Source organism: Amaranthus tricolor, chromosome 7 (assembly GCF_026212465.1).
Source record: "Amaranthus tricolor cultivar Red isolate AtriRed21 chromosome 7, ASM2621246v1, whole genome shotgun sequence".
NCBI classification, from domain to species: domain Eukaryota; kingdom Viridiplantae; phylum Streptophyta; class Magnoliopsida; order Caryophyllales; family Amaranthaceae; genus Amaranthus; species Amaranthus tricolor.
The window spans coordinates 1,770,066-1,842,154 of NC_080053.1; positions in this window are offsets into that span (position 1 = coordinate 1,770,066).

Below are 72,089 nucleotides of genomic sequence, written 5' to 3' on the forward strand. Positions count from 1 at the left end.
TGATCATTAAAGAATGAACGATGAAGAATGAACAAGGATCAATGATCAATGAACAATGAACGATGAAGAATGAACGAGGATCAATGAGCATTGTAGAATGAACGATGAAGAATGAACAAGGATCAATGATCAATAATGAATGAACGATGAAGAATGAACAAGGATCAATGATTAATGAACAATGAACGATGAAGAATGAACAAGGATCAATGATCAATGAACCATGAACGATGAAGAATGAACCAAGATCAATAAGCATTGTAGAATGAACGATGAAGAATGTACAAGGATCAATGATGAATAATGAATGAACGATGAAGAATGAACAAGGATGAATGATCATTGAAGAATGAGCGATGAAGAATGAATATGGATCAATGATCATTAAAGAATAAAGGATGAAGAATGAACAAGGATCAATGATCATTGAAGAATGAACGATGAAGAATGAACAAGGATCAATGATCAATGAACAATGAACGATGAACAATGAACCAGGATCAATGAGCATTGAAGAATGAAGGATTTAGAATGAACAAGGATCAATGATCATTGAAGATGGAACGATGAAGAATGAACAAGGATCAATGATCATTAAAGAATGAACGATTTAGAATGAACAAGGATAATTGATCATTGAAGAATGAACGATGAAGAATGAACAAGGATCAATGATCAATAATGAATGAACGATGAAGAATGAACAAGGATCAATGATTAATGAACAATGAACGATGAAGAATGAACAAGGATCAATGAGCATTGAAGAATGAACGATGAAGAATGAACAAGGATTAATGATCAATGAACAATAAACGATGAAGAATGAACGAGGATCAATGAGCATTGTAGAATGAACGATGAAGAATGTACAAGGATCAATGATGAATAATGAATGAACGATGAAGAATGAACAAGGATCAATGATCAGTGAAGAATGAACGATGAAGAATGAATATGGATCATTAAAGAATGAACGATGATGAATGAACAAGGATCAATGATCATTGAAGAATGAACGATGAAGAATGAACAAGGATCAATGATCAATGAACAATGAATGATGAAGAATGAACAAGGATCAATGAGCATTGAAGAATGAACGATGAAGAATGAACAAGGATCAATGATCAATGAACAATGAACGATGAAGAATGAACGAGGATCAATGAGCATTGTAGAATGAACGATGAAGAATGAACGAGGATCAATGAGCATTGTAGAATGAACGATGAAGAATGTACAAGGATGAATGATGAATAATGAATGAACGATGAAGAATGAACAAGGATCAATGATCATTGAAGAATGAACGATGAAGAATGAACATGGATCAATGATCATTAAAGAATGAACGATGAAGAATGAACAAGTATCAATGATCATTGAAGAATGAACGATGAAGAATGAACAAGGATCAATGATCAATGAACAATGAACGATGAACAATGAACCAGGATCAATGAGCATTGAAGAATGAACGATTTAGAATGAACAAGGATCAATGATCATTGAAGATGGAACGATGAAGAATGAATAAGGATCAATGATCATTGAAGAATGAATGATGAAGAATGAATATGGATCAATGATCATTAAAGAATGAACGATGAAGAATGAACAAGGATCAATGATCATTGAAGAATGAACGATGAAGAATGAACAAGGATCAATGTTCAATGAACAATGAACGATGAAGAATGAACCAGGATCAATGAGCATTGAAGAATGAACGATTTAGAATGAACAAGGATCAATGATCATTGAAGATGGAACGATGAAGAATGAATAAGGATCAATGATCATTGAAGAATGAATGATGAAGAATGAATATGGATCAATGATCATTAAAGAATGAACGATGAAGAATGAACAAGGATCAATGATCATTGAAGAATGAACGATGAAGAATGAACAAGGATCAATGTTCAATGAACAATGAACGATGAAGAATGAACCAGGATCAATGAGCATTGAAGAATGAACGATTTAGAATGAACAAGAATCAATGATCATTGAAGATGGAACGATGAAGAATGAACAAGGATCAATGATCATTGAAGAATGAACGATGAAGAATGAATATGGATCAATGATCATTAAAGAATGAACGATGAAGAATGAACAAGGATCAATGATCAATGAACAATGAACGATGAAGAATGAACGAGGATCAATGAGCATTGTAGAATGAACGATGAAGAATGAACAAGGATCAATGATCAATAATGAATGAACGATGAAGAATGAACAAGGATCAATGATTAATGAACAATGAACGATGAAGAATGAACAAGGATCAATGAGCATTGAAGAATGAACGATGAAGAATGAACAAGGATCAATGATCAATGAACCATGAACGATGAAGAATGAACCAAGATCAATGAGCATTGTAGAATGAACGATGAAGAATGTACAAGGTTCAATGATGAATAATGAATGAACGATGAAGAATGAACAAGGATGAATGATCATTGAAGAATGAGCGATGAAGAATGAATATGGATCAATGATCATTAAAGAATGAAGGATGAAGAATGAACAAGGATCAATGATCATTGAAGAATGAACGATGAAGAATGAACAAGGATCAATGATCAATGAACAATGAACGATGAAGAATGAACCAGGATCAATGAGCATTGAAGAATGAACGATTTAGAATGAACAAGGATCAATGATCATTGAAGATGGAACGATGAAGAATGAACAAGGATCAATGATCATTAAAGAATGAACGATTTAGAATGAACAAGGATAATTGATCATTGAAGAATGAACGATGAAGAATGAACAAGGATCAATGATCAATGAACCATGAACGATGAAGAATGAACCAAGATCAATGAGCATTGTAGAATGAACGATGAAGAATGTACAAGGATGAATGATGAATAATGAATGAACGATGAAGAATGAACAAGGATCAATGATCATTGAAGAATGAACGATGAAGAATGAATATGGATCAATGATTATTAAAGAATGAACGATGAAGAATGAACAAGGATCAATGATCATTGAAGAATGAACGATGAAGAATGAACAAGGATCAATGATCAATGAACAATGAACGATGAAGAATGAACAAGGATCAATGATCATTGAAGAATGAACGATGAAGAATGAATATGGATTAATGATCATTAAAGAATGAACGATGAAGAATGAACAAGGATCAATGATCATTGAAGAATGAACGATGAAGAATGAACAAGGATCAATGATCAATAATGAATGAACGATGAAGAATGAACAAGGATCAATGATTAATGAACAATGAACGATGAAGAATGAACAAGTATCAATGAGCATTGAAGAATGAACGATGAAGAATGAACAAGGATCAATGATCAATGAACAATGAACGATGAAGAATGAACCAGGATCAATGAGAATTGAAGAATGAACGATTTAGAATGAACAAGGATCAATGATCATTGAAGATGGAACGATGAAGAATGAACAAGGATCAATGATCATTAAAGAATGAACGATTTAGAATGAACAAGGATAATTGATCATTGAAGAATGAACGATGAAGAATGAACAAGGATCAATGATCAATGAACCATGAACGATGAAGAATGAACCAAGATCAATGAGCATTGTAGAATGAACGATGAAGAATGTACAAGGATGAATGATGAATAATGAATGAACGATGAAGAATGAACAAGGATCAATGATCATTGAAGAATGAACGATGAAGAATGAATATGGATCAATGATTATTAAAGAATGAACGATGAAGAATGAACAAGGATCAATGATCATTGAAGAATGAACGATGAAGAATGAACAAGGATCAATGATCAATGAACAATGAACGATGAAGAATGAACAAGGATCAATGATCATTGAAGAATGAACGATGAAGAATGAATATGGATTAATGATCATTAAAGAATGAACGATGAAGAATGAACAAGGATCAATGATCATTGAAGAATGAACGATGAAGAATGAACAAGGATCAATGATCAATAATGAATGAACGATGAAGAATGAACAAGGATCAATGATTAATGAACAATGAACGATGAAGAATGAACAAGGATCAATGAGCATTGAAGAATGAACGATGAAGAATGAACAAGGATCAATGATCAATGAACAATGAACGATGAAGAATGAACCAGGATCAATGAGAATTGAAGAATGAACGATTTAGAATGAACAAGGATCAATGATCATTGAAGATGGAACGATGAAGAATGAACAAGGATCAATGATAATTAAAGAATGAACGATTTAGAATGAACAAGGATAATTGATCATTGAAGAATGAACGATGAAGAATGAACAAGGATCAATGATCAATGAACCATGAACGATGAAGAATGAACCAAGATCAATGAGCATTGTAGAATGAACGATGAAGAATGTACAAGGATGAATGATGAATAATGAATGAACGATGAAGAATGAACAAGGATCAATGATCATTGAAGAATGAACGATGAAGAATGAATATGGATCAATGATTATTAAAGAATGAACGATGAAGAATGAACAAGGATCAATGATCATTGAAGAATGAACGATGAAGAATGAACAAGGATCAATGATCAATGAACAATGAACGATGAAGAATGAACCAGGATCAATGAGCATTGAAGAATGAACGATTTAGAATGAACAAGAATCAATGATCATTGAAGATGGAACGATGAAGAATGAACAAGGATCAATGATCATTGAAGAATGAACGATGAAGAATGAATATGGATCTATGATCATTAAAGAATGAACGATGAAGAATGAACAAGGATCAATGATCAATGAACAATGAACGATGAAGAATGAACCAGGATCAATGAGCATTGAAGAATAAACGATTTAGAATGAACAAGGATCAATGATCATTGAAGATGGAACGATGAAGAATGAATAAGGATCAATGATCATTGAAGAATGAATGATGAAGAATGAATATGGATCAATGATCATTAAAGAATGAACGATGAAGAATGAACAAGGATCAATGATCATTGAAGAATGAACGATGAAGAATGAACAAGGATCAATGTTCAATGAACAATGAACGATGAAGAATGAACCAGGATCAATGAGCATTGAAGAATGAACGATTTAGAATGAACAAGGATCAATGATCATTGAAGATGGAACGATGAAGAATGAATAAGGATCAATGATCATTGAAGAATGAATGATGAAGAATGAATATGGATCAATAATCATTAAAGAATGAACGATGAAGAATGAACAAGGATCAATGATCATTGAAGAATGAACGATGAAGAATGAACAAGGATCAATGTTCAATGAACAATGAACGATGAAGAATGAACCAGGATCAATGAGCATTGAAGAATGAACGATTTAGAATGAACAAGAATCAATGATCATTGAAGATGGAACGATGAAGAATGAACAAGGATCAATGATCATTGAAGAATGAACGATGAAGAATGAATATGGATCAATGATCATTAAAGAATGAACGATGAAGAATGAACAAGGATCAATGATCAATGAACAATGAACGATGAAGAATGAACGAGGATCAATGAGCATTGTAGAATGAACGATGAAGAATGAACAAGGATCAATGATCAATAATGAATGAACGATGAAGAATGAACAAGGATCAATGATTAATGAAAAATGAACGATGAAGAATGAACAAGGATCAATGAGCATTGAAGAATGAACGATGAAGAATGAACAAGGATCAATGATCAATGAACCATGAACGATGAAGAATGAACCAAGATCAATGAGCATTGTAGAATGAACGATGAAGAATGTACAAGGTTCAATGATGAATAATGAATGAACGATGAAGAATGAACAAGGATGAATGATCATTGAAGAATGAGCGATGAAGAATGAATATGGATCAATGATCATTAAAGAATGAAGGATGAAGAATGAACAAGGATCAATGATCATTGAAGAATGAACGATGAAGAATGAACAAGGATCAATGATCAATGAACAATGAACGATGAAGAATGAACCAGGATCAATGAGCATTGAAGAATGAACGATTTAGAATGAACAAGGATCAATGATCATTGAAGATGGAACGATGAAGAATGAACAAGGATCAATGATCATTAAAGAATGAACGATTTAGAATGAACAAGGATAATTGATCATTGAAGAATGAACGATGAAGAATGAACAAGGATCAATGATCAATGAACCATGAACGATGAAGAATGAACCAAGATCAATGAGCATTGTAGAATGAACGATGAAGAATGTACAAGGATGAATGATGAATAATGAATGAACGATGAAGAATGAACAAGGATCAATGATCATTGAAGAATGAACGATGAAGAATGAATATGGATCAATGATTATTAAAGAATGAACGATGAAGAATGAACAAGGATCAATGATCATTGAAGAATGAACGATGAAGAATGAACAAGGATCAATGATCAATGAACAATGAACGATGAAGAATGAACAAGGATCAATGATCATTGAAGAATGAACGATGAAGAATGAATATGGATTAATGATCATTAAAGAATGAACGATGAAGAATGAACAAGGATCAATGATCATTGAAGAATGAACGATGAAGAATGAACAAGGATCAATGATCAATAATGAATGAACGATGAAGAATGAACAAGGATCAATGATTAATGAACAATGAACGATGAAGAATGAACAAGTATCAATGAGCATTGAAGAATGAACGATGAAGAATGAACAAGGATCAATGATCAATGAACAATGAACGATGAAGAATGAACCAGGATCAATGAGAATTGAAGAATGAACGATTTAGAATGAACAAGGATCAATGATCATTGAAGATGGAACGATGAAGAATGAACAAGGATCAATGATCATTAAAGAATGAACGATTTAGAATGAACAAGGATAATTGATCATTGAAGAATGAACGATGAAGAATGAACAAGGATCAATGATCAATGAACCATGAACGATGAAGAATGAACCAAGATCAATGAGCATTGTAGAATGAACGATGAAGAATGTACAAGGATGAATGATGAATAATGAATGAACGATGAAGAATGAACAAGGATCAATGATCATTGAAGAATGAACGATGAAGAATGAATATGGATCAATGATTATTAAAGAATGAACGATGAAGAATGAACAAGGATCAATGATCATTGAAGAATGAACGATGAAGAATGAACAAGGATCAATGATCAATGAACAATGAACGATGAAGAATGAACAAGGATCAATGATCATTGAAGAATGAACGATGAAGAATGAATATGGATTAATGATCATTAAAGAATGAACGATGAAGAATGAACAAGGATCAATGATCATTGAAGAATGAACGATGAAGAATGAACAAGGATCAATGATCAATAATGAATGAACGATGAAGAATGAACAAGGATCAATGATTAATGAACAATGAACGATGAAGAATGAACAAGGATCAATGAGCATTGAAGAATGAACGATGAAGAATGAATAAGGATCAATGATCAATGAACAATGAACGATGAAGAATGAACCAGGATCAATGAGAATTGAAGAATGAACGATTTAGAATGAACAAGGATCCATGATCATTGAAGATGGAACGATGAAGAATGAACAAGGATCAATGATCATTAAAGAATGAACGATTTAGAATGAACAAGGATAATTGATCATTGAAGAATGAACGATGAAGAATGAACAAGGATCAATGATCAATGAACCATGAACGATGAAGAATGAACCAAGATCAATGAGCATTGTAGAATGAACGATGAAGAATGTACAAGGATGAATGATGAATAATGAATGAACGATGAAGAATGAACAAGGATCAATGATCATTGAAGAATGAACGATGAAGAATGAATATGGATCAATGATTATTAAAGAATGAACGATGAAGAATGAACAAGGATCAATGATCATTGAAGAATGAACGATGAAGAATGAACAAGGATCAATGATCAATGAACAATGAACGATGAAGAATGAACCAGGATCAATGAGCATTGAAGAATGAACGATTTAGAATGAACAAGAATCAATGATCATTGAAGATGGAACGATGAAGAATGAACAAGGATCAATGATCATTGAAGAATGAACGATGAAGAATGAATATGGATCTATGATCATTAAAGAATGAACGATGAAGAATGAACAAGGATCAATGATCAATGAACAATGAACGATGAAGAATGAACCAGGATCAATGAGCATTGAAGAATAAACGATTTAGAATGAACAAGAATCAATGATCATTGAAGATGGAACGATGAAGAATGAACAAGGATCAATGATCATTGAAGAATGAACGATGAAGAATGAACAAGGATTAATGATCAATGAACAATGAACGATGAAGAATGAACCAGGATCAATGAGCATTGAAGAATGAACGATTTAGAATGAACAAGGATCAATGATCATTGAAGATGGAACGATGAAGAATGAACAAGGATCAATGATCATTGAAGAATGAACGATGAAGAATGAATATGGATCAATGATCATTAAAGAATGAACGATGAAGAATGAACAAGGATCAATGATCATTGAAGAATGAACGATGAAGAATGAACAAGGATCAATGATCAATGAACAATGAACGATGAAGAATGAACCAGGATCAATGAGCATTGAAGAATGAACGATTTAGAATGAACAAGAATCAAATATCATTGAAGATGGAACGATGAAGAATGAACAAGGATCAATGATCATTGAAGAATGAACGATGAAGAATGAATATGGATCAATGATCATTAAAGAATGAACGATGAAGAATGAACAAGGATCAATGATCAATGAACAATGAACGATGAAGAATGAACGAGGATCAATGAGCATTGTAGAATGAACGATGAAGAATGAACAAGGATCAATGATCAATAATGAATGAACGATGAAGAATGAACAAGGATCAATGATTAATGAACAATGAACGATGAAGAATGAACAAGGATCAATGATCAATGAACCATGAACGATGAAGAATGAACCAAGATCAATAAGCATTGTAGAATGAACGATGAAGAATGTACAAGGATCAATGATGAATAATGAATGAACGATGAAGAATGAACAAGGATGAATGATCATTGAAGAATGAGCGATGAAGAATGAATATGGATCAATGATCATTAAAGAATGAAGGATGAAGAATGAACAAGGATCAATGATCATTGAAGAATGAACGATGAAGAATGAACAAGGATCAATGATCAATGAACGATGAACGATGAAGAATGAACCAGGATCAATGAGCATTGAAGAATGAAGGATTTAGAATGAACAAGGATCAATGATCATTGAAGATGGAACGATGAAGAATGAACAAGGATCAATGATCATTAAAGAATGAACGATTTAGAATGAACAAGGATAATTGATCATTGAAGAATGAACGATGAAGAATGAACAAGGATCAATGATCAATAATGAATGAACGATGAAGAATGAACAAGGATCAATGATTAATGAACAATGAACGATGAAGAATGAACAAGGATCAATGAGCATTGAAGAATGAACGATGAAGAATGAACAAGGATTAATGATCAATGAACAATAAACGATGAAGAATGAACGAGGATCAATGAGCATTGTAGAATGAACGATGAAGAATGTACAAGGATCAATGATGAATAATGAATGAACGATGAAGAATGAACAAGGATCAATGATCAGTGAAGAATGAACGATGAAGAATGAATATGGATCATTAAAGAATGAACGATGATGAATGAACAAGGATCAATGATCATTGAAGAATGAACGATGAAGAATGAACAAGGATCAATGATCAATGAACAATGAACGATGAAGAATGAACAAGGATCAATGAGCATTGAAGAATGAACGATGAAGAATGAACAAGGATCAATGATCAATGAACAATGAACGATGAAGAATGAACAAGGATCAATGATCAATGAACAATGAACGATGAAGAATGAACAAGGATCAATGAGCATTGAAGAATGAACGATGAAGAATGAACAAGGATCAATGATCAATGAACCATGAACGATGAAGAATGAACCAAGATCAATGAGCATTGTAGAATGAACGATGAAGAATGTACAAGGTTCAATGATGAATAATGAATGAACGATGAAGAATGAACAAGGATGAATGATCATTGAAGAATGAGCGATGAAGAATGAATATGGATCAATGATCATTAAAGAATGAAGGATGAAGAATAAACAAGGATCAATGATCATTGAAGAATGAACGATGAAGAATGAACAAGGATCAATGATCAATGAACAATGAACGATGAAGAATGAACCAGGATCAATGAGCATTGAAGAATGAACGATTTAGAATGAACAAGGATCAATGATCATTGAAGATGGAACGATGAAGAATGAACAAGGATCAATGATCATTAAAGAATGAACGATTTAGAATGAACAAGGATAATTGATCATTGAAGAATGAACGATGAAGAATGAACAAGGATCAATGATCAATGAACCATGAAGGATGAAGAATGAACCAAGATCAATGAGCATTTAGAATGAACGATGAAGAATGTACAAGGATGAATGATGAATAATGAATGAACGATGAAGAATGAACAAGGATCAATGATCATTGAAGAATGAACGATGAAGAATGAATATGGATCAATGATTATTAAAGAATGAACGATGAAGAATGAACAAGGATCAATGATCATTGAAGAATGAACAATGAAGAATGAACAAGGATCAATGATCAATGAACAATGAACGATGAAGAATGAACAAGGATCAATGATCATTGAAGAATGAACGATGAAGAATGAATATGGATTAATGATCATTAAAGAATGAACGATGAAGAATGAACAAGGATCAATGATCATTGAAGAATGAACGATGAAGAATGAACAAGGATCAATGATCAATAATGAATGAACGATGAAGAATGAACAAGGATCAATGATTAATGAACAATGAACGATGAAGAATGAACAAGGATCAATGAGCATTGAAGAATGAACGATGAAGAATGAACAAGGATCAATGATCAATGAACAATGAACGATGAAGAATGAACAAGGATCAATGAGAATTGAAGAATGAACGATTTAGAATGAACAAGGATCAATGATCATTGAAGATGGAACGATGAAGAATGAACAAGGATCAATGATCATTAAAGAATGAACGATTTAGAATGAACAAGGATAATTGATCATTGAAGAATGAACGATGAAGAATGAACAAGGATCAATGATCAATGAACCATGAACGATGAAGAATGAACCAAGATCAATGAGCATTGTAGAATGAACGATGAAGAATGTACAAGGATGAATGATAAATAATGAATGAACGATGAAGAATGAACAAGGATCAATGATCATTGAAGAATGAACGATGAAGAATGAATATGGATCAATGATTATTAAAGAATGAACGATGAAGAATGAACAAGGATCAATGATCATTGAAGAATGAACGATGAAGAATGAACAAGGATCAATGATCAATGAACAATGAACGATGAAGAATGAACAAGGATCAATGATCATTGAAGAATGAACGATGAATAATGAATATGGATTAATGATCATTAAAGAATGAACGATGAAGAATGAACAAGGATCAATGATCATTGAAGAATGAACGATGAAGAATGAACAAGGATCAATGATCAATAATGAATGAACGATGAAGAATGAACAAGGATCAATGATTAATGAACAATGAACGATGAAGAATGAACAAGGATCAATGAGCATTGAAGAATGAACGATGAAGAATGAACAAGGATAATTGATCATTGAAGAATGAACGATGAAGAATGAACAATGAAGAATGTACAAGGATCAATGATGAATAATGAATGAACGATGAAGAATGAACAAGGATGAATGATCATTGAAGAATGAGCGATGAAGAATGAATATGGATCAATGATCATTAAAGAATGAAGGATGAAGAATGAACAAGGATCAATGATCATTGAAGAATGAACGATGAAGAATGAACAAGGATCAATGATCAATGAACAATGAACGATGAACAATGAACCAGGATCAATGAGAATTGTAGAATGAACGATTTAGAATGAACAAGGATCAATGATCATTGAAGATGGAACGATGAAGAATGAACAAGGATCAATGATCATTAAAGAATGAACGATTTAGAATGAACAAGGATAATTGATCATTGAAGAATGAACGATGAAGAATGAACAAGGATCAATGATCAATGAACCATGAACGATGAAGAATGAACCAAGATCAATGAGCATTGTAGAATGAACGATGAAGAATGTACAAGGATGAATGATGAATAATGAATGAACGATGAAGAATGAACAAGGATCAATGATCATTGAAGAATGAACGATGAAGAATGAATATGGATCAATGATTATTAAAGAATGAACGATGAAGAATGAACAAGGATCAATGATCATTGAAGAATGAACGATGAAGAATGAACAAGGATCAATGATCAATGAACAATGAACGATGAAGAATGAACAAGGATCAATGATCATTGAAGAATGAACGATGAATAATGAATATGGATTAATGATCATTAAAGAATGAACGATGAAGAATGAACAAGGATCAATGATCATTGAAGAATGAACGATGAAGAATGAACAAGGATCAATGATCAATAATGAATGAACGATGAAGAATGAACAAGGATCAATGATTAATGAACAATGAACGATGAAGAATGAACAAGGATCAATGAGCATTGAAGAATGAACGATGAAGAATGAACAAGGATCAATGATCAATGAACAATGAACGATGAAGAATGAACCAGGATCAATGAGAATTGTAGAATGAACGATTTAGAATGAACAAGGATCAATGATCATTGAAGATGGAACGATGAAGAATGAACAAGGATCAATGATCATTAAAGAATGAACGATTTAGAATGAACAAGGATAATTGATCATTGAAGAATGAACGATGAAGAATGAACAAGGATCAATGATCAATGAACCATGAACGATGAAGAATGAACCAAGATCAATGAGCATTGTAGAATGAACGATAAAGAATGTACAAGGATGAATGATGAATAATGAATGAACGATGAAGAATGAACAAGGATCAATGATCATTGAAGAATGAACGATGAAGAATGAATATGGATCAATGATTATTAAAGAATGAACGATGAAGAATGAACAAGGATCAATGATCATTGAAGAATGAACGATGAAGAATGAACAAGGATCAATGATCAATGAACAATGAACGATGAAGAATGAACCAGGATCAATGAGCATTGAAGAATGAACGATTTAGAATGAACAAGAATCAATGATCATTGAAGATGGAACGATGAAGAATGAACAAGGATCAATGATCATTGAAGAATGAACGATGAAGAATGAATATGGATCTATGATCATTAAAGAATGAACGATGAAGAATGAACAAGGATCAATGATCAATGAACAATGAACGATGAAGAATGAACCAGGATCAATGAGCATTGAAGAATAAACGATTTAGAATGAACAAGAATCAATGATCATTGAAGATGGAACGATGAAGAATGAACAAGGATCAATGATCATTGAAGAATGAACGATGAAGAATGAACAAGGATTAATGATCAATGAACAATGAACGATGAAGAATGAACCAGGATCAATGAGCATTGAAGAATGAACGATTTAGAATGAACAAGGATCAATGATCATTGAAGATGGAACGATGAAGAATGAACAAGGATCAATGATCATTGAAGAATGAACGATGAAGAATGAATATGGATCAATGATCATTAAAGAATGAACGATGAAGAATGAACAAGGATCAATGATCATTGAAGAATGAACGATGAAGAATGAACAAGGATCAATGATCAATGAACAATGAACGATGAAGAATGAACCAGGATCAATGAGCATTGAAGAATGAACGATTTAGAATGAACAAGAATCAAATATCATTGAAGATGGAACGATGAAGAATGAACAAGGATCAATGATCATTGAAGAATGAACGATGAAGAATGAATATGGATCAATGATCATTAAAGAATGAACGATGAAGAATGAACAAGGATCAATGATCAATGAACAATGAACGATGAAGAATGAACGAGGATCAATGAGCATTGTAGAATGAACGATGAAGAATGAACAAGGATCAATGATCAATAATGAATGAACGATGAAGAATGAACAAGGATCAATGATTAATGAACAATGAACGATGAAGAATGAACAAGGATCAATGATCAATGAACCATGAACGATGAAGAATGAACCAAGATCAATAAGCATTGTAGAATGAACGATGAAGAATGTACAAGGATCAATGATGAATAATGAATGAACGATGAAGAATGAACAAGGATGAATGATCATTGAAGAATGAGCGATGAAGAATGAATATGGATCAATGATCATTAAAGAATGAAGGATGAAGAATGAACAAGGATCAATGATCATTGAAGAATGAACGATGAAGAATGAACAAGGATCAATGATCAATGAACAATGAACGATGAACAATGAACCAGGATCAATGAGCATTGAAGAATGAAGGATTTAGAATGAACAAGGATCAATGATCATTGAAGATGGAACGATGACGAATGAACAAGGATCAATGATCATTAAAGAATGAACGATTTAGAATGAACAAGGATAATTGATCATTGAAGAATGAACGATGAAGAATGAACAAGGATCAATGATCAATAATGAATGAACGATGAAGAATGAACAAGGATCAATGATTAATGAACAATGAACGATGAAGAATGAACAAGGATCAATGAGCATTGAAGAATGAACGATGAAGAATGAACAAGGATTAATGATCAATGAACAATAAACGATGAAGAATGAACGAGGATCAATGAGCATTGTAGAATGAACGATGAAGAATGTACAAGGATCAATGATGAATAATGAATGAACGATGAAGAATGAACAAGGATCAATGATCAGTGAAGAATGAACGATGAAGAATGAATATGGATCATTAAAGAATGAACGATGGTGAATGAACAAGGATCAATGATCATTGAAGAATGAACGATGAAGAATGAACAAGGATCAATGATCAATGAACAATGAATGATGAAGAATGAACAAGGATCAATGAGCATTGAAGAATGAACGATGAAGAATGAACAAGGATCAATGATCAATGAACAATGAACGATGAAGAATGAACGAGGATCAATGAGCATTGTAGAATGAACGATGAAGAATGAACGAGGATCAATGAGCATTGTAGAATGAACGATGAAGAATGTACAAGGATGAATGATGAATAATGAATGAACGATGAAGAATGAACAAGGATCAATGATCATTGAAGAATGAACGATGAAGAATGAACATGGATCAATGATCATTAAAGAATGAACGATGAAGAATGAACAAGTATCAATGATCATTGAAGAATGAACGATGAAGAATGAACAAGGATCAATGATCAATGAACAATGAACGATGAACAATGAACCAGGATCAATGAGCATTGAAGAATGAACGATTTAGAATGAACAAGGATCAATGATCATTGAAGATGGAACGATGAAGAATGAATAAGGATCAATGATCATTGAAGAATGAATGATGAAGAATGAATATGGATCAATGATCATTAAAGAATGAACGATGAAGAATGAACAAGGATCAATGATCATTGAAGAATGAACGATGAAGAATGAACAAGGATCAATGTTCAATGAACAATGAACGATGAAGAATGAACCAGGATCAATGAGCATTGAAGAATGAACGATTTAGAATGAACAAGGATCAATGATCATTGAAGATGGAACGATGAAGAATGAATAAGGATCAATGATCATTGAAGAATGAATGATGAAGAATGAATATGGATCAATGATCATTAAAGAATGAACGATGAAGAATGAACAAGGATCAATGATCATTGAAGAATGAACGATGAAGAATGAACAAGGATCAATGTTCAATGAACAATGAACGATGAAGAATGAACCAGGATCAATGAGCATTGAAGAATGAACGATTTAGAATGAACAAGAATCAATGATCATTGAAGATGGAACGATGAAGAATGAACAAGGATCAATGATCATTGAAGAATGAACGATGAAGAATGAATATGGATCAATGATCATTAAAGAATGAACGATGAAGAATGAACAAGGATCAATGATCAATGAACAATGAACGATGAAGAATGAACGAGGATCAATGAGCATTGTAGAATGAACGATGAAGAATGAACAAGGATCAATGATCAATAATGAATGAACGATGAAGAATGAACAAGGATCAATGATTAATGAACAATGAACGATGAAGAATGAACAAGGATCAATGAGCATTGAAGAATGAACGATGAAGAATGAACAAGGATCAATGATCAATGAACCATGAACGATGAAGAATGAACCAAGATCAATGAGCATTGTAGAATGAACGATGAAGAATGTACAAGGTTCAATGATGAATAATGAATGAACGATGAAGAATGAACAAGGATGAATGATCATTGAAGAATGAGCGATGAAGAATGAATATGGATCAATGATCATTAAAGAATGAAGGATGAAGAATGAACAAGGATCAATGATCATTGAAGAATGAACGATGAAGAATGAACAAGGATCAATGATCAATGAACAATGAACGATGAAGAATGAACCAGGATCAATGAGCATTGAAGAATGAACGATTTAGAATGAACAAGGATCAATGATCATTGAAGATGGAACGATGAAGAATGAACAAGGATCAATGATCATTAAAGAATGAACGATTTAGAATGAACAAGGATAATTGATCATTGAAGAATGAACGATGAAGAATGAACAAGGATCAATGATCAATGAACCATGAACGATGAAGAATGAACCAAGATCAATGAGCATTGTAGAATGAACGATGAAGAATGTACAAGGATGAATGATGAATAATGAATGAACGATGAAGAATGAACAAGGATCAATGATCATTGAAGAATGAACGATGAAGAATGAATATGGATCAATGATTATTAAAGAATGAACGATGAAGAATGAACAAGGATCAATGATCATTGAAGAATGAACGATGAAGAATGAACAAGGATCAATGATCAATGAACAATGAACGATGAAGAATGAACAAGGATCAATGATCATTGAAGAATGAACGATGAAGAATGAATATGGATTAATGATCATTAAAGAATGAACGAAGAAGAATGAAAAAGGATCAATGATCATTGAAGAATGAACGATGAAGAATGAACAAGGATCAATGATCAATAATGAATGAACGATGAAGAATGAACAAGGATCAATGATTAATGAACAATGAACGATGAAGAATGAACAAGTATCAATGAGCATTGAAGAATGAACGATGAAGAATGAATAAGGATCAATGATCAATGAACAATGAACGATGAAGAATGAACCAGGATCAATGAGAATTGAAGAATGAACGATTTAGAATGAACAAGGATCAATGATCATTGAAGATGGAACGATGAAGAATGAACAAGGATCAATGATCATTAAAGAATGAACGATTTAGAATGAACAAGGATAATTGATCATTGAAGAATGAACGATGAAGAATGAACAAGGATCAATGATCAATGAACCATGAACGATGAAGAATGAACCAAGATCAATGAGCATTGTAGAATGAACGATGAAGAATGTACAAGGATGAATGATGAATAATGAATGAACGATGAAGAATGAACAAGGATCAATGATCATTGAAGAATGAACGATGAAGAATGAATATGGATCAATGATTATTAAAGAATGAACGATGAAGAATGAACAAGGATCAATGATCATTGAAGAATGAACGATGAAGAATGAACAAGGATCAATGATCAATGAACAATGAACGATGAAGAATGAACAAGGATCAATGATCATTGAAGAATGAACGATGAAGAATGAATATGGATTAATGATCATTAAAGAATGAACGATGAAGAATGAACAAGGATCAATGATCATTGAAGAATGAACGATGAAGAATGAACAAGGATCAATGATCAATAATGAATGAACGATGAAGAATGAACAAGGATCAATGATTAATGAACAATGAACGATGAAGAATGAACAAGGATCAATGAGCATTGAAGAATGAACGATGAAGAATGAACAAGGATCAATGATCAATGAACAATGAACGATGAAGAATGAACCAGGATCAATGAGAATTGAAGAATGAACGATTTAGAATGAACAAGGATCAATGATCATTGAAGATGGAACGATGAAGAATGAACAAGGATCAATGATCATTAAAGAATGAACGATTTAGAATGAACAAGGATAATTGATCATTGAAGAATGAACGATGAAGAATGAACAAGGATCAATGATCAATGAACCATGAACGATGAAGAATGAACCAAGATCAATGAGCATTGTAGAATGAACGATGAAGAATGTACAAGGATGAATGATGAATAATGAATGAACGATGAAGAATGAACAAGGATCAATGATCATTGAAGAATGAACGATGAAGAATGAATATGGATCAATGATTATTAAAGAATGAACGATGAAGAATGAACAAGGATCAATGATCATTGAAGAATGAACGATGAAGAATGAACAAGGATCAATGATCAATGAACAATGAACGATGAAGAATGAACCAGGATCAATGAGCATTGAAGAATGAACGATTTAGAATGAACAAGAATCAATGATCATTGAAGATGGAACGATGAAGAATGAACAAGGATCAATGATCATTGAAGAATGAACGATGAAGAATGAATATGGATCTATGATCATTAAAGAATGAACGATGAAGAATGAACAAGGATCAATGATCAATGAACAATGAACGATGAAGAATGAACCAGGATCAATGAGCATTGAAGAATAAACGATTTAGAATGAACAAGAATCAATGATCATTGAAGATGGAACGATGAAGAATGAACAAGGATCAATGATCATTGAAGAATGAACGATGAAGAATGAACAAGGATTAATGATCAATGAACAATGAACGATGAAGAATGAACCAGGATCAATGAGCATTGAAGAATGAACGATTTAGAATGAACAAGGATCAATGATCATTGAAGATGGAACGATGAAGAATGAACAAGGATCAATGATCATTGAAGAATGAACGATGAAGAATGAATATGGATCAATGATCATTAAAGAATGAACGATGAAGAATGAACAAGGATCAATGATCATTGAAGAATGAACGATGAAGAATGAACAAGGATCAATGATCAATGAACAATGAACGATGAAGAATGAACCAGGATCAATGAGCATTGAAGAATGAACGATTTAGAATGAACAAGAATCAAATATCATTGAAGATGGAACGATGAAGAATGAACAAGGATCAATGATCATTGAAGAATGAACGATGAAGAATGAATATGGATCAATGATCATTAAAGAATGAACGATGAAGAATGAACAAGGATCAATGATCAATGAACAATGAACGATGAAGAATGAACGAGGATCAATGAGCATTGTAGAATGAACGATGAAGAATGAACAAGGATCAATGATCAATAATGAATGAACGATGAAGAATGAACAAGGATCAATGATTAATGAACAATGAACGATGAAGAATGAACAAGGATCAATGATCAATGAACCATGAACGATGAAGAATGAACCAAGATCAATAAGCATTGTAGAATGAACGATGAAGAATGTACAAGGATCAATGATGAATAATGAATGAACGATGAAGAATGAACAAGGATGAATGATCATTGAAGAATGAGCGATGAAGAATGAATATGGATCAATTATCATTAAAGAATAAAGGATGAAGAATGAACAAGGATCAATGATCATTGAAGAATGAACGATGAAGAATGAACAAGGATCAATGATCAATGAACAATGAACGATGAACAATGAACCAGGATCAATGAGCATTGAAGAATGAAGGATTTAGAATGAACAAGGATCAATGATCATTGAAGATGGAACGATGAAGAATGAACAAGGATCAATGATCATTAAAGAATGAACGATTTAGAATGAACAAGGATAATTGATCATTGAAGAATGAACGATGAAGAATGAACAAGGATCAATGATCAATAATGAATGAACGATGAAGAATGAACAAGGATCAATGATTAATGAACAATGAACGATGAAGAATGAACAAGGATCAATGAGCATTGAAGAATGAACGATGAAGAATGAACAAGGATTAATGATCAATGAACAATAAACGATGAAGAATGAACGAGGATCAATGAGCATTGTAGAATGAACGATGAAGAATGTACAAGGATCAATGATGAATAATGAATGAACGATGAAGAATGAACAAGGATCAATGATCAGTGAAGAATGAACGATGAAGAATGAATATGGATCATTAAAGAATGAACGATGATGAATGAACAAGGATCAATGATCATTGAAGAATGAACGATGAAGAATGAACAAGGATCAATGATCAATGAACAATGAATGATGAAGAATGAACAAGGATCAATGAGCATTGAAGAATGAACGATGAAGAATGAATATGGATCAATGATCAATGAACAATGAACGATGAAGAATGAACGAGGATCAATGAGCATTGTAGAATGAACGATGAAGAATGAACGAGGATCAATGAGCATTGTAGAATGAACGATGAAGAATGTACAAGGATGAATGATGAATAATGAATGAACGATGAAGAATGAACAAGGATCAATGATCATTGAAGAATGAACGATGAAGAATGAACATGGATCAATGATCATTAAAGAATGAACGATGAAGAATGAACAAGTATCAATGATCATTGAAGAATGAACGATGAAGAATGAACAAGGATCAATGATCAATGAACAATGAACGATGAACAATGAACCAGGATCAATGAGCATTGAAGAATGAACGATTTAGAATGAACAAGGATCAATGATCATTGAAGATGGAACGATGAAGAATGAATAAGGATCAATGATCATTGAAGAATGAATGATGAAGAATGAATATGGATCAATGATCATTAAAGAATGAACGATGAAGAATGAACAAGGATCAATGATCATTGAAGAATGAACGATGAAGAATGAACAAGGATCAATGTTCAATGAACAATGAACGATGAAGAATGAACCAGGATCAATGAGCATTGAAGAATGAACGATTTAGAATGAACAAGGATCAATGATCATTGAAGATGGAACGATGAAGAATGAATAAGGATCAATGATCATTGAAGAATGAATGATGAAGAATGAATATGGATCAATGATCATTAAAGAATGAACGATGAAGAATGAACAAGGATCAATGATCATTGAAGAATGAACGATGAAGAATGAACAAGGATCAATGTTCAATGAACAATGAACGATGAAGAATGAACCAGGATCAATGAGCATTGAAGAATGAACGATTTAGAATGAACAAGAATCAATGATCATTGAAGATGGAACGATGAAGAATGAACAAGGATCAATGATCATTGAAGAATGAACGATGAAGAATGAATATGGATCAATGATCATTAAAGAATGAACGATGAAGAATGAACAAGGATCAATGATCAATGAACAATGAACGATGAAGAATGAACGAGGATCAATGAGCATTGTAGAATGAACGATGAAGAATGAACAAGGATCAATGATCAATAATGAATGAACGATGAAGAATGAACAAGGATCAATGATTAATGAACAATGAACGATGAAGAATGAACAAGGATCAATGAGCATTGAAGAATGAACGATGAAGAATGAACAAGGATCAATGATCAATGAACCATGAACGATGAAGAATGAACCAAGATCAATGAGCATTGTAGAATGAACGATGAAGAATGTACAAGGTTCAATGATGAATAATGAATGAACGATGAAGAATGAACAAGGATGAATGATCATTGAAGAATGAGCGATGAAGAATGAATATGGATCAATGATCATTAAAGAATGAAGGATGAAGAATGAACAAGGATCAATGATCATTGAAGAATGAACGATGAAGAATGAACAAGGATCAATGATCAATGAACAATGAACGATGAAGAATGAACCAGGATCAATGAGCATTGAAGAATGAACGATTTAGAATGAACAAGGATCAATGATCATTGAAGATGGAACGATGAAGAATGAACAAGGATCAATGATCATTAAAGAATGAACGATTTAGAATGAACAAGGATAATTGATCATTGAAGAATGAACGATGAAGAATGAACAAGGATCAATGATCAATGAACCATGAACGATGAAGAATGAACCAAGATCAATGAGCATTGTAGAATGAACGATGAAGAATGTACAAGGATGAATGATGAATAATGAATGAACGATGAAGAATGAACAAGGATCAATGATCATTGAAGAATGAACGATGAAGAATGAATATGGATCAATGATTATTAAAGAATGAACGATGAAGAATGAACAAGGATCAATGATCATTGAAGAATGAACGATGAAGAATGAACAAGGATCAATGATCAATGAACAATGAACGATGAAGAATGAACAAGGATCAATGATCATTGAAGAATGAACGATGAAGAATGAATATTGATTAATGATCATTAAAGAATGAACGATGAAGAATGAACAAGGATCAATGATCATTGAAGAATGAACGATGAAGAATGAACAAGGATCAATGATCAATAATGAATGAACGATGAAGAATGAACAAGGATCAATGATTAATGAACAATGAACGATGAAGAATGAACAAGTATCAATGAGCATTGAAGAATGAACGATGAAGAATGAACAAGGATCAATGATCAATGAACAATGAACGATGAAGAATGAACCAGGATCAATGAGAATTGAAGAATGAACGATTTAGAATGAACAAGGATCAATGATCATTGAAGATGGAACGATGAAGAATGAACAAGGATCAATGATCATTAAAGAATGAACGATTTAGAATGAACAAGGATAATTGATCATTGAAGAATGAACGATGAAGAATGAACAAGGATCAATGATCAATGAACCATGAACGATGAAGAATGAACCAAGATCAATGAGCATTGTAGAATGAACGATGAAGAATGTACAAGGATGAATGATGAATAATGAATGAACGATGAAGAATGAACAAGGATCAATGATCATTGAAGAATGAACGATGAAGAATGAATATGGATCAATGATTATTAAAGAATGAACGATGAAGAATGAACAAGGATCAATGATCATTGAAGAATGAACGATGAAGAATGAACAAGGATCAATGATCAATGAACAATGAACGATGAAGAATGAACAAGGATCAATGATCATTGAAGAATGAACGATGAAGAATGAATATGGATTAATGATCATTAAAGAATGAACGATGAAGAATGAACAAGGATCAATGATCATTGAAGAATGAACGATGAAGAATGAACAAGGATCAATGATCAATAATGAATGAACGATGAAGAATGAACAAGGATCAATGATTAATGAACAATGAACGATGAAGAATGAACAAGGATCAATGCGCATTGAAGAATGAACGATGAAGAATGAACAAGGATCAATGATCAATGAACAATGAACGATGAAGAATGAACCAGGATCAATGAGAATTGAAGAATGAACGATTTAGAATGAACAAGGATCAATGATCATTGAAGATGGAACGATGAAGAATGAACAAGGATCAATGATCATTAAAGAATGAACGATTTAGAATGAACAAGGATAATTGATCATTGAAGAATGAACGATGAAGAATGAACAAGGATCAATGATCAATGAACCATGAACGATGAAGAATGAACCAAGATCAATGAGCATTGTAGAATGAACGATGAAGAATGTACAAGGATGAATGATGAATAATGAATGAACGATGAAGAATGAACAAGGATCAATGATCATTGAAGAATGAACGATGAAGAATGAATATGGATCAATGATTATTAAAGAATGAACGATGAAGAATGAACAAGGATCAATGATCATTGAAGAATGAACGATGAAGAATGAACAAGGATCAATGATCAATGAACAATGAACGATGAAGAATGAACCAGGATCAATGAGCATTGAAGAATGAACGATTTAGAATGAACAAGAATCAATGATCATTGAAGATGGAACGATGAAGAATGAACAAGGATCAATGATCATTGAAGAATGAACGATGAAGAATGAATATGGATCTATGATCATTAAAGAATGAACGATGAAGAATGAACAAGGATCAATGATCAATGAACAATGAACGATGAAGAATGAACCAGGATCAATGAGCATTGAAGAATAAACGATTTAGAATGAACAAGGATCAATGATCATTGAAGATGGAACGATGAAGAATGAATAAGGATCAATGATCATTGAAGAATGAATGATGAAGAATGAATATGGATCAATGATCATTAAAGAATGAACGATGAAGAATGAACAAGGATCAATGATCATTGAAGAATGAACGATGAAGAATGAACAAGGATCAATGTTCAATGAACAATGAACGATGAAGAATGAACCAGGATCAATGAGCATTGAAGAATGAACGATTTAGAATGAACAAGGATCAATGATCATTGAAGATGGAACGATGAAGAATGAATAAGGATCAATGATCATTGAAGAATGAATGATGAAGAATGAATATGGATCAATGATCATTAAAGAATGAACGATGAAGAATGAACAAGGATCAATGATCATTGAAGAATGAACGATGAAGAATGAACAAGGATCAATGTTCAATGAACAATGAACGATGAAGAATGAACCAGGATCAATGAGCATTGAAGAATGAACGATTTAGAATGAACAAGAATCAATGATCATTGAAGATGGAACGATGAAGAATGAACAAGGATCAATGATCATTGAAGAATGAACGATGAAGAATGAATATGGATCAATGATCATTAAAGAATGAACGATGAAGAATGAACAAGGATCAATGATCAATGAACAATGAACGATGAAGAATGAACGAGGATCAATGAGCATTGTAGAATGAACGATGAAGAATGAACAAGGATCAATGATCAATAATGAATGAACGATGAAGAATGAACAAGGATCAATGATTAATGAACAATGAACGATGAAGAATGAACAAGGATCAATGAGCATTGAAGAATGAACGATGAAGAATGAACAAGGATCAATGATCAATGAACCATGAACGATGAAGAATGAACCAAGATCAATGAGCATTGTAGAATGAACGATGAAGAATGTACAAGGTTCAATGATGAATAATGAATGAACGATGAAGAATGAACAAGGATGAATGATCATTGAAGAATGAGCGATGAAGAATGAATATGGATCAATGATCATTAAAGAATGAAGGATGAAGAATGAACAAGGATCAATGATCATTGAAGAATGAACGATGAAGAATGAACAAGGATCAATGATCAATGAACAATGAACGATGAAGAATGAACCAGGATCAATGAGAATTGAAGAATGAACGATTTAGAATGAACAAGGATCAATGATCATTGAAGATGGAACGATGAAGAATGAACAAGGATCAATGATCATTAAAGAATGAACGATTTAGAATGAACAAGGATAATTGATCATTGAAGAATGAACGATGAAGAATGAACAAGGATCAATGATCAATGAACCATGAACGATGAAGAATGAACCAAGATCAATGAGCATTGTAGAATGAACGATGAAGAATGTACAAGGATGAATGATGAATAATGAATGAACGATGAAGAATGAACAAGGATCAATGATCATTGAAGAATGAACGATGAAGAATGAATATGGATCAATGATTATTAAAGAATGAACGATGAAGAATGAACAAGGATCAATGATCATTGAAGAATGAACGATGAAGAATGAACAAGGATCAATGATCAATGAACAATGAACGATGAAGAATGAACAAGGATCAATGATCATTGAAGAATGAACTATGAAGAATGAATATGGATTAATGATCATTAAAGAATGAACGATGAAGAATGAACAAGGATCAATGATCATTGAAGAATGAACGATGAAGAATGAACAAGGATCAATGATCAATAATGAATGAACGATGAAGAATGAACAAGGATCAATGATTAATGAACAATGAACGATGAAGAATGAACAAGGATCAATGCGCATTGAAGAATGAACGATGAAGAATGAACAAGGATCAATGATCAATGAACAATGAACGATGAAGAATGAACCAGGATCAATGAGAATTGAAGAATGAACGATTTAGAATGAACAAGGATCAATGATCATTGAAGATGGAACGATGAAGAATGAACAAGGATCAATGATCATTAAAGAATGAACGATTTAGAATGAACAAGGATAATTGATCATTGAAGAATGAACGATGAAGAATGAACAAGGATCAATGATCAATGAACCATGAACGATGAAGAATGAACCAAGATCAATGAGCATTGTAGAATGAACGATGAAGAATGTACAAGGATGAATGATGAATAATGAATGAACGATGAAGAATGAACAAGGATCAATGATCATTGAAGAATGAACGATGAAGAATGAATATGGATCAATGATTATTAAAGAATGAACGATGAAGAATGAACAAGGATCAATGATCATTGAAGAATGAACGATGAAGAATGAACAAGGATCAATGATCAATGAACAATGAACGATGAAGAATGAACCAGGATCAATGAGCATTGAAGAATGAACGATTTAGAATGAACAAGAATCAATGATCATTGAAGATGGAACGATGAAGAATGAACAAGGATCAATGATCATTGAAGAATGAACGATGAAGAATGAATATGGATCTATGATCATTAAAGAATGAACGATGAAGAATGAACAAGGATCAATGATCAATGAACAATGAACGATGAAGAATGAACCAGGATCAATGAGCATTAAAGAATAAACGATTTAGAATGAACAAGGATCAATGATCATTGAAGATGGAACGATGAAGAATGAATAAGGATCAATGATCATTGAAGAATGAATGATGAAGAATGAATATGGATCAATGATCATTAAAGAATGAACGATGAAGAATGAACAAGGATCAATGATCATTGAAGAATGAACGATGAAGAATGAACAAGGATCAATGTTCAATGAACAATGAACGATGAAGAATGAACCAGGATCAATGAGCATTGAAGAATGAACGATTTAGAATGAACAAGGATCAATGATCATTGAAGATGGAACGATGAAGAATGAATAAGGATCAATGATCATTGAAGAATGAATGATGAAGAATGAATATGGATCAATGATCATTAAAGAATGAACGATGAAGAATGAACAAGGATCAATGATCATTGAAGAATGAACGATGAAGAATGAACAAGGATCAATGTTCAATGAACAATGAACGATGAAGAATGAACCAGGATCAATGAGCATTGAAGAATGAACGATTTAGAATGAACAAGAATCAATGATCATTGAAGATGGAACGATGAAGAATGAACAAGGATCAATGATCATTGAAGAATGAACGATGAAGAATGAATATGGATCAATGATCATTAAAGAATGAACGATGAAGAATGAACAAGGATCAATGATCAATGAACAATGAACGATGAAGAATGAACGAGGATCAATGAGCATTGTAGAATGAACGATGAAGAATGAACAAGGATCAATGATCAATAATGAATGAACGATGAAGAATGAACAAGGATCAATGATTAATGAACAATGAACGATGAAGAATGAACAAGGATCAATGAGCATTGAAGAATGAACGATGAAGAATGAACAAGGATCAATGATCAATGAACCATGAACGATGAAGAATGAACCAAGATCAATGAGCATTGTAGAATGAACGATGAAGAATGTACAAGGTTCAATGATGAATAATGAATGAACGATGAAGAATGAACAAGGATGAATGATCATTGAAGAATGAGCGATGAAGAATGAATATGGATCAATGATCATTAAAGAATGAAGGATGAAGAATGAACAAGGATCAATGATCATTGAAGAATGAACGATGAAGAATGAACAAGGATCAATGATCAATGAACAATGAACGATGAAGAATGAACCAGGATCAATGAGCATTGAAGAATGAACGATTTAGAATGAACAAGGATCAATGATCATTGAAGATGGAACGATGAAGAATGAACAAGGATCAATGATCATTAAAGAATGAACGATTTAGAATGAACAAGGATAATTGATCATTGAAGAATGAACGATGAAGAATGAACAAGGATCAATGATCAATGAACCATGAACGATGAAGAATGAACCAAGATCAATGAGCATTGTAGAATGAACGATGAAGAATGTACAAGGATGAATGATGAATAATGAATGAACGATGAAGAATGAACAAGGATCAATGATCATTGAAGAATGAACGATGAAGAATGAATATGGATCAATGATTATTAAAGAATGAACGATGAAGAATGAACAAGGATCAATGATCATTGAAGAATGAACGATGAAGAATGAACAAGGATCAATGATCAATGAACAATGAACGATGAAGAATGAACAAGGATCAATGATCATTGAAGAATGAACGATGAAGAATGAATATGGATTAATGATCATTAAAGAATGAACGATGAAGAATGAACAAGGATCAATGATCATTGAAGAATGAACGATGAAGAATGAACAAGGATCAATGATCAATAATGAATGAACGATGAAGAATGAACAAGGATCAATGATTAATGAACAATGAACGATGAAGAATGAACAAGTATCAATGAGCATTGAAGAATGAACGATGAAGAATGAACAAGGATCAATGATCAATGAACAATGAACGATGAAGAATGAACCAGGATCAATGAGAATTGAAGAATGAACGATTTAGAATGAACAAGGATCAATGATCATTGAAGATGGAACGATGAAGAATGAACAAAGATCAATGATCATTAAAGAATGAACGATTTAGAATGAACAAGGATAATTGATCATTGAAGAATGAACGATGAAGAATGAACAAGGATCAATGATCAATGAACCATGAACGATGAAGAATGAACCAAGATCAATGAGCATTGTAGAATGAACGATGAAGAATGTACAAGGATGAATGATGAATAATGAATGAACGATGAAGAATGAACAAGGATCAATGATCATTGAAGAATGAACGATGAAGAATGAATATGGATCAATGATTATTAAAGAATGAACGATGAAGAATGAACAAGGATCAATGATCATTGAAGAATGAACGATGAAGAATGAACAAGGATCAATGATCAATGAACAATGAACGATGAAGAATGAACAAGGATCAATGATCATTGAAGAATGAACGATGAAGAATGAATATGGATTAATGATCATTAAAGAATGAACGATGAAGAATGAACAAGGATCAATGATCATTGAAGAATGAACGATGAAGAATGAACAAGGATCAATGATCAATAATGAATGAACGATGAAGAATGAACAAGGATCAATGATTAATGAACAATGAACGATGAAGAATGAACAAGGATCAATGAGCATTGAAGAATGAACGATGAAGAATGAATAAGGATCAATGATCAATGAACAATGAACGATGAAGAATGAACCAGGATCAATGAGAATTGAAGAATGAACGATTTAGAATGAACAAGGATCAATGATCATTGAAGATGGAACGATGAAGAATGAACAAGGATCAATGATCATTAAAGAATGAACGATTTAGAATGAACAAGGATAATTGATCATTGAAGAATGAACGATGAAGAATGAACAAGGATCAATGATCAATGAACCATGAACGATGAAGAATGAACCAAGATCAATGAGCATTGTAGAATGAACGATGAAGAATGTACAAGGATGAATGATGAATAATGAATGAACGATGAAGAATGAACAAGGATCAATGATCATTGAAGAATGAACGATGAAGAATGAATATGGATCAATGATTATTAAAGAATGAACGATGAAGAATGAACAAGGATCAATGATCATTGAAGAATGAACGATGAAGAATGAACAAGGATCAATGATCAATGAACAATGAACGATGAAGAATGAACCAGGATCAATGAGCATTGAAGAATGAACGATTTAGAATGAACAAGAATCAATGATCATTGAAGATGGAACGATGAAGAATGAACAAGGATCAATGATCATTGAAGAATGAACGATGAAGAATGAATATGGATCTATGATCATTAAAGAATGAACGATGAAGAATGAACAAGGATCAATGATCAATGAACAATGAACGATGAAGAATGAACCAGGATCAATGAGCATTGAAGAATAAACGATTTAGAATGAACAAGAATCAATGATCATTGAAGATGGAACGATGAAGAATGAACAAGGATCAATGATCATTGAAGAATGAACGATGAAGAATGAACAAGGATTAATGATCAATGAACAATGAACGATGAAGAATGAACCAGGATCAATGAGCATTGAAGAATGAACGATTTAGAATGAACAAGGATCAATGATCATTGAAGATGGAACGATGAAGAATGAACAAGGATCAATGATCATTGAAGAATGAACGATGAAGAATGAATATGGATCAATGATCATTAAAGAATGAACGATGAAGAATGAACAAGGATCAATGATCATTGAAGAATGAACGATGAAGAATGAACAAGGATCAATGATCAATGAACAATGAACGATGAAGAATGAACCAGGATCAATGAGCATTGAAGAATGAACGATTTAGAATGAACAAGAATCAAATATCATTGAAGATGGAACGATGAAGAATGAACAAGGATCAATGATCATTGAAGAATGAACGATGAAGAATGAATATGGATCAATGATCATTAAAGAATGAACGATGAAGAATGAACAAGGATCAATGATCAATGAACAATGAACGATGAAGAATGAACGAGGATCAATGAGCATTGTAGAATGAACGATGAAGAATGAACAAGGATCAATGATCAATAATGAATGAACGATGAAGAATGAACAAGGATCAATGATTAATGAACAATGAACGATGAAGAATGAACAAGGATCAATGATCAATGAACCATGAACGATGAAGAATGAACCAAGATCAATAAGCATTGTAGAATGAACGATGAAGAATGTACAAGGATCAATGATGAATAATGAATGAACGATGAAGAATGAACAAGGATGAATGATCATTGAAGAATGAGCGATGAAGAATGAATATGGATCAATGATCATTAAAGAATGAAGGATGAAGAATGAACAAGGATCAATGATCATTGAAGAATGAACGATGAAGAATGAACAAGGATCAATGATCAATGAACGATGAACGATGAAGAATGAACCAGGATCAATGAGCATTGAAGAATGAAGGATTTAGAATGAACAAGGATCAATGATCATTGAAGATGGAACGATGAAGAATGAACAAGGATCAATGATCATTAAAGAATGAACGATTTAGAATGAACAAGGATAATTGATCATTGAAGAATGAACGATGAAGAATGAACAAGGATCAATGATCAATAATGAATGAACGATGAAGAATGAACAAGGATCAATGATTAATGAACAATGAACGATGAAGAATGAACAAGGATCAATGAGCATTGAAGAATGAACGATGAAGAATGAACAAGGATTAATGATCAATGAACAATAAACGATGAAGAATGAACGAGGATCAATGAGCATTGTAGAATGAACGATGAAGAATGTACAAGGATCAATGATGAATAATGAATGAACGATGAAGAATGAACAAGGATCAATGATCAGTGAAGAATGAACGATGAAGAATGAATATGGATCATTAAAGAATGAACGATGATGAATGAACAAGGATCAATGATCATTGAAGAATGAACGATGAAGAATGAACAAGGATCAATGATCAATGAACAATGAACGATGAAGAATGAACAAGGATCAATGAGCATTGAAGAATGAACGATGAAGAATGAACAAGGATCAATGATCAATGAACAATGAACGATGAAGAATGAACAAGGATCAATGATCAATGAACAATGAACGATGAAGAATGAACAAGGATCAATGAGCATTGAAGAATGAACGATGAAGAATGAACAAGGATCAATGATCAATGAACCATGAACGATGAAGAATGAACCAAGATCAATGAGCATTGTAGAATGAACGATGAAGAATGTACAAGGTTCAATGATGAATAATGAATGAACGATGAAGAATGAACAAGGATGAATGATCATTGAAGAATGAGCGATGAAGAATGAATATGGATCAATGATCATTAAAGAATGAAGGATGAAGAATGAACAAGGATCAATGATCATTGAAGAATGAACGATGAAGAATGAACAAGGATCAATGATCAATGAACAATGAACGATGAAGAATGAACCAGGATCAATGAGCATTGAAGAATGAACGATTTAGAATGAACAAGGATCAATGATCATTGAAGATGGAACGATGAAGAATGAACAAGGATCAATGATCATTAAAGAATGAACGATTTAGAATGAACAAGGATAATTGATCATTGAAGAATGAACGATGAAGAATGAACAAGGATCAATGATCAATGAACCATGAACGATGAAGAATGAACCAAGATCAATGAGCATTGAAGAATGAACGATGAAGAATGTACAAGGATGAATGATGAATAATGAATGAACGATGAAGAATGAACAAGGATCAATGATCATTGAAGAATGAACGATGAAGAATGAATATGGATCAATGATTATTAAAGAATGAACGATGAAGAATGAACAAGGATCAATGATCATTGAAGAATGAACGATGAAGAATGAACAAGGATCAATGATCAATGAACAATGAACGATGAAGAATGAACAAGGATCAATGATCATTGAAGAATGAACGATGAAGAATGAATATGGATTAATGATCATTAAAGAATGAACGATGAAGAATGAACAAGGATCAATGATCATTGAAGAATGAACGATGAAGAATGAACAAGGATCAATGATCAATAATGAATGAACGATGAAGAATGAACAAGGATCAATGATTAATGAACAATGAACGATGAAGAATGAACAAGGATCAATGAGCATTGAAGAATGAACGATGAAGAATGAACAAGGATCAATGATCAATGAACAATGAACGATGAAGAATGAACCAGGATCAATGAGAATTGAAGAATGAACGATTTAGAATGAACAAGGATCAATGATCATTGAAGATGGAACGATGAAGAATGAACAAGGATCAATGATCATTAAAGAATGAACGATTTAGAATGAACAAGGATAATTGATCATTGAAGAATGAACGATGAAGAATGAACAAGGATCAATGATCAATAATGAATGAACGATGAATAATGAACAAGGATCAATGATTAATGAAAAATGAACGATGAAGAATGAACAAGGATCAATGAGCATTGAAGAATGAACGATGAAGAATGAACAAGGATTAATGATCAATGAACAATGAACGATGAAGAATGAACGAGGATCAATGAGCATTGTAGAATGAACGATGAAGAATGTACAAGGATCAATCATGAATAATGAATGAACGATGAAGAATGAATATGGATCATTAAAGAATGAACGATGAAGAATGAACAAGGATCAATGATCAATGAACAATGAACGATGAAGAATGAACCAGGATCAATGAGCATTGAAGAATGAACGATTTAGAATGAACAAGAATCAATGATCATTGAAGATGGAACGATGAAGAATGAACAAGGATCAATGATCATTGAAGAATGAACGATGAAGAATGAATATGGATCAATGATCATTAAAGAATGAACGATGAAGAATGAACAAGGATCAATGATCAATGAACAATGAACGATGAAGAATGAACCAGGATCAATGAGCATTGAAGAATGAACGATTTAGAATGAACAAGAATCAATGATCATTGAAGATGGAACGATGAAGAATGAACAAGGATCAATGATCATTGAAGAATGAACGATGAAGAATGAATATGGATCAATGATCATTAAAGAATCAACGATGAAGAATGAACAAGGATCAATGATCAATGAACAATGAACGATGAAGAATGAACGAGGATCAATGAGCATTGTAGAATGAACGATGAAGAATGAACAAGGATCAATGATCAATAATGAATGAACGATGAAGAATGAACAAGGATCAATGATTAATGAACAATGAACGATGAAGAATGAACAAGGATCAATGAGCATTGAAGAATGAACGATGAAGAATGAACAAGGATCAATGATCAATGAACCATGAACGATGAAGAATGAACCAAGATCAATAAGCATTGTAGAATGAACGATGAAGAATTTACAAGGATCAATGATGAATAATGAATGAACGATGAAGAATGAACAAGGATGAATGATCATTGAAGAATGAGCGATGAAGAATGAATATGGATCAATGATCATTAAAGAATGAAGGATGAAGAATGAACAAGGATCAATGATCATTGAAGAATGAACGATGAAGAATGAACAAGGATCAATGATCAATGAACAATGAACGATGAACAATGAACCAGGATCAATGAGCATTGAAGAATGAAGGATTTAGAATGAACAAGGATCAATGATCATTGAAGAATGAACGATGAAGAATGAACAAGGATCAATGATCAATAATGAATGAACGATGAAGAATGAACAAGGATCAATGATTAATGAACAATGAACGATGAAGAATGAACAAGGATCAATGAGCATTGAAGAATGAACGATGAAGAATGAACAAGGATTAATGATCAATGAACAATGAACGATGAAGAATGAACGAGGATCAATGAGCATTGTAGAATGAACGATGAAGAATGTACAAGGATCAATGATGAATAATGAATGAACGATGAAGAATGAACAAGGATCAATGATCAGTGAAGAATGAACGATGAAGAATGAATATGGATCATTAAAGAATGAACGATGATGAATGAACAAGGATCAATGATCATTGAAGAATGAACGATGAAGAATGAACAAGGATCAATGATCAATGAACAATGAACGATGAAGAATGAACAAGGATCAATGAGCATTGAAGAATGAACGATGAAGAATGAACAAGGATCAATGATCAATAAACAATGAACGATGAAGAATGAACAAGGATCAATGATCATTGAAGAATGAACGATGAAGAATGAACAAGGATCAATGATCAATGAACAATGAACGATGAAGAATGAACCAGGATCAATGAGCATTGAAGAATGAACGATTTAGAATGAACAAGAATCAATGATCATTGAAGATGGAACGATGAAGAATGAACAAGGATCAATGATCATTGAAGAATGAACGATGAAGAATGAATATGGATCAATGATCATTAAAGAATGAACGATGAAGAATGAACAAGGATCAATGATCAATGAACAATGAACGATGAAGAATGAACGAGGATCAATGAGCATTGTAGAATGAACGATGAAGAATGAACAAGGATCAATGATCAATAATGAATGAACGATGAAGAATGAACAAGGATCAATGATTAATGAACAATGAACGATGAAGAATGAACAAGGATCAATGATCAATGAACCATGAACGATGAAGAATGAACCAAGATCAATAAGCATTGTAGAATGAACAATGAAGAATGTACAAGGATCAATGATGAATAATGAATGAACGATGAAGAATGAACAAGGATGAATGATCATTGAAGAATGAGCGATGAAGAATGAATATGGATCAATGATCATTAAAGAATGAAGGATGAAGAATGAACAAGGATCAATGATCATTGAAGAATGAACGATGAAGAATGAACAAGGATCAATGATCAATGAACAATGAACGATGAACAATGAACCAGGATCAATGAGCATTGAAGAATGAAGGATTTAGAATGAACAAGGATCAATGATCATTGAAGATGGAACGATGAAGAATGAACAAGGATCAATGATCATTAAAGAATGAACGATTTAGAATGAACAAGGATAATTGATCATTGAAGAATGAACGATGAAGAATGAACAAGGATCAATGATCAATAATGAATGAACGATGAAGAATGAACAAGGATCAATGATTAATGAAGAATGAACGATGAAGAATGAACAAGGATCAATGAGCATTGAAGAATGAACGATGAAGAATGAACAAGGATTAATGATCAATGAACAATAAACGATGAAGAATGAACGAGGATCAATGAGCATTGTAGAATGAACGATGAAGAATGTACAAGGATCAATGATGAATAATGAATGAACGATGAAGAATGAACAAGGATCAATGATCAGTGAAGAATGAACGATGAAGAATGAATATGGATCATTAAAGAATGAACGATGATGAATGAACAAGGATCAATGATCATTGAAGAATGAACGATGAAGAATGAACAAGGATCAATGATCAATGAACAATGAACGATGAAGAATGAACAAGGATCAATGAGCATTGAAGAATGAACGATGAAGAATGAACAAGGATCAATGATCAATGAACAATGAACGATGAAGAATGAACGAGGATCAATGAGCATTGTTGACCAAGATGGTCAAGGTACAAGTGTCCAAGATGTCCAAGTCCAATCCAATGCAAGGGATTTAATTTTGTCCAAGTCTTATTTTGATCATGGCATGCACGGTCCAAATAAGTCATCAAATGGTTGCACTTTGCTAAGTATGACTAAGTACTTTGTTGAAAGTATAAATTAAAGGGTGTCGGTTACAAGGAATTAATTCCAAACAGTTTTGGAATACGAAGGGACATGTTTTAAGGAGATTTAAAGCTGGTTTTTAATCTCATTTAAAGCTGCAGTTTTGGAATTCAAAGGGGCATGTTTTAAGGAGTATTTATGGCTGAATATTAACCTCTTTAAGTGGGGGTTACTAGGCATTATTGTAGGAGTAAAATGCAATAATAAAGAAGCTTAAATGGAGGAGTAAATGGGAGTTACCAGGCAAATGAATGGGCTGTTTTGGATGTTACTTTGCACACTTGAAGGAGCCATGTGAAGAGTTTAATTGCTGGCCATTTCTTCCCTAGTTTTAATCTTTATTTAATTAGTCTTAAGTGTGTGTAATGGAGATTAATGTGGACATTGATTAGCCACTTAATCCTCTTTTATTTTGTTGTCTTTTTATTTTCTTTTGTGAATTTATTTAGGCAAGTGAAAGGTTGTTATTATTTAATGTAAGAATGCTATATATAGCATACTTTGATGAATGAAAAACACATCTAGAAATTTGCCAAAAAACTTGTGTTTTGTTTATTGAACTTGACTTGTGTTTAGTCATTTTTAATTGTCCAAATTTGAGTGTTCCAAATTTGAAGAGTTAGAGTTTTAGTGAGAGTTCCTAAAACTAAAGCTTGTAGTTGACGATTTGGTGAGAGTTCCCTAATCTAAGCTACACCCAAACAAGTGAGTGAGTGTTCCTCCTTGTTATATCCTCAAGTTTAGGGTGAGAGTTCCCCTAACTAATCTGATCATACTAAAAAAAATATACCAAAAAAACGTGTGACCCCTTTAACTTATCATTTTGTAACAAGGTTTCTCGTCTTGTTTACACATCATTTGGCGCGCCAGGTAGGGGGAGTTTTTCCATACACTTCCAAAGGGGTCGAATACCTACATATCATGGGAGAGAATCAAGATTTGAGGGTAGCTTTGGAAGCTCTCAATCGATCCATTGCTAGTCAAGAAAGGTTGGCCGAGACTAATGCCAATCTACAAGGGAATCTTGCTGCCTTAATGGCAAGACTCTTGAACGAGCAAGATAGGAGAGATCAAGATGAAGAACCTCCACCTAGGAGGGAGGATAGGAGTCTCAAAGTAGACGTCCCTTCCTTTGATGGGTCACTTGATCCAGAGAAGTACTTGGAATGGGAGAAATCCTTGGAAAGGTACTTTGAGTACAAGGATATTCAAGAAGAAGTGCAGAAATATAAGATAGCCAAGGTGAAACTGAAGGGCTATGGTGACAGTTGGTTGCAAGGGGAACAAAGGGCACGTACCCTTAGGGGTAAAGCTCCCATATCAACTTGGAACAAGTTAAAGAAATGGATGAGAGACCGTTTCATTCCTCACAATTACAAGCAAAGCCAATATGTGAAGTGGAGTACTTTGCAACAAAATGGAGATTCCGTGGAAGACTACATCAAAGAGTTTGATAGGCTTGCCATTGTGTGTGAAGTAACTGAAAATGAAGAGCTCAAAATGGGGCGTTTTGTAGCTGGGTTGGATCAAGAATTACAAGACCAGCTTGAAGGTTACACTAACCTCACGTTTGTGGAAGCTTGCAAACTTGTGACCAAGTTTGATGCTAGGAGGAAAAAGAAGAAAACGCCTACCACTACTCCAGTGGTGCGCAAACCACCCTTCACCTTGAAGGAGGGTTCTTCCTTTAGCAAGTCAAATGAAGCACTTAAGAAAGACAAGAAAGACTTCAAACTTAGCGACATTGTCTGTTACAAGTGTGGAGGTAGAGGTCATTTCAAGAAGGATTGTCCTAACTCAAGAGCTTTAACAATCCAAGAGGTTAAGCTTATGGCCACGCAAAACATTAATTGGGAGGATTTTGAAACAGAAGAAGAGGAGATCGAGAATCCCAATGAAGAGGATGGGGAAGAAGATCATTGCTTTCCGGAGATGGAGGACAAAACCAATCTGGTTGTTAGGAGGGCATTGCAAGCACGAGTGGAGGAGCCTTTGGCGCCACAAAGGCAACACATTTTCATCACCAAATGTAAAATTGGTGACGAGGTATGTGATTTAATTATTGACGGGGGTAGTGAGGCTAATACTGTGTCAAAGACTTTAGTGTCTAGACTTGGTCTTACAACCACTAACCATCCACATCCTTACAAGTTGAGTTGGTTAGATTCTAATTCTAGTACGGGAGTTAGAAAGCAATGCATGGTTAATTTCTCTATTGGTTCTTATCATGATAATCAATTATGTGATGCAAGTGGGAAGGGAATTGGTGCCGTGTTGATTCAAGAGGGGCGTCCAATTGCTTACTTTAGTGAAAAGTTGAGTCAAGGAAAGTTGAATTATTCCACCTATGATAAAGAGTTCTATGCCATGGTGAGAGCTCTAGATCATTGGTCACATTATTTGAGGCCACACCTGTTCATACTTCATTCTGATCATGAGTCCTTGAGGTTTATTCATGGGCAAAAGAAGTTGAATTCAAGGCATGCAAAATGGGTAGAATTTCTTCAAACATTTAACTTTTCATCCAAATACAAGAGTGGAAAGGCAAATGTTGTTGCTGATGCCTTATCTAGAAGGCATAATTTACTTGGTGTTGTTGAAGCCAAGACTCTTGGTTTTGATTTGATCAAAGAGTACTACAAGGAAGATGGTGATTTTAATGGCGTCATGGAGAAATGTGTTCATGGAGTTTATGATTTATTTTCCTTACATGATGGTTTTCTTTTCAAGGGAAATAGATTATGCATTCCTAAGTGTCCAATTAGAAGTTTGTTGATTCATGAAGTTCATGGAGGAGGTCTAGCTGGTCACGTTGGGATTCAAAAGACAATGGAGCTTCTTCAAGCTCACTTTTACTGGCCAAAGATGTTAGCTACGGTTCATCATGTGGTTAGTCGTTGCTCTACTTGTCAAAGGGCAAAAATGGTGTTTCATAAGGGTCTTTACAAGCCTTTGCCAGTTCCCGAGAGACCTTGGGAAGATGTTAGTATGGATTTTATTGTAGCTTTACCTAGAACTCAAAGGGGTAAAGATTCAATAATGGTGGTTGTTGATAGGTTCTCAAAAATGGCTCACTTCATTCCATGTCATAAAACTGAAGATGCCATGAAAGTGGCTAAGCTATATTTTGAGGAAGTGGTTCGTTTTCATGGGGTGCCACGCACCATTGTGTCCGATCGAGATACAAAGTTCCTAAGTCATTTTTGGAAGTCATTATGGCGTCTCATGGGAACTAAGTTGCTGTTTTCTACATCACATCATCCACAAACCGACGGTCAAACCGAGGTGGTGAATAGAGTTCTTGGCTCTTTGCTTAGAACATTGGTTAGTAAGAGCACCAAGGATTGGGATGTTAAGCTTGCTCATGCCGAGTTTGCTTACAATAGGACTCCTAGTGCTACTACAAAGTATTCACCTTTTGAAGTAGTCTACGGGGTTAATCCCTATGTTCCTATTGATCTTATTGCTCTACCTCAAGATAAGTTTGTGCATGGAGGTGCAAAAGAGCAAGCCGAGTTCATGGTCAAGATTCACAAGGAAGTGAGGAAGAATATTGAAAAGGCCAATGAGACTTACAAGAAACAAGCCAACAAGAGGGTTAGAAACGTGAAGAGTTTTGAAGTTGGTGACTTAGTGTGGATTTACATGAGGAAAGAAAGATTTCCTAGTCAAAGGAAAAACAAGCTCATGCCACGAGCTGAAGGTCCATTTGAAGTAGTGGAAAAGATCAATGACAATGCATACAAGGTTGATTTGGGTGGAAGGCATGGCGTCTCAAGTACGTTCAATGTGGGTGATCTTGCACTATATTATGATGATGAAGAATTGAGGGCAATTCCCTTTGAAGAAGAGGAGGATGACCAAGATGGTCAAGGTACAAGTGTCCAAGATGTCCAAGTCCAATCCAATGCAAGGGATTTAATTTTGTCCAAGTCTTATTTTGATCATGGCATGCACGGTCCAAATAAGTCATCAAATGGTTGCACTTTGCTAAGTATGACTAAGTACTTTGTTGAAAGTATAAATTAAAGGGTGTCGGTTACAAGGAATTAATTCCAAACAGTTTTGGAATACGAAGGGACATGTTTTAAGGAGATTTAAAGCTGGTTTTTAATCTCATTTAAAGCTGCAGTTTTGGAATTCAAAGGGGCATGTTTTAAGGAGTATTTATGGCTGAATATTAACCTCTTTAAGTGGGGGTTACTAGGCATTATTGTAGGAGTAAAATGCAATAATAAAGAAGCTTAAATGGAGGAGTAAATGGGAGTTACCAGGCAAATGAATGGGCTGTTTTGGATGTTACTTTGCACACTTGAAGGAGCCATGTGAAGAGTTTAATTGCTGGCCATTTCTTCCCTAGTTTTAATCTTTATTTAATTAGTCTTAAGTGTGTGTAATGGAGATTAATGTGGACATTGATTAGCCACTTAATCCTCTTTTATTTTGTTGTCTTTTTATTTTCTTTTGTGAATTTATTTAGGCAAGTGAAAGGTTGTTATTATTTAATGTAAGAATGCTATATATAGCATACTTTGATGAATGAAAAACACATCTAGAAATTTGCCAAAAAACTTGTGTTTTGTTTATTGAACTTGACTTGTGTTTAGTCATTTTTAATTGTCCAAATTTGAGTGTTCCAAATTTGAAGAGTTAGAGTTTTAGTGAGAGTTCCTAAAACTAAAGCTTGTAGTTGACGATTTGGTGAGAGTTCCCTAATCTAAGCTACACCCAAACAAGTGAGTGAGTGTTCCTCCTTGTTATATCCTCAAGTTTAGGGTGAGAGTTCCCCTAACTAATCTGATCATACTAAAAAAAATATACCAAAAAAACGTGTGACCCCTTTAACTTATCATTTTGTAACAAGGTTTCTCGTCTTGTTTACACATCAATTGTAGAATGAACGATGAAGAATGAACGAGGATCAATGAGCATTGTAGAATGAACGATGAAGAATGTACAAGGATGAATGATGAATAATGAATGAACGATGAAGAATGAACAAGGATCAATGATCATTGAAGAATGAACGATGAAGAATGAACATGGATCAATGATCATTAAAGAATGAACGATGAAGAATGAACAAGTATCAATGATCATTGAAGAATGAACGATGAAGAATGAACAAGGATCAATGATCAATGAACAATGAACGATGAAGAATGAACCAGGATCAATGAGCATTGAAGAATGAACGATTTAGAATGAACAAGGATCAATGATCATTGAAGATGGAACGATGAAGAATGAATAAGGATCAATGATCATTGAAGAATGAATGATGAAGAATGAATATGGATCAATGATCATTAAAGAATGAACGATGAAGAATGAACAAGGATCAATGATCATTGAAGAATGAACGATGAAGAATGAACAAGGATCAATGTTCAATGAACAATGAACGATGAAGAATGAACCAGGATCAATGAGCATTGAAGAATGAACGATTTAGAATGAACAAGAATCAATGATCATTGAAGATGGAACGATGAAGAATGAACAAGGATCAATGATCATTAAAGAATGAACGATTTAGAATGAACAAGGATAATTGATCATTGAAGAATGAACGATGAAGAATGAACAAGGATCAATGATCAATGAACCATGAACGATGAAGAATGAACGAGGATCAATGAGCATTGTAGAATGAACGATGAAGAATGAACAAGGATCAATGATCAATAATGAATGAACGATGAAGAATGAACAAGGATCAATGATTAATGAACAATGAACGATGAAGAATGAACAAGGATCAATGAGCATTGAAGAATGAACGATGAAGAATGAACAAGGATCAATGATCAATGAACAATGAACGATGAAGAATGAACCAGGATCAATGAGAATTGAAGAATGAACGATTTAGAATGAACAAGGATCAATGATCATTGAAGATGGAACGATGAAGAATGAACAAGGATCAATGATCATTAAAGAATGAACGATTTAGAATGAACAAGGATAATTGATCATTGAAGAATGAACGATGAAGAATGAACAAGGATCAATGATCAATAATGAATGAACGATGAATAATGAACAAGGATCAATGATTAATGAAAAATGAACGATGAAGAATGAACAAGGATCAATGAGCATTGAAGAATGAACGATGAAGAATGAACAAGGATTAATGATCAATGAACAATGAACGATGAAGAATGAACGAGGATCAATGAGCATTGTAGAATGAACGATGAAGAATGTACAAGGATCAATCATGAATAATGAATGAACGATGAAGAATGAATATGGATCATTAAAGAATGAACGATGAAGAATGAACAAGGATCAATGATCAATGAACAATGAACGATGAAGAATGAACCAGGATCAATGAGCATTGAAGAATGAACGATTTAGAATGAACAAGAATCAATGATCATTGAAGATGGAACGATGAAGAATGAACAAGGATCAATGATCATTGAAGAATGAACGATGAAGAATGAATATGGATCAATGATCATTAAAGAATGAACGATGAAGAATGAACAAGGATCAATGATCAATGAACAATGAACGATGAAGAATGAACCAGGATCAATGAGCATTGAAGAATGAACGATTTAGAATGAACAAGAATCAATGATCATTGAAGATGGAACGATGAAGAATGAACAAGGATCAATGATCATTGAAGAATGAACGATGAAGAATGAATATGGATCAATGATCATTAAAGAATGAACGATGAAGAATGAACAAGGATCAATGATCAATGAACAATGAACGATGAAGAATGAACGAGGATCAATGAGCATTGTAGAATGAACGATGAAGAATGAACAAGGATCAATGATCAATAATGAATGAACGATGAAGAATGAACAAGGATCAATGATTAATGAACAATGAACGATGAAGAATGAACAAGGATCAATGAGCATTGAAGAATGAACGATGAAGAATGAACAAGGATCAATGATCAATGAACCATGAACGATGAAGAATGAACCAAGATCAATAAGCATTGTAGAATGAACGATGAAGAATTTACAAGGATCAATGATGAATAATGAATGAACGATGAAGAATGAACAAGGATGAATGATCATTGAAGAATGAGCGATGAAGAATGAATATGGATCAATGATCATTAAAGAATGAAGGATGAAGAATGAACAAGGATCAATGATCATTGAAGAATGAACGATGAAGAATGAACAAGGATCAATGATCAATGAACAATGAACGATGAACAATGAACCAGGATCAATGAGCATTGAAGAATGAAGGATTTAGAATGAACAAGGATCAATGATCATTGAAGATGGAACGATGAAGAATGAACAAGGATCAATGATCATTAAATAATGAACGATTTAGAATGAACAAGGATAATTGATCATTGAAGAATGAACGATGAAGAATGAACAAGGATCAATGATCAATAATGAATGAACGATGAAGAATGAACAAGGATCAATGATTAATGAACAATGAACGATGAAGAATGAACAAGGATCAATGAGCATTGAAGAATGAACGATGAAGAATGAACAAGGATTAATGATCAATGAACAATGAACGATGAAGAATGAACGAGGATCAATGAGCATTGTAGAATGAACGATGAAGAATGTACAAGGATCAATGATGAATAATGAATGAACGATGAAGAATGAACAAGGATCAATGATCAGTGAAGAATGAACGATGAAGAATGAATATGGATCATTAAAGAATGAACGATGATGAATGAACAAGGATCAATGATCATTGAAGAATGAACGATGAAGAATGAACAAGGATCAATGATCAATGAACAATGAACGATGAAGAATGAACAAGGATCAATGAGCATTGAAGAATGAACGATGAAGAATGAACAAGGATCAATGATCAATGAACAATGAACGATGAAGAATGAACAAGGATCAATGATCATTGAAGAATGAACGATGAAGAATGAACAAGGATCAATGATCAATGAACAATGAACGATGAAGAATGAACCAGGATCAATGAGCATTGAAGAATGAACGATTTAGAATGAACAAGAATCAATGATCATTGAAGATGGAACGATGAAGAATGAACAAGGATCAATGATCATTGAAGAATGAACGATGAAGAATGAATATGGATCAATGATCATTAAAGAATGAACGATGAAGAATGAACAAGGATCAATGATCAATGAACAATGAACGATGAAGAATGAACGAGGATCAATGAGCATTGTAGAATGAACGATGAAGAATGAACAAGGATCAATGATCAATAATGAATGAACGATGAAGAATGAACAAGGATCAATGATTAATGAACAATGAACGATGAAGAATGAACAAGGATCAATGATCAATGAACCATGAACGATGAAGAATGAACCAAGATCAATAAGCATTGTAGAATGAACAATGAAGAATGTACAAGGATCAATGATGAATAATGAATGAACGATGAAGAATGAACAAGGATGAATGATCATTGAAGAATGAGCGATGAAGAATGAATATGGATCAATGATCATTAAAGAATGAAGGATGAAGAATGAACAAGGATCAATGATCATTGAAGAATGAACGATGAAGAATGAACAAGGATCAATGATCAATGAACAATGAACGATGAACAATGAACCAGGATCAATGAGCATTGAAGAATGAAGGATTTAGAATGAACAAGGATCAATGATCATTGAAGATGGAACGATGAAGAATGAACAAGGATCAATGACCATTAAAGAATGAACGATTTAGAATGAACAAGGATAATTGATCATTGAAGAATGAACGATGAAGAATGAACAAGGATCAATGATCAATAATGAAAGAACGATGAAGAATGAACAAGGATCAATGATTAATGAACAATGAACGATGAAGAATGAACAAGGATCAATGAGCATTGAAGAATGAACGATGAAGAATGAACAAGGATTAATGATCAATGAACAATAAACGATGAAGAATGAACGAGGATCAATGAGCATTGTAGAATGAACGATGAAGAATGTACAAGGATCAATGATGAATAATGAATGAACGATGAAGAATGAACAAGGATCAATGATCAGTGAAGAATGAACGATGAAGAATGAATATGGATCATTAAAGAATGAACGATGATGAATGAACAAGGATCAATGATCATTGAAGAATGAACGATGAAGATTGAACAAGGATCAATGATCAATGAACAATGAACGATGAAGAATGAACAAGGATCAATGAGCATTGAAGAATGAACGATGAAGAATGAACAAGGATCAATGATCAATGAACAATGAACGATGAAGAATGAACGAGGATCAATGAGCATTGTAGAATGAACGATGAAGAATGAACGAGGATCAATGAGCATTGTAGAATGAACGATGAAGAATGTACAAGGATGAATGATGAATAATGAATGAACGATGAAGAATGAACAAGGATCAATGATCATTGAAGAATGAACGATGAAGAATGAACATGGATCAATGATCATTAAAGAATGAACGATGAAGAATGAACAAGTATCAATGATCATTGAAGAATGAACGATGAAGAATGAACAAGGATCAATGATCAATGAACAATGAACGATGAAGAATGAACCAGGATCAATGAGCATTGAAGAATGAACGATTTAGAATGAACAAGGATCAATGATCATTGAAGATGGAACGATGAAGAATGAATAAGGATCAATGATCATTGAAGAATGAATGATGAAGAATGAATATGGATCAATGATCATTAAAGAATGAACGATGAAGAATGAACAAGGATCAATGATCATTGAAGAATGAACGATGAAGAATGAACAAGGATCAATGTTCAATGAACAATGAACGATGAAGAATGAACCAGGATCAATGAGCATTGAAGAATGAACGATTTAGAATGAACAAGAATCAATGATCATTGAAGATGGAACGATGAAGAATGAACAAGGATCAATGATCATTAAAGAATGAACGATTTAGAATGAACAAGGATAATTGATCATTGAAGAATGAACGATGAAGAATGAACAAGGATCAATGATCAATGAACCATGAACGATGAAGAATGAACGAGGATCAATGAGCATTGTAGAATGAACGATGAAGAATGAACAAGGATCAATGATCAATAATGAATGAACGATGAAGAATGAACAAGGATCAATGATTAATGAACAATGAAGGATGAAGAATGAACAAGGATCAATGAGCATTGAAGAATGAACGATGAAGAATGAACAAGGATCAATGATCAATGAACCATGAACGATGAAGAATGAACCAAGATCAACGAGCATTGTAGAATGAACGATGAAGAATGTACAAGGTTCAATGATGAATAATGAATGAACGATGAAGAATGAACAAGGATCAATGATCATTGAAGAATGAACGATGAAGAATGAATATGGATCAATGATCATTAAAGAATGAACGATGAAGAATGAACAAGGATCAATGATCATTGAAGAATGAACGATGAAGAATGAACAAGGATCAATGATCAATGAACAATGAACGATGAAGAATGAACCAGGATCAATGAGCATTGAAGAATGAACGATTTAGAATGAACAAGAATCAATGATCATTGAAGATGGAACGATGAAGAATGAACAAGGATCAATGATCATTGAAGAATGAACGATGAAGAATGAATATGGATCAATGATCATTAAAGAATGAACGATGAAGAATGAACAAGGATCAATGATCAATGAACAATGAACGATGAAGAATGAACCAGGATCAATGAGCATTGAAGAATGAACGATTTAGAATGAACAAGAATCAATGATCATTGAAGATGGAACGATGAAGAATGAACAAGGATCAATGATCATTGAAGAATGAACGATGAAGAATGAATATGGATCAATGATCATTAAAGAATGAACGATGAAGAATGAACAAGGATCAATGATCAATGAACAATGAACAAGGATCAATGATCAATGAACAATGAACGATGAAGAATGAACGAGGATCAATGAGCATTGTAGAATGAACGATGAAGAATGAACAAGGATCAATGATCAATAATGAATGAACGATGAAGAATGAACAAGGATCAATGATTAATGAACAATGAACGATGAACAATGAACAAGGATCAATGAGCATTGAAGAATGAACGATGAAGAATGAACAAGGATCAATGATCAATGAACCATGAACGATGAAGAATGAACCAAGATCAATAAGCATTGTAGAATGAACGATGAAGAATTTACAAGGATCAATGATGAATAATGAATGAACGATGAAGAATGAACAAGGATGAATGATCATTGAAGAATGAGCGATGAAGAATGAATATGGATCAATGATCATTAAAGAATGAAGGATGAAGAATGAACAAGGATCAATGATCATTGAAGAATGAACGATGAAGAATGAACAAGGATCAATGATCAATGAACAATGAACGATGAACAATGAACCAGGATCAATGAGCATTGAAGAATGAAGGATTTAGAATGAACAAGGATCAATGATCATTGAAGATGGAACGATGAAGAATGAACAAGGATCAATGATCATTAAAGAATGAACGATTTAGAATGAACAAGGATAATTGATCATTGAAGAATGAACGATGAAGAATGAACAAGGATCAATGATCAATAATGAATGAACGATGAAGAATGAACAAGGATCAATGATCAATGAACAATGAACGATGAAGAATGAACCAGGATCAATGAGCATTGAAGAATGAACGATTTAGAATGAACAAGAATCAATGATCATTGAAGATGGAACGATGAAGAATGAACAAGGATCAATGATCATTGAAGAATGAACGATGAAGAATGAATATGGATCAATGATCATTAAAGAATGAACGATGAAGAATGAACAAGGATCAATGATCAATGAACAATGAACGATGAAGAATGAACGAGGATCAATGAGCATTGTAGAATGAACGATGAAGAATGAACAAGGATCAATGATCAATAATGAATGAACGATGAAGAATGAACAAGGATCAATGATTAATGAACAATGAACGATGAAGAATGAACAAGGATCAATGAGCATTGAAGAATGAACGATGAAGAATGAACAAGGATCAATGATCAATGAACCATGAACGATGAAGAATGAACCAAGATCAATAAGCATTGTAGAATGAACGATGAAGAATTTACAAGGATCAATGATGAATAATGAATGAACGATGAAGAATGAACAAGGATGAATGATCATTGAAGAATGAGCGATGAAGAATGAATATGGATCAATGATCATTAAAGAATGAAGGATGAAGAATGAACAAGGATCAATGATCATTGAAGAATGAACGATGAAGAATGAACAAGGATCAATGATCAATGAACAATGAACGATGAACAATGAACCAGGATCAATGAGCATTGAAGAATGAAGGATTTAGAATGAACAAGGATCAATGATCATTGAAGATGGAACGATGAAGAATGAACAAGGATCAATGATCATTAAAGAATGAACGATTTAGAATGAACAAGGATAATTGATCATTGAAGAATGAACGATGAAGAATGAACAAGGATCAATGATCAATAATGAATGAACGATGAAGAATGAACAAGGATCAATGATCAATGAACAATGAACGATGAAGAATGAACCAGGATCAATGAGCATTGAAGAATGAACGATTTAGAATGAACAAGAATCAATGATCATTGAAGATGGAACGATGAAGAATGAACAAGGATCAATGATCATTGAAGAATGAACGATGAAGAATGAATAATGATCAATGATCATTAAAGAATGAACGATGAAGAATGAACAAGGATCAATGATCAATGAACAATGAACGATGAAGAATGAACGAGGATCAATGAGCATTGTAGAATGAACGATGAAGAATGAACAAGGATCAATGATCAATAATGAATGAACGATGAAGAATGAACAAGGATCAATGATTAATGAACAATGAACGATGAAGAATGAACAAGGATCAATGATCAATGAACCATGAACGATGAAGAATGAACCAAGATCAATAAGCATTGTAGAATGAACAATGAAGAATGTACAAGGATCAATGATGAATAATGAATGAACGATGAAGAATGAACAAGGATGAATGATCATTGAAGAATGAGCGATGAAGAATGAATATGGATCAATGATCATTAAAGAATGAAGGATGAAGAATGAACAAGGATCAATGATCATTGAAGAATGAACGATGAAGAATGAACAAGGATCAATGATCAATGAACAATGAACGATGAACAATGAACCAGGATCAATGAGCATTGAAGAATGAAGGATTTAGAATGAACAAGGATCAATGATCATTGAAGATGGAACGATGAAGAATGAACAAGGATCAATGATCATTAAAGAATGAACGATTTAGAATGAACAAGGATAATTGATCATTGAAGAATGAACGATGAAGAATGAACAAGGATCAATGATCAATAATGAATGAACGATGAAGAATGAACAAGGATCAATGATTAATGAACAATGAACGATGAAGAATGAACAAGGATCAATGAGCATTGAAGAATGAACGATGAAGAATGAACAAGGATTAATGATCAATGAACAATAAACGATGAAGAATGAACGAGGATCAATGAGCATTGTAGAATGAACGATGAAGAATGTACAAGGATCAATGATGAATAATGAATGAACGATGAAGAATGAACAAGGATCAATGATCAGTGAAGAATGAACGATGAAGAATGAATATGGATCATTAAAGAATGAACGATGATGAATGAACAAGGATCAATGATCATTGAAGAATGAACGATGAAGAATGAACAAGGATCAATGATCAATGAACAATGAACGATGAAGAATGAACAAGGATCAATGAGCATTGAAGAATGAACGATGAAGAATGAACAAGGATCAATGATCAATGAACAATGAACGATGAAGAATGAACGAGGATCAATGAGCATTGTAGAATGAACGATGAAGAATGAACGAGGATCAATGAGCATTGTAGAATGAACGATGAAGAATGTACAAGGATGAATGATGAATAATGAATGAACGATGAAGAATGAACAAGGATCAATGATCATTGAAGAATGAACGATGAAGAATGAACATGGATCAATGATCATTAAAGAATGAACGATGAAGAATGAACAAGTATCAATGATCATTGAAGAATGAACGATGAAGAATGAACAAGGATCAATGATCAATGAACAATGAACGATGAAGAATGAACCAGGATCAATGAGCATTGAAGAATGAACGATTTAGAATGAACAAGGATCAATGATCATTGAAGATGGAACGATGAAGAATGAATAAGGATCAATGATCATTGAAGAATGAATGATGAAGAATGAATATGGATCAATGATCATTAAAGAATGAACGATGAAGAATGAACAAGGATCAATGATCATTGAAGAATGAACGATGAAGAATGAACAAGGATCAATGTTCAATGAACAATGAACGATGAAGAATGAACCAGGATCAATGAGCATTGAAGAATGAACGATTTAGAATGAACAAGAATCAATGATCATTGAAGATGGAACGATGAAGAATGAACAAGGATCAATGATCATTAAAGAATGAACGATTTAGAATGAACAAGGATAATTGATCATTGAAGAATGAACGATGAAGAATGAACAAGGATCAATGATCAATGAACCATGAACGATGAAGAATGAACGAGGATCAATGAGCATTGTAGAATGAACGATGAAGAATGAACAAGGATCAATGATCAATAATGAATGAACGATGAAGAATGAACAAGGATCAATGATTAATGAACAATGAAGGATGAAGAATGAACAAGGATCAATGAGCATTGAAGAATGAACGATGAAGAATGAACAAGGATCAATGATCAATGAACCATGAACGATGAAGAATGAACCAAGATCAACGAGCATTGTAGAATGAACGATGAAGAATGTACAAGGTTCAATGATGAATAATGAATGAACGATGAAGAATGAACAAGGATCAATGATCATTGAAGAATGAACGATGAAGAATGAATATGGATCAATGATCATTAAAGAATGAACGATGAAGAATGAACAAGGATCAATGATCATTGAAGAATGAACGATGAAGAATGAACAAGGATCAATGATCAATGAACAATGAACGATGAAGAATGAACCAGGATCAATGAGCATTGAAGAATGAACGATTTAGAATGAACAAGAATCAATGATCATTGAAGATGGAACGATGAAGAATGAACAAGGATCAATGATCATTGAAGAATGAACGATGAAGAATGAATATGGATCAATGATCATTAAAGAATGAACGATGAAGAATGAACAAGGATCAATGATCAATGAACAATGAACGATGAAGAATGAACCAGGATCAATGAGCATTGAAGAATGAACGATTTAGAATGAACAAGAATCAATGATCATTGAAGATGGAACGATGAAGAATGAACAAGGATCAATGATCATTGAAGAATGAACGATGAAGAATGAATATGGATCAATGATCATTAAAGAATGAACGATGAAGAATGAACAAGGATCAATGATCAATGAACAATGAACGATGAAGAATGAACCAGGATCAATGAGCATTGAAGAATGAACGATTTAGAATGAACAAGAATCAATGATCATTGAAGATGGAACGATGAAGAATGAACAAGGATCAATGATCATTGAAGAATGAACGATGAAGAATGAATATGGATCAATGATCATTAAAGAATGAACGATGAAGAATGAACAAGGATCAATGATCAATGAACAATGAACGATGAAGAATGAACGAGGATCAATGAGCATTGTAGAATGAACGATGAAGAATGAACAAGGATCAATGATCAATAATGAATGAACGATGAAGAATGAACAAGGATCAATGATTAATGAACAATGAACGATGAAGAATGAACAAGGATCAATGAGCATTGAAGAATGAACGATGAAGAATGAACAAGGATCAATGATCAATGAACCATGAACGATGAAGAATGAACCAAGATCAATAAGCATTGTAGAATGAACGATGAAGAATTTACAAGGATCAATGATGAATAATGAATGAACGATGAAGAATGAACAAGGATGAATGATCATTGAAGAATGAGCGATGAAGAATGAATATGGATCAATGATCATTAAAGAATGAAGGATGAAGAATAAACAAGGATCAATGATCATTGAAGAATGAACGATGAAGAATGAACAAGGATCAATGATCAATGAACAATGAACGATGAACAATGAACCAGGATCAATGAGCATTGAAGAATGAAGGATTTAGAATGAACAAGGATCAATGATCATTGAAGATGGAACGATGAAAAATGAACAAGGATCAATGATCATTAAAGAATGAACGATTTAGAATGAACAAGGATAATTGATCATTGAAGAATGAACGATGAAGAATGAACAAGGATCAATGATCAATAATGAATGAACGATGAAGAATGAACAAGGATCAATGATTAATGAACAATGAACGATGAAGAATGAACAAGGATCAATGAGCATTGAAGAATGAACGATGAAGAATGAACAAGGATTAATGATCAATGAACAATGAACGATGAAGAATGAACGAGGATCAATGAGCATTGTAGAATGAACGATGAAGAATGTACAAGGATCAATGATGAATAATGAATGAACGATGAAGAATGAACAAGGATCAATGATCAGTGAAGAATGAACGATGAAGAATGAATATGGATCATTAAAGAATGAACGATGATGAATGAACAAGGATCAATGATCATTGAAGAATGAACGATGAAGAATGAACAAGGATCAATGATCAATGAACAATGAACGATGAAGAATGAACCAGGATCAATGAGCATTTAAGAATGAACGATTTAGAATGAACAAGAATCAATGATCATTGAAGATGGAACGATGAAGAATGAACAAGGATCAATGATCATTGAAGAATGAACGATGAAGAATGAATATGGATCAATGATCATTAAAGAATGAACGATGAAGAATGAACAAGGATCAATGATCAATGAACAATGAACGATGAAGAATGAACGAGGATCAATGAGCATTGTAGAATGAACGATGAAGAATGAACAAGGATCAATGATCAATAATGAATGAACGATGAAGAATGAACAAGGATCAATGATTAATGAACAATGAACGATGAAGAATGAACAAGGATCAATGATCAATGAACCATGAACGATGAAGAATGAACCAAGATCAATAAGCATTGTAGAATGAACAATGAAGAATGTACAAGGATCAATGATGAATAATGAATGAACGATGAAGAATGAACAAGGATGAATGATCATTGAAGAATGAGCGATGAAGAATGAATATGGATCAATGATCATTAAAGAATGAAGGATGAAGAATGAACAAGGATCAATGATCATTGAAGAATGAACGATGAAGAATGAACAAGGATCAATGATCAATGAACAATGAACGATGAACAATGAACCAGGATCAATGAGCATTGAAGAATGAAGGATTTAGAATGAACAAGGATCAATGATCATTGAAGATGGAACGATGAAGAATGAACAAGGATCAATGATCATTAAAGAATGAACGATTTAGAATGAACAAGGATAATTGATCATTGAAGAATGAACGATGAAGAATGAACAAGGATCAATGATCAATAATGAATGAACGATGAAGAATGAACAAGGATCAATGATTAATGAACAATGAACGATGAAGAATGAACAAGGATCAATGAGCATTGAAGAATGAACGATGAAGAATGAACAAGGATTAATGATCAATGAACAATAAACGATGAAGAATGAACGAGGATCAATGAGCATTGTAGAATGAACGATGAAGAATGTACAAGGATCAATGATGAATAATGAATGAACGATGAAGAATGAACAAGGATCAATGATCAGTGAAGAATGAACGATGAAGAATGAATATGGATCATTAAAGAATGAACGATGATGAATGAACAAGGATCAATGATCATTGAAGAATGAACGATGAAGAATGAACAAGGATCAATGATCAATGAACAATGAACGATGAAGAATGAACAAGGATCAATGAGCATTGAAGAATGAACGATGAAGAATGAACAAGGATCAATGATCAATGAACAATGAACGATGAAGAATGAACGAGGATCAATGAGCATTGTAGAATGAACGATGAAGAATGAACGAGGATCAATGAGCATTGTAGAATGAACGATGAAGAATGAACAAGGATCAATGATCAATAATGAATGAACGATGAAGAATGAACAAGGATCAATGATTAATGAACAATGAAGGATGAAGAATGAACAAGGATCAATGAGCATTGAAGAATGAACGATGAAGAATGAACAAGGATCAATGATCAATGAACCATGAACGATGAAGAATGAACCAAGATCAACGAGCATTGTAGAATGAACGATGAAGAATGTACAAGGTTCAATGATGAATAATGAATGAACGATGAAGAATGAACAAGGATCAATGATCATTGAAGAATGAACGATGAAGAATGAATATGGATCAATGATCATTAAAGAATGAACGATGAAGAATGAACAAGGATCAATGATCATTGAAGAATGAACGATGAAGAATGAACAAGGATCAATGATCAATGAACAATGAACGATGAAGAATGAACCAGGATCAATGAGCATTGAAGAATGAACGATTTAGAATGAACAAGAATCAATGATCATTGAAGATGGAACGATGAAGAATGAACAAGGATCAATGATCATTGAAGAATGAACGATGAAGAATGAATATGGATCAATGATCATTAAAGAATGAACGATGAAGAATGAACAAGGATCAATGATCAATGAACAATGAACGATGAAGAATGAACCAGGATCAATGAGCATTGAAGAATGAACGATTTAGAATGAACAAGAATCAATGATCATTGAAGATGGAACGATGAAGAATGAACAAGGATCAATGATCATTGAAGAATGAACGATGAAGAATGAATATGGATCAATGATCATTAAAGAATGAACGATGAAGAATGAACAAGGATCAATGATCAATGAACAATGAACGATGAAGAATGAACGAGGATCAATGAGCATTGTAGAATGAACGATGAAGAATGAACAAGGATCAATGATCAATAATGAATGAACGATGAAGAATGAACAAGGATCAATGATTAATGAACAATGAACGATGAAGAATGAACAAGGATCAATGAGCATTGAAGAATGAACGATGAAGAATGAACAAGGATCAATGATCAATGAACCATGAACGATGAAGAATGAACCAAGATCAATAAGCATTGTAGAATGAACGATGAAGAATTTACAAGGATCAATGATGAATAATGAATGAACGATGAAGAATGAACAAGGATGAATGATCATTGAAGAATGAGCGATGAAGAATGAATATGGATCAATGATCATTAAAGAATGAAGGATGAAGAATGAACAAGGATCAATGATCATTGAAGAATGAACGATGAAGAATGAACAAGGATCAATGATCAATGAACAATGAACGATGAACAATGAACCAGGATCAATGAGCATTGAAGAATGAAGGATTTAGAATGAACAAGGATCAATGATCATTGAAGATGGAACGATGAAGAATGAACAAGGATCAATGATCATTAAAGAATGAACGATTTAGAATGAACAAGGATAATTGATCATTGAAGAATGAACGATGAAGAATGAACAAGGATCAATGATCAATAATGAATGAACGATGAAGAATGAACAAGGATCAATGATCAATGAACAATGAACGATGAAGAATGAACCAGGATCAATGAGCATTGAAGAATGAACGATTTAGAATGAACAAGAATCAATGATCATTGAAGATGGAACGATGAAGAATGAACAAGGATCAATGATCATTGAAGAATGAACGATGAAGAATGAATATGGATCAATGATCATTAAAGAATGAACGATGAAGAATGAACAAGGATCAATGATCAATGAACAATGAACGATGAAGAATGAACGAGGATCAATGAGCATTGTAGAATGAACGATGAAGAATGAACAAGGATCAATGATCAATAATGAATGAACGATGAAGAATGAACAAGGATCAATGATTAATGAACAATGAACGATGAAGAATGAACAAGGATCAATGAGCATTGAAGAATGAACGATGAAGAATGAACAAGGATCAATGATCAATGAACCATGAACGATGAAGAATGAACCAAGATCAATAAGCATTGTAGAATGAACGATGAAGAATTTACAAGGATCAATGATGAATAATGAATGAACGATGAAGAATGAACAAGGATGAATGATCATTGAAGAATGAGCGATGAAGAATGAATATGGATCAATGATCATTAAAGAATGAAGGATGAAGAATGAACAAGGATCAATGATCATTGAAGAATGAACGATGAAGAATGAACAAGGATCAATGATCAATGAACAATGAACGATGAACAATGAACCAGGATCAATGAGCATTGAAGAATGAAGGATTTAGAATGAACAAGGATCAATGATCATTGAAGATGGAACGATGAAGAATGAACAAGGATCAATGATCATTAAAGAATGAACGATTTAGAATGAACAAGGATAATTGATCATTGAAGAATGAACGATGAAGAATGAACAAGGATCAATGATCAATAATGAATGAACGATGAAGAATGAACAAGGATCAATGATCAATGAACAATGAACGATGAAGAATGAACCAGGATCAATGAGCATTGAAGAATGAACGATTTAGAATGAACAAGAATCAATGATCATTGAAGATGGAACGATGAAGAATGAACAAGGATCAATGATCATTGAAGAATGAACGATGAAGAATGAATATGGATCAATGATCATTAAAGAATGAACGATGAAGAATGAACAAGGATCAATGATCAATGAACAATGAACGATGAAGAATGAACGAGGATCAATGAGCATTGTAGAATGAACGATGAAGAATGAACAAGGATCAATGATCAATAATGAATGAACGATGAAGAATGAACAAGGATCAATGATTAATGAACAATGAACGATGAAGAATGAACAAGGATCAATGATCAATGAACCATGAACGATGAAGAATGAACCAAGATCAATAAGCATTGTAGAATGAACAATGAAGAATGTACAAGGATCAATGATGAATAATGAATGAACGATGAAGAATGAACAAGGATGAATGATCATTGAAGAATGAGCGATGAAGAATGAATATGGATCAATGATCATTAAAGAATGAAGGATGAAGAATGAACAAGGATCAATGATCATTGAAGAATGAACGATGAAGAATGAACAAGGATCAATGATCAATGAACAATGAACGATGAACAATGAACCAGGATCAATGAGCATTGAAGAATGAAGGATTTAGAATGAACAAGAATCAATGATCATTGAAGATGGAACGATGAAGAATGAACAAGGATCAATGATCATTGAAGAATGAACGATGAAGAATGAATATGGATCAATGATCATTAAAGAATGAACGATGAAGAATGAACAAGGATCAATGATCAATGAACAATGAACGATGAAGAATGAACCAGGATCAATGAGCATTGAAGAATGAACGATTTAGAATGAACAAGAATCAATGATCATTGAAGATGGAACGATGAAGAATGAACAAGGATCAATGATCATTGAAGAATGAACGATGAAGAATGAATATGGATCAATGATCATTAAAGAATGAACGATGAAGAATGAACAAGGATCAATGATCAATGAACAATGAACGATGAAGAATGAACCAGGATCAATGAGCATTGAAGAATGAACGATTTAGAATGAACAAGAATCAATGATCATTGAAGATGGAACGATGAAGAATGAACAAGGATCAATGATCATTGAAGAATGAACGATGAAGAATGAATATGGATCAATGATCATTAAAGAATGAACGATGAAGAATGAACAAGGATCAATGATCAATGAACAATGAACGATGAAGAATGAACGAGGATCAATGAGCATTGTAGAATGAACGATGAAGAATGAACAAGGATCAATGATCAATAATGAATGAACGATGAAGAATGAACAAGGATCAATGATTAATGAACAATGAACGATGAAGAATGAACAAGGATCAATGAGCATTGAAGAATGAACGATGAAGAATGAACAAGGATCAATGATCAATGAACCATGAACGATGAAGAATGAACCAAGATCAATAAGCATTGTAGAATGAACGATGAAGAATTTACAAGGATCAATGATGAATAATGAATGAACGATGAAGAATGAACAAGGATGAATGATCATTGAAGAATGAGCGATGAAGAATGAATATGGATCAATGATCATTAAAGAATGAAGGATGAAGAATGAACAAGGATCAATGATCATTGAAGAATGAACGATGAAGAATGAACAAGGATCAATGATCAATGAACAATGAACGATGAACAATGAACCAGGATCAATGAGCATTGAAGAATGAAGGATTTAGAATGAACAAGGATCAATGATCATTGAAGATGGAACGATGAAGAATGAACAAGGATCAATGATCATTAAAGAATGAACGATTTAGAATGAACAAGGATAATTGATCATTGAAGAATGAACGATGAAGAATGAACAAGGATCAATGATCAATAATGAATGAACGATGAAGAATGAACAAGGATCAATGATTAATGAACAATGAACGATGAAGAATGAACAAGGATCAATGAGCATTGAAGAATGAACGATGAAGAATGAACAAGGATTAATGATCAATGAACAATGAACGATGAAGAATGAACGAGGATCAATGAGCATTGTAGAATGAACGATGAAGAATGTACAAGGATCAATGATGAATAATGAATGAACGATGAAGAATGAACAAGGATCAATGATCAGTGAAGAATGAACGATGAAGAATGAATATGGATCATTAAAGAATGAACGATGATGAATGAACAAGGATCAATGATCATTGAAGAATGAACGATGAAGAATGAACAAGGATCAATGATCAATGAACAATGAACGATGAAGAATGAACCAGGATCAATGAGCATTTAAGAATGAACGATTTAGAATGAACAAGAATCAATGATCATTGAAGATGGAACGATGAAGAATGAACAAGGATCAATGATCATTGAAGAATGAACGATGAAGAATGAATATGGATCAATGATCATTAAAGAATGAACGATGAAGAATGAACAAGGATCAATGATCAATGAACAATGAACGATGAAGAATGAACGAGGATCAATGAGCATTGTAGAATGAACGATGAAGAATGAACAAGGATCAATGATCAATAATGAATGAACGATGAAGAATGAACAAGGATCAATGATTAATGAACAATGAACGATGAAGAATGAACAAGGATCAATGATCAATGAACCATGAACGATGAAGAATGAACCAAGATCAATAAGCATTGTAGAATGAACAATGAAGAATGTACAAGGATCAATGATGAATAATGAATGAACGATGAAGAATGAACAAGGATGAATGATCATTGAAGAATGAGCGATGAAGAATGAATATGGATCAATGATCATTAAAGAATGAAGGATGAAGAATGAACAAGGATCAATGATCATTGAAGAATGAACGATGAAGAATGAACAAGGATCAATGATCAATGAACAATGAACGATGAACAATGAACCAGGATCAATGAGCATTGAAGAATGAAGGATTTAGAATGAACAAGGATCAATGATCATTGAAGATGGAACGATGAAGAATGAACAAGGATCAATGATCATTAAAGAATGAACGATTTAGAATGAACAAGGATAATTGATCATTGAAGAATGAACGATGAAGAATGAACAAGGATCAATGATCAATAATGAATGAACGATGAAGAATGAACAAGGATCAATGATTAATGAACAATGAACGATGAAGAATGAACAAGGATCAATGAGCATTGAAGAATGAACGATGAAGAATGAACAAGGATTAATGATCAATGAACAATAAACGATGAAGAATGAACGAGGATCAATGAGCATTGTAGAATGAACGATGAAGAATGTACAAGGATCAATGATGAATAATGAATGAACGATGAAGAATGAACAAGGATCAATGATCAGTGAAGAATGAACGATGAAGAATGAATATGGATCATTAAAGAATGAACGATGATGAATGAACAAGGATCAATGATCATTGAAGAATGAACGATGAAGAATGAACAAGGATCAATGATCAATGAACAATGAACGATGAAGAATGAACAAGGATCAATGAGCATTGAAGAATGAACGATGAAGAATGAACAAGGATCAATGATCAATGAACAATGAACGATGAAGAATGAACGAGGATCAATGAGCATTGTAGAATGAACGATGAAGAATGAACGAGGATCAATGAGCATTGTAGAATGAACGATGAAGAATGTACAAGGATGAATGATGAATAATGAATGAACGATGAAGAATGAACAAGGATCAATGATCATTGAAGAATGAACGATGAAGAATGAACATGGATCAATGATCATTAAAGAATGAACGATGAAGAATGAACAAGTATCAATGATCATTGAAGAATGAACGATGAAGAATGAACAAGGATCAATGATCAATGAACAATGAACGATGAAGAATGAACCAGGATCAATGAGCATTGAAGAATGAACGATTTAGAATGAACAAGGATCAATGATCATTGAAGATCGAACGATGAAGAATGAATAAGGATCAATGATCATTGAAGAATGAATGATGAAGAATGAATATGGATCAATGATCATTAAAGAATGAACGATGAAGAATGAACAAGGATCAATGATCATTGAAGAATGAACGATGAAGAATGAACAAGGATCAATGTTCAATGAACAATGAACGATGAAGAATGAACCAGGATCAATGAGCATTGAAGAATGAACGATTTAGAATGAACAAGAATCAATGATCATTGAAGATGGAACGATGAAGAATGAACAAGGATCAATGATCATTAAAGAATGAACGATTTAGAATGAACAGGGATAATTGATCATTGAAGAATGAACGATGAAGAATGAACAAGGATCAATGATCAATGAACCATGAACGATGAAGAATGAACGAGGATCAATGAGCATTGTAGAATGAACGATGAAGAATGAACAAGGATCAATGATCAATAATGAATGAACGATGAAGAATGAACAAGGATCAATGATTAATGAACAATGAACGATGAAGAATGAACAAGGATCAATGATCAATGAACCATGAACGATGAAGAATGAACCAAGATCAATAAGCATTGTAGAATGAACAATGAAGAATGTACAAGGATCAATGATGAATAATGAATGAACGATGAAGAATGAACAAGGATGAATGATCATTGAAGAATGAGCGATGAAGAATGAATATGGATCAATGATCATTAAAGAATGAAGGATGAAGAATGAACAAGGATCAATGATCATTGAAGAATGAACGATGAAGAATGAACAAGGATCAATGATCAATGAACAATGAACGATGAACAATGAACCAGGATCAATGAGCATTGAAGAATGAAGGATTTAGAATGAACAAGGATCAATGATCATTGAAGATGGAACGATGAAGAATGAACAAGGATCAATGATCATTAAAGAATGAACGATTTAGAATGAACAAGGATAATTGATCATTGAAGAATGAACGATGAAGAATGAACAAGGATCAATGATCAATAATGAATGAACGATGAAGAATGAACAAGGATCAATGATTAATGAACAATGAACGATGAAGAATGAACAAGGATCAATGAGCATTGAAGAATGAACGATGAAGAATGAACAAGGATTAATGATCAATGAACAATAAACGATGAAGAATGAACGAGGATCAATGAGCATTGTAGAATGAACGATGAAGAATGTACAAGGATCAATGATGAATAATGAATGAACGATGAAGAATGAACAAGGATCAATGATCAGTGAAGAATGAACGATGAAGAATGAATATGGATCATTAAAGAATGAACGATGATGAATGAACAAGGATCAATGATCATTGAAGAATGAACGATGAAGAATGAACAAGGATCAATGATCAATGAACAATGAACGATGAAGAATGAACAAGGATCAATGAGCATTGAAGAATGAACGATGAAGAATGAACAAGGATCAATGATCAATGAACAATGAACGATGAAGAATGAACGAGGATCAATGAGCATTGTAGAATGAACGATGAAGAATGAACGAGGATCAATGAGCATTGTAGAATGAACGATGAAGAATGTACAAGGATGAATGATGAATAATGAATGAACGATGAAGAATGAACAAGGATCAATGATCATTGAAGAATGAACGATGAAGAATGAACATGGATCAATGATCATTAAAGAATGAACGATGAAGAATGAACAAGTATCAATGATCATTGAAGAATGAACGATGAAGAATGAACAAGGATCAATGATCAATGAACAATGAACGATGAAGAATGAACCAGGATCAATGAGCATTGAAGAATGAACGATTTAGAATGAACAAGGATCAATGATCATTGAAGATGGAACGATGAAGAATGAATAAGGATCAATGATCATTGAAGAATGAATGATGAAGAATGAATATGGATCAATGATCATTAAAGAATGAACGATGAAGAATGAACAAGGATCAATGATCATTGAAGAATGAACGATGAAGAATGAACAAGGATCAATGTTCAATGAACAATGAACGATGAAGAATGAACCAGGATCAATGAGCATTGAAGAATGAACGATTTAGAATGAACAAGAATCAATGATCATTGAAGATGGAACGATGAAGAATGAACAAGGATCAATGATCATTAAAGAATGAACGATTTAGAATGAACAAGGATAATTGATCATTGAAGAATGAACGATGAAGAATGAACAAGGATCAATGATCAATGAACCATGAACGATGAAGAATGAACGAGGATCAATGAGCATTGTAGAATGAACGATGAAGAATGAACAAGGATCAATGATCAATAATGAATGAACGATGAAGAATGAACAAGGATCAATGATTAATGAACAATGAAGGATGAAGAATGAACAAGGATCAATGAGCATTGAAGAATGAACGATGAAGAATGAACAAGGATCAATGATCAATGAACCATGAACGATGAAGAATGAACCAAGATCAATGAGCATTGTAGAATGAACGATGAAGAATGTACAAGGTTCAATGATGAATAATGAATGAACGATGAAGAATGAACAAGGATGAATGATCATTGAAGAATGAGCGATGAAGAATGAATATGGATCAATGATCATTAAAGAATGAAGGATGAAGAATGAACAAGGATCAATGATCATTGAAGAATGAACGATGAAGAATGAACAAGGATCAATGATCAATGAACAATGAACAATGAAGAATGAACCAGGATCAATGAGCATTGAAGAATGAACGATTTAGAATGAACAAGGATCAATGATCATTGAAGATGGAACGATGAAGAATGAACAAGGATCAATGATCATTAAAGAATGAACGATTTAGAATGAACAAGGATAATTGATCATTGAAGAATGAACGATGAAGAATGAACAAGGATCAATGATCAATGAACCATGAACGATGAAGAATGAACCAAGATCAATGAGCATTGAAGAATGAACGATGAAGAATGTACAAGGATGAATGATGAATAATGAATGAACGATGAAGAATGAACAAGGATCAATGATCATTGAAGAATGAACGATGAAGAATGAATATGGATCAATGATTATTAAAGAATGAACGATGAAGAATGAACAAGGATCAATGATCATTGAAGAATGAACGATGAAGAATGAACAAGGATCAATGATCAATGAACAATGAACGATGAAGAATGAACAAGGATCAATGATCATTGAAGAATGAACGATGAAGAATGAATATGGATTAATGATCATTAAAGAATGAACGATGAAGAATGAACAAGGATCAATGATCATTGAAGAATGAACGATGAAGAATGAACAAGGATCAATGATCAATAATGAATGAACGATGAAGAATGAACAAGGATCAATGATTAATGAACAATGAACGATGAAGAATGAACAAGGATCAATGAGCATTGAAGAATGAACGATGAAGAATGAACAAGGATCAATGATCAATGAACAATGAACGATGAAGAATGAACCAGGATCAATGAGAATTGAAGAATGAACGATTTAGAATGAACAAGGATCAATGATCATTGAAGATGGAACGATGAAGAATGAACAAGGATCAATGATCATTAAAGAATGAACGATTTAGAATGAACAAGGATAATTGATCATTGAAGAATGAACGATGAAGAATGAACAAGGATCAATGATCAATAATGAATGAACGATGAATAATGAACAAGGATCAATGATTAATGAAAAATGAACGATGAAGAATGAACAAGGATCAATGAGCATTGAAGAATGAACGATGAAGAATGAACAAGGATTAATGATCAATGAACAATGAACGATGAAGAATGAACGAGGATCAATGAGCATTGTAGAATGAACGATGAAGAATGTACAAGGATCAATCATGAATAATGAATGAACGATGAAGAATGAATATGGATCATTAAAGAATGAACGATGAAGAATGAACAAGGATCAATGATCAATGAACAATGAACGATGAAGAATGAACCAGGATCAATGAGCATTGAAGAATGAACGATTTAGAATGAACAAGAATCAATGATCATTGAAGATGGAACGATGAAGAATGAACAAGGATCAATGATCATTGAAGAATGAACGATGAAGAATGAATATGGATCAATGATCATTAAAGAATGAACGATGAAGAATGAACAAGGATCAATGATCAATGAACAATGAACGATGAAGAATGAACCAGGATCAATGAGCATTGAAGAATGAACGATTTAGAATGAACAAGAATCAATGATCATTGAAGATGGAACGATGAAGAATGAACAAGGATCAATGATCATTGAAGAATGAACGATGAAGAATGAATATGGATCAATGATCATTAAAGAATGAACGATGAAGAATGAACAAGGATCAATGATCAATGAACAATGAACGATGAAGAATGAACGAGGATCAATGAGCATTGTAGAATGAACGATGAAGAATGAACAAGGATCAATGATCAATAATGAATGAACGATGAAGAATGAACAAGGATCAATGATTAATGAACAATGAACAATGAAGAATGAACAAGGATCAATGAGCATTGAAGAATGAACGATGAAGAATGAACAAGGATCAATGATCAATGAACCATGAACGATGAAGAATGAACCAAGATCAATAAGCATTGTAGAATGAACGATGAAGAATTTACAAGGATCAATGATGAATAATGAATGAACGATGAAGAATGAACAAGGATGAATGATCATTGAAGAATGAGCGATGAAGAATGAATATGGATCAATGATCATTAAAGAATGAAGGATGAAGAATGAACAAGGATCAATGATCATTGAAGAATGAACGATGAAGAATGAACAAGGATCAATGATCAATGAACAATGAACGATGAACAATGAACCAGGATCAATGAGCATTGAAGAATGAACGATTTAGAATGAACAAGGATCAATGATCATTGAAGATGGAACGATGAAGAATGAATAAGGATCAATGATCATTGAAGAATGAATGATGAAGAATGAATATGGATCAATGATCATTAAAGAATGAACGATGAAGAATGAACAAGGATCAATGATCATTGAAGAATGAACGATGAAGAATGAACAAGGATCAATGTTCAATGAACAATGAACGATGAAGAATGAACCAGGATCAATGAGCATTGAAGAATGAACGATTTAGAATGAACAAGAATCAATGATCATTGAAGATGGAACGATGAAGAATGAACAAGGATCAATGATCATTAAAGAATGAACGATTTAGAATGAACAAGGATAATTGATCATTGAAGAATGAACGATGAAGAATGAACAAGGATCAATGATCAATGAACCATGAACGATGAAGAATGAACGAGGATCAATGAGCATTGTAGAATGAACGATGAAGAATGAACAAGGATCAATGATCAATAATGAATGAACGATGAAGAATGAACAAGGATCAATGATTAATGAACAATGAACGATGAAGAATGAACAAGGATCAATGATCAATGAACCATGAACGATGAAGAATGAACCAAGATCAATAAGCATTGTAGAATGAACAATGAAGAATGTACAAGGATCAATGATGAATAATGAATGAACGATGAAGAATGAACAAGGATGAATGATCATTGAAGAATGAGCGATGAAGAATGAATATGGATCAATGATCATTAAAGAATGAAGGATGAAGAATGAACAAGGATCAATGATCATTGAAGAATGAACGATGAAGAATGAACAAGGATCAATGATCAATGAACAATGAACGATGAACAATGAACCAGGATCAATGAGCATTGAAGAATGAAGGATTTAGAATGAACAAGGATCAATGATCATTGAAGATGGAACGATGAAGAATGAACAAGGATCAATGATCATTAAAGAATGAACGATTTAGAATGAACAAGGATAATTGATCATTGAAGAATGAACGATGAAGAATGAACAAGGATCAATGATCAATAATGAATGAACGATGAAGAATGAACAAGGATCAATGATTAATGAACAATGAACGATGAAGAATGAACAAGGATCAATGAGCATTGAAGAATGAACGATGAAGAATGAACAAGGATTAATGATCAATGAACAATAAACGATGAAGAATGAACGAGGATCAATGAGCATTGTAGAATGAACGATGAAGAATGTACAAGGATCAATGATGAATAATGAATGAACGATGAAGAATGAACAAGGATCAATGATCAGTGAAGAATGAACGATGAAGAATGAATATGGATCATTAAAGAATGAACGATGATGAATGAACAAGGATCAATGATCATTGAAGAATGAACGATGAAGAATGAACAAGGATCAATGATCAATGAACAATGAACGATGAAGAATGAACAAGGATCAATGAGCATTGAAGAATGAACGATGAAGAATGAACAAGGATCAATGATCAATGAACAATGAACGATGAAGAATGAACGAGGATCAATGAGCATTGTAGAATGAACGATGAAGAATGAACGAGGATCAATGAGCATTGTAGAATGAACGATGAAGAATGTACAAGGATGAATGATGAATAATGAATGAACGATGAAGAATGAACAAGGATCAATGATCATTGAAGAATGAACGATGAAGAATGAACATGGATCAATGATCATTAAAGAATGAACGATGAAGAATGAACAAGTATCAATGATCATTGAAGAATGAACGATGAAGAATGAACAAGGATCAATGATCAATGAACAATGAACGATGAAGAATGAACCAGGATCAATGAGCATTGAAGAATGAACGATTTAGAATGAACAAGGATCAATGATCATTGAAGATGGAACGATGAAGAATGAATAAGGATCAATGATCATTGAAGAATGAATGATGAAGAATGAATATGGATCAATGATCATTAAAGAATGAACGATGAAGAATGAACAAGGATCAATGATCATTGAAGAATGAACGATGAAGAATGAACAAGGATCAATGTTCAATGAACAATGAACGATGAAGAATGAACCAGGATCAATGAGCATTGAAGAATGAACGATTTAGAATGAACAAGAATCAATGATCATTGAAGATGGAACGATGAAGAATGAACAAGGATCAATGATCATTAAAGAATGAACGATTTAGAATGAACAAGGATAATTGATCATTGAAGAATGAACGATGAAGAATGAACAAGGATCAATGATCAATGAACCATGAACGATGAAGAATGAACGAGGATCAATGAGCATTGTAGAATGAACGATGAAGAATGAACAAGGATCAATGATCAATAATGAATGAACGATGAAGAATGAACAAGGATCAATGATTAATGAACAATGAAGGATGAAGAATGAACAAGGATCAATGAGCATTGAAGAATGAACGATGAAGAATGAACAAGGATCAATGATCAATGAACCATGAACGATGAAGAATGAACCAAGATCAATGAGCATTGTAGAATGAACGATGAAGAATGTACAAGGTTCAATGATGAATAATGAATGAACGATGAAGAATGAACAAGGATGAATGATCATTGAAGAATGAGCGATGAAGAATGAATATGGATCAATGATCATTAAAGAATGAAGGATGAAGAATGAACAAGGATCAATGATCATTGAAGAATGAACGATGAAGAATGAACAAGGATCAATGATCAATGAACAATGAACAATGAAGAATGAACCAGGATCAATGAGCATTGAAGAATGAACGATTTAGAATGAACAAGGATCAATGATCATTGAAGATGGAACGATGAAGAATGAACAAGGATCAATGATCATTAAAGAATGAACGATTTAGAATGAACAAGGATAATTGATCATTGAAGAATGAACGATGAAGAATGAACAAGGATCAATGATCAATGAACCATGAACGATGAAGAATGAACCAAGATCAATGAGCATTGAAGAATGAACGATGAAGAATGTACAAGGATGAATGATGAATAATGAATGAACGATGAAGAATGAACAAGGATCAATGATCATTGAAGAATGAACGATGAAGAATGAATATGGATCAATGATTATTAAAGAATGAACGATGAAGAATGAACAAGGATCAATGATCATTGAAGAATGAACGATGAAGAATGAACAAGGATCAATGATCAATGAACAATGAACGATGAAGAATGAACAAGGATCAATGATCATTGAAGAATGAACGATGAAGAATGAATATGGATTAATGATCATTAAAGAATGAACGATGAAGAATGAACAAGGATCAATGATCATTGAAGAATGAACGATGAAGAATGAACAAGGATCAATGATCAATAATGAATGAACGATGAAGAATGAACAAGGATCAATGATTAATGAACAATGAACGATGAAGAATGAACAAGGATCAATGAGCATTGAAGAATGAACGATGAAGAATGAACAAGGATCAATGATCAATGAACAATGAACGATGAAGAATGAACCAGGATCAATGAGAATTGAAGAATGAACGATTTAGAATGAACAAGGATCAATGATCATTGAAGATGGAACGATGAAGAATGAACAAGGATCAATGATCATTAAAGAATGAACGATTTAGAATGAACAAGGATAATTGATCATTGAAGAATGAACGATGAAGAATGAACAAGGATCAATGATCAATAATGAATGAACGATGAATAATGAACAAGGATCAATGATTAATGAAAAATGAACGATGAAGAATGAACAAGGATCAATGAGCATTGAAGAATGAACGATGAAGAATGAACAAGGATTAATGATCAATGAACAATGAACGATGAAGAATGAACGAGGATCAATGAGCATTGTAGAATGAACGATGAAGAATGTACAAGGATCAATCATGAATAATGAATGAACGATGAAGAATGAATATGGATCATTAAAGAATGAACGATGAAGAATGAACAAGGATCAATGATCAATGAACAATGAACGATGAAGAATGAACCAGGATCAATGAGCATTGAAGAATGAACGATTTAGAATGAACAAGAATCAATGATCATTGAAGATGGAACGATGAAGAATGAACAAGGATCAATGATCATTGAAGAATGAACGATGAAGAATGAATATGGATCAATGATCATTAAAGAATGAACGATGAAGAATGAACAAGGATCAATGATCAATGAACAATGAACGATGAAGAATGAACCAGGATCAATGAGCATTGAAGAATGAACGATTTAGAATGAACAAGAATCAATGATCATTGAAGATGGAACGATGAAGAATGAACAAGGATCAATGATCATTGAAGAATGAACGATGAAGAATGAATATGGATCAATGATCATTAAAGAATGAACGATGAAGAATGAACAAGGATCAATGATCAATGAACAATGAACGATGAAGAATGAACGAGGATCAATGAGCATTGTAGAATGAACGATGAAGAATGAACAAGGATCAATGATCAATAATGAATGAACGATGAAGAATGAACAAGGATCAATGATTAATGAACAATGAACGATGAAGAATGAACAAGGATCAATGAGCATTGAAGAATGAACGATGAAGAATGAACAAGGATCAATGATCAATGAACCATGAACGATGAAGAATGAACCAAGATCAATAAGCATTGTAGAATGAACGATGAAGAATTTACAAGGATCAATGATGAATAATGAATGAACGATGAAGAATGAACAAGGATGAATGATCATTGAAGAATGAGCGATGAAGAATGAATATGGATCAATGATCATTAAAGAATGAAGGATGAAGAATGAACAAGGATCAATGATCATTGAAGAATGAACGATGAAGAATGAACAAGGATCAATGATCAATGAACAATGAACGATGAACAATGAACCAGGATCAATGAGCATTGAAGAATGAAGGATTTAGAATGAACAAGGATCAATGATCATTGAAGATGGAACGATGAAGAATGAACAAGGATCAATGATCATTAAAGAATGAACGATTTAGAATGAACAAGGATAATTGATCATTGAAGAATGAACGATGAAGAATGAACAAGGATCAATGATCAATGAACCATGAACGATGAAGAATGAACCAAGATCAATGAGCATTGAAGAATGAACGATGAAGAATGTACAAGGATGAATGATGAATAATGAATGAACGATGAAGAATGAACAAGGATCAATGATCATTGAAGAATGAACGATGAAGAATGAATATGGATCAATGATTATTAATGAACGATGAAGAATGAACAAGGATCAATGATCATTGAAGAATGAACGATGAAGAATGAACAAGGATCAATGATCAATGAACAATGAACGATGAAGAATGAACAAGGATCAATGATCATTGAAGAATGAACGATGAAGAATGAATATGGATTAATGATCATTAAAGAATGAACGATGAAGAATGAACAAGGATCAATGATCATTGAAGAATGAACGATGAAGAATGAACAAGGATCAATGATCAATAATGAATGAACGATGAAGAATGAACAAGGATCAATGATTAATGAACAATGAACGATGAAGAATGAACAAGGATCAATGAGCATTGAAGAATGAACGATGAAGAATGAACAAGGATCAATGATCAATGAACAATGAACGATGAAGAATGAACCAGGATCAATGAGAATTGAAGAATGAACGATTTAGAATGAACAAGGATCAATGATCATTGAAGATGGAACGATGAAGAATGAACAAGGATCAATGATCATTAAAGAATGAACGATTTAGAATGAACAAGGATAATTGATCATTGAAGAATGAACGATGAAGAATGAACAAGGATCAATGATCAATAATGAATGAACGATGAATAATGAACAAGGATCAATGATTAATGAAAAATGAACGATGAAGAATGAACAAGGATCAATGAGCATTGAAGAATGAACGATGAAGAATGAACAAGGATTAATGATCAATGAACAATGAACGATGAAGAATGAACGAGGATCAATGAGCATTGTAGAATGAACGATGAAGAATGTACAAGGATCAATCATGAATAATGAATGAACGATGAAGAATGAATATGGATCATTAAAGAATGAACGATGAAGAATGAACAAGGATCAATGATCAATGAACAATGAACGATGAAGAATGAACCAGGATCAATGAGCATTGAAGAATG